This window comes from Aotus nancymaae, unplaced genomic scaffold (assembly GCF_030222135.1).
Source record: "Aotus nancymaae isolate 86718 unplaced genomic scaffold, 86718_ANA_hifiasm-v0.15.2.pri h1tg000039l, whole genome shotgun sequence".
NCBI classification, from domain to species: Eukaryota; Metazoa; Chordata; class Mammalia; order Primates; family Aotidae; genus Aotus; species Aotus nancymaae.
Window position 1 is genome coordinate 10,395,082 of NW_026988453.1, and position 72,089 is coordinate 10,467,170.

Below are 72,089 nucleotides of genomic sequence, written 5' to 3' on the forward strand. Positions count from 1 at the left end.
CTCGACTTGGCAGCACTTAGGCGCGCGGATGCTCCGCTTAGACGAACGCTGGTTGGGGCGGCTAGGCCAGCGATCTATACCCTGCGACACTCGGGCACCCCTCCCCCTCTCCCGTTTCCATCCCGTCTGTGTTTACTTAGCTAGAAGATATTTACGTTTCCAGAAAGCAGGTCATCGCAGGCCCCACCCAGCAATGGAGAGAGAGAGTCTCAGCGGGGGTTGCCGGAGAGCTCCTTCTCCCTCGCAGTGCTCTGGTCCCCTAGTCTAGGGCCCCCAGGGGCAGAGGACGCCGCGCACCTCTGACCGCAACAAACCCCTGCTCCACCCGTCTTTGTCCCACCCTTGGTGATAGGGAGCCCCGGCCCAGGCCCCGCCCATAACGCTCATTTAACTGGTATTGCGGAGCCGCGAGGCGCTGCTGCTGCTCACTGCAACCGGCTCGCGCCGCTGGGTGCTGCTGCGAAGTGGTGGAGCCTCCCGTCCTGACCCGGTGCGCCATGACTGTCGCGCAGCCGAGCGTGCCCGCGGCGCTGCGCCTCCTCGGGAGGCTGCCCTGGCTGCTGCTGCTGCTGTGCCTGCCGGCCGTGCGGGGTGAGTGGGGACCCGGGCCCGGCGGCCGGGGAAGCTCCTGGGCCGGGTGGGCGGTCCAGGTCGGTCTCCGAGACACGCACGGGGCCGGGGACCTGGCAGGTGGGGAGCGTGGCCCGCGGTCGTGGTTCCGCCGTCCTGTACCGTTAAGACTCTCACCGCTCACCAGCGTCTGGAGCGCCTGCTGTGTCGGCCCCCAGCTGTCTTGACTTTAGGGGTCGGCGTGGAGGGTTAAAGAGTCCCCGGCTGGGTTTGCCGAGCCGCGTAGCCTGGGAAAATCGAAAGGGAGGGCTCAACGACAGTGTATCCTTAACCCCCCGAAAAAGCTGGTCTAAAAGGGTGGGAGGCCAGACCGCTGACCGCTCCCCACTCTCGACACGGAGTCCAGCCGCGTGCAGCACACGGCGCTGTACACTTGCGGTCATCTTCAGGCGTGGCATTTCAAGGGGTCATGTGTCTTAAAAACAGCATCTGTGAGGACACCTGATAGTCATTTCCTTCGGTTCTGCCTTTGCCTCCCTAGGTGACTGTGGCCTTCCCCCAGATGTACCTAACGCCCAGCCAGCTTTGGGAGGCAATACAAGCTTTCCCGAGGGCAGCGTAGTGACTTACCAATGTAATGAAAGCTATGTAAAAATTCCTGGCTCGAAGGACTCAGTGATCTGCCGTCAGGACGGTCAATGGACAGATATTGAAGAGTTCTGCAATCGTAAGTTCTTCATCTTTTAGAAAAGTTATGAGAATGGAATGTATCTCAGATTTATTTTTATATATCTTCGGAGTGACCAGCAATTGATCGTTTTCTAGCGTTTTTAAACCCCAGGTTCACCTTGTTGGCACTTCACACTCCAGCTAATTGAAGGCGTTCACCTCCCTGAGTAGGTCCTGCTGCTTCATCAAGAGTTCCTCTTCCTAACACGGTACCTCTTGAACGAACTGGTAGAGAAAAGAAACGATAGTAAACAATAGCTATTGTTTAGGGAGCGAATATAGAAAATATATTTGGCAATTGCCTTGAGACACAGCATAAGTGATCTGTTTTCTTAAATATCATTTTGTAAAGTAGGACTTGCCAAATAGAACCCTGTGGTGGCATTTTTTTAAAGCTCTCAATATTTACTTCAAAATCTACTTGTACGTATTTATAGGGTACGTGTGATATTTTGACACATGCATACGATGTGTCATGATCAATCGCGGTAATTGGGATAGCCAGCACCTCAAACACTTAGCGTTTGTGTGGAGAATATTCCAAATCTTCTCTTCTTGCTACTTTGAAAACGTATGTGTATATACATAAATTGGGATATATATAGGGATATAAATATATATATATATAGGGATATATGTACATATAAATTGGGATATAGATAGGCAGACAGATTGATTGATTGATTGATTGTTAAAAATGAGTAAGAGGCCCAGTGGAGAGTTGTTTTGGGGCTAACACAGTAACTGTGTTTGATATTAAGATATCTAGTAGATCAAGATTTCTTGTTTTAGGTGAATATACAAACAATCGTCCACACCTCATATGCCCTTTGGTTTCATAAAATAAATATTGGCATTATTTTGGAGGAAAAAAATCTGTTATTTACCTAGCCATGTATTAGCTTTGAGATATATGAGTAAAGATAAGAGTCGATAACCTGACTTTGAACAACTTAGATCAATGGAAGCTACAGTAAATACCGAAATTGCCACAAATACTCAGAAGCGACGTGTGAAATAGACTTTAACTTTTTATTTTTATCCATGATAGAGGCAGTAGGATCAAGTACATAGTCTTTGCACACATATCATGGTTTAGAATTGATAACTCTTCCCCATGTTATTACTTTATCCAATTCTTAAACAACCTCATGAGGTAAGTTGGGGCTCTTATCCTCATTTTATAGTGGAGGAGACAGGTCCTAGTATTTAAATAACTTCCTCAAGAGCAGCAGCTTTTATACCAAAACCAAGGTGTAAACTCGGGCCTTCTGACTACAAATCCAATGACCCTTCCACTTGACCATGTCTCTCAGATTCACATTTGCCCAGCTGTTTACAGATGTACTCTACGTATGCGATTGACTCATCTGATCCTTGACCCCAGGGCTTATAGGAATTAAATGAGTTTAAGTGTAAAATATTTAGAAGTGTTCAATAAATATTAGCTGCTATTGTTGTTGTGCAGGACATTAGTCCGGGGTCTGGAAATACCCTATCCCTGTACTGTATGGTGCTGTGTAGTTCTTTAGGGCAGGATAAGGAAATCGACATTTATTGAATGCCAGAACTGTGCCAGAGAACTTAAATATTATTATTACTTTTTTTAAGTGGGGATAGTGATATCTGTGTGCCAACTCTACTTCCTAAACCTCTGGTAACTAGGAAATAAAGTATACATGTGAATACATCTGATAGATTGCAAGTGCCATGGTGATATTAATATAGTTAAATACCAAATATGTACAAAGCAGTAAAGAAGGGTGATTTAGGGTCCAATTAATTAAATATAGATTATAAAACAAAATACTACTTTTTTTGTTGTTGCTTTGTTAATACTTTCAGGTAGCTGCAATGCACCACCCAGACTAAGTTTTGCAGCCCTCACACCGTCTTACGTCAGTCAGAATTATTTTCCAGTCGGTACTGTTATAGAATATGACTGCCGTCCAGGTTACAGAAGAGACCCTTCTCTATCAAGAAAAGTAACTTGCCTTCAGAATTTAGAATGGTCCACGGCAGCTGAATTTTGTAAAAGTAAGTAAAATTTTTAAAAAGCATTTCCAACTATCTGGTGTTTGGAGGAAATAGTATTCCTTCCTTCGTTCATGCTAGAACTCTATATGTATATACTATTTATTAGTTAGGATATTTCTTGATAGGACCATGAGTGTTAATTTATTTTGAATTAGACGAACTATTTATGTGGTAGGAACACTTATTCACTCGAAAATTTCACATTTAACTAGTTTGAGGTTACCTAAAATAAAACACATATATATTCTAAATATGTTGCTTTTTCAAAACTTATTATAAAGTGAAATTCGAATTAAAGAAGACTAACAGTCAGGCGTGGTGGCTCATACCTGTAATCCCAGCACTTTGGGAGGGCAAGGCAGGTGGACCACTGGAGGTCCAGGGATTGAGACCAGCCTGGCCAACACGATGAAACCCTGACTACTAAAAATACAAAAATTATCTGGATATGGTGGCGCACAGCTGTCGTCCCAGCTTCTTGGGAGGCTGAGGCAGGAGAATCCCTTGAACCCAGGAGGCAGAGGTTGCAGTGAGCTAAAATTGTGTCACCACACTCCAGCCTGAGCAACAGAGTGAAACTCCATCTGAAAAATAATAATAATTTAAAAAAGAAGTCTAAGGGTGAGAAATATCAATGGTTCAAATGATGAATTTGCATATATGTGCTTGATAATTTTTTCAAATTTTTTCCCCAGCTTTATTGAAGTATAATTTACACATTTTAGTTGTACAACATGATGTTTTGATATATGTCCACATTGTGAAATGATTAACACAGTCAAGTGAATTAATATATCCACCACCTCACATAGTTACCTTCTTTGTTTGTATGCCTGATAATTTAATTTAAAAAAATCTATTTGTATTCTGTTCTAGAGCAATCGTGCCCTAATCCTGGAGAACTACTGAATGGTCACATTGATATACCAGATGGCATATTATTTGGTGCTTCCATCACCTTCTCATGTAACACAGGGTAAGTTTGGGCATACTAAAACCCTGTATTTAGGAACTGAAAAAACAAATTAGGATTTAAGATGAGATTATTAGTTTCATGACTGATATTCACAGCTAGTAGCAACTAAAACAATCCCTCTGCTCAAAGACCCTTCATCATGAGGTCCTCACAGTTGAATTTAGTAAAATGGGGCAAGAAAGGAAGATTTCTTATACCATCAAATTCTCTAAATTCTGATTTCAGTACATATGTGATTCAATAAAAAAATTTAAATGTGATTAATAAAAAATTTGAGATGACGTTAGTTGCAGAAATAATTCTTCAAATGTTAAATACTAAATCAGTCTTTAATTGACCTAAATAACGAATTTGCTTACGAGTTTATCTATATGCAAATAAGCTGTTACAAAACAGCATGAGTTAAAGACATTCCTAGTGTGAAAATATTCTAAACTAAGTTCTTTGTAAGTTCTCTATATAGGGAAAAGGAACTCACTCATTGAATACCATCAGCGTCTCAGACACTGTTGAAAACTTTACATTTATTTTTTCATGTCATATCTGTAAATTATTCTATTTTACTGTGTGTCCCTATGCTTTATAAAATAAAAAGATCAGTATCACTTGTCTCCTATATGAAACACAGGTGTTGGTTAGGTCACAAACATAAAATCTGGGAAATACTTTGAACTCTTTAAATATAAGTATATTCTATGAAGCCTATGTTTAGAACTCAGAAGTATAAAATGTGCAATCATCTATGTCATTTAAAAATGTTTTAAAACACTTTGTGTATTCTAACACAGTCTCCATGCACATTAAAAAATGTGCACGTCTTATCCGTTTTTACTCTTTGGATGTCACCTTTTAACTTAATTTTTTTTCCTTTAAACTACTGTGTGGACTTTTATCACCTACTATTTTATCTTCACCTACTGCTATAGTCAATATTTTAAGATAATAACCTGGAGAATTTGAGGAAAGTCAAATATGTGTGAATGTAACAAACATTTCTCTTCCCCTATTGCTTTAGGTACAAATTATACGGCGAGGCTACTATTCTTTGTCTTGTCTCAGGCAGCTCCGTTCAGTGGAGTGACCCATTGCCAGAGTGCAGAGGTAAGATTGAAAAAAATCTAAGCACTCAGGTGAGTGCTCAATGATAAATTAATTTCTGCCCATTAAGAATTAGCACAGTGTGTATTTGTAGCCAACCCACCTTTCAATATATGAGTGCTTTGCTAATTTTAAGACCTTTTCTAGTGATGCTTCTCAATTTATTAGCTGTGAAGTTAAACCATCAAGTTTTCTGGGTCCCAGTTCCTGAACTGTAGAATGAGGATTAAAAACAAACTTAGGGTTTGTATTGGACTTGGTCATTTATTGTCTAACCATTACTTCTAAAGTCAAGTATGATAGGTAAAAGATTTCCACCCTACAGTTTTCTGTAAGAAAGTACTGTCAATCAGAGGGTCTATAAGACTTGATCACATATCCTAAAACAAGTGGCAGTGGAAGGCCCTTGACTCAGGTCTCTTAATTCAAACCCATCATTTTTCTAAAACCCAGTGTTGCCTACATGCTGCTTCTTAAGATTAAAATGATTAACTAAGATAATTATTTAGAAGGGTTTTAAGGTGTGATTTTTCTTTATTATTAAAGACATAAGCTTATATCATAAGGAAGAAATACAGTTTCTGCATTTGAGAATCTTCTCAAAGATATGGTATGGAAATATTATAAATAGATATATATCCAGTTAAATTTATGTCAGTTAGAGACACGTGTCTCTTGGAAATTGAGAGAAATAAAATACATGCAACATTTTAAAATGTAGGCTTTCTTTCTTTCCATCCTTCTCTGTCTTACACACAGCTTGCCCTCCTGTAAATGACTTCTGAAGTCCCTATTGTCAAAATCATTAAGTTCAAGTTTTTGTGTGTTACTAGGGGAAGAAAACTAGAGTGGATTTAGCATAATTTATCAAGCATTCATCGATTGACACTCTGGTAGGCAATGTGTAGGGTCAACTGATACAAAGACAAATAAAATGAAGCTTTGCCATCAAGGAGCCTGCTTCTGTCACACCTACCATGTGCTCTTCTTTTTGAGATGTTCTACTACTATTTTTTTTCTCAGTGTAATTGTTTTTAAATTTTCATCAGTACTACCCGGTAGCACCTTTCCCATTTCCATTGTCCAGTAAGAGACATTGTAGACGATAGTAAATTAAAACAGAAAACAAGGAAACGCTGGGCCATATCTTTTGTTTGACCCAGGCAACATGTCACAGAGTTCAGACAAACAGTCTCCCATCTGAAGCCAGTATTTTCACAAGCACCTGCTATGTCATGAACTTGACAGAAATGCAAACCTACTTTTACCTGCTTACACCAACTAGGCCACAGTCTTGCTTTCCTGTTTGGTGGCTTGAACTCCATACTGAATAATCTAATGCTCATGTTTTCCTCCTTGACTATTCTATCCTCTCTCCCACTCAGCAACCACTGGCATCTGCATCCTGCAGGAAAGAGCCCCAGTTCTTAAGCAATCCCAATGCCTTCAGCTATCCCCATAAGGCCCTACTGCTTTTAGGATCATTTTGATTTTTTCGTGTAACTTGTTTTGTTTTGACCATACCAAAAAGATTGAATGGAAAGTAAATTCTTAAACAACGTATCACTTCACCTCAAGTATGCGGCCCTAGCCTATAAACACATGAGGTTATATTGATGTCCATGCATGAATATGGACATGAAGAAGGAAAGAACAGTAGACACATTCACTAATTGTCTATAGTTACACAGAAAACAGAGGTGATACTAGTTTGTCTCTAATGGAGCCTCACTGTCAGAGGACCTGTTTGCTTATCTCTCTGCACGTGCTTTCTTTTTCAAAATATTAGCTGACTGCTGGTACCTGCTAACCTAGAATCAATCCCTGGTGTATAATGACTATCATCCCAGACCCTTCTCTTTATCTTAACTCCTCACATCTAATCACTGTATCATTGTGTTTTACCTCCTCAGTCTGTTTTTCAAACTTGTGTTTTGCCCTCCATCTGTATACTTCTAACATAGTTTATTATTCCTCCTGTGGACTTACAATCAGGGCCACCTCTAACATTTCCAGGGCCCAGGCAAGAATGTAAATGGTGGTAGTTGGCCTGAGACCCACCTTCTTTCAAATAGCCCTTCCCCTGCTGTAAGCGTTCTCTGGTGCACATAAGTGGACAGTTTAGCCTACGTACCCAAGTCATGTCCACCACATCCAGCATAACTTGTATCAACCCTCCATTGTCCTTTGAGTTATAGGTGAGTATGTCAGCAGAATAGACCACCCCCAAGAATATGGATCAAGGGGAGGGACCTCTCAGGCCCTAGAAGGGGTGTTGGTGCGGGGAATTCTGGGTGCTAGTTCCTGCAGCATGTTCTAGAATGGAGGAGGGGTGGTAGGACGGGCTCTCATTTAGTATATTCTCTCAGCCTGCAGACATCCTCCCAATGGGGAAAGACACATCCAGAGGAAGGCCAGAGCACAGCCTTTTAAAGTGTGGGATCTGAGGCAGGAATCTTAAGGTAGCAGTATCACTCTTGAACTCAGGAAACTTAAGATTCCTGCCTCCATTCTTTTACTCTATTAATGTTTCATGCATATTTTATCCAGAGCAATCTGAAACACAGATATGACTTGTCTATTTCCTCCTTAGAGCTTATTCATATCTTCCATCACTTACAAAGCCCAAACTCCTTAGTATAGTGTACCAGGCAGCATGGTCTACCTACTGCTTGACACTCGTGTCTTGCCCTCATGTTTTATGCTTTATACATGCAAACTGCTTGTGGTTTCCATGTACCTCTTTTTTCCTTTTCTTTCTTTTTTTTTAAATTGAGACAGGGTCTCACTCTGTTGCCCAGGCTGAAGTGCAGTGGTTGTAGCCTCAACCTCCTCAGCCCAAGTGATCCTCCCACCTCAGCCTCCCTTGTAGCTGGGACTACAGGTGCACATCACCGTGCCCAGCTAATTTGTTGTGTGTGTGTGTTATTTATTTATTTTCCATAGACAGAGCTTCCTCATGTTGCTCAGGCTGGTCTTAAACTCCTGGGCTCAAGCAGTCCACCCACCTCGGCCTCCCAAAGTGCTGGGATTACAGGCGTGAACCACCATAGCTGGCTGCCCCGTCTCTACTTAGCTATCTTTTCCTTACTAATAATTAGTTCTCTAGTCCATCAGGAAGATTTCCAGGCTGGCTACTTCTATGCTAACCCTTGCATTTTGTATTGAAATTATCTCTGAATCTCTTTTCCCACTAGCTTTTAAGACACAGGAGCTATATATCTTGCTCAGCTTTGCACTTCCAATTACAGAAAAATGCCTTGCTTGTGTCAGGTGCTCAGAAAATGTTTGAACTGAACCAATGGTACCTGTGTCCCTGCACACCCTAAGTTAGTGTAAATCAGAACAGCTTGTTCTTGATGGTTGTTTTGATCCAAGACCTGAAGTGATTGATTTATAAATGTGCTGGCTCTTCTCTGTGTTCTTAAGTATGTTTGATGTAACATAATTAGACATATACACATATTTAATTGCCTTCATTCTTTAAAAAAAAAAAAACTTCATGCCTCTAGAGTATGTGGAACTATTGCATTTTTTCTCAGGGCAGCTGCCATGGAATGATCCCTTTTTACAGTATAACTAAAAAAAAACCTCTGCTTGTATTTATTTTATAAGTTCAGCTGCTCAGTAAGATTGTTCTGAATAAGTCTCTGTGAGTCAATATGTGCTAAAATTTTTTACTTTAGAAGTCAAAATGTAATCCTCACATTTAAGATATTTGCTCTATCCAAAATGATCTGTACTTAGTTCTTAAGCATGCTGCTTGAATTTTCAGCTCCTTGCATTTGCTATCATTTCCTTCTTAGAGTGAAAGGCAATGCTCTCTTCTCTGTTCTTTCTTAAAAGAATGGTACCTATTAGGTTTAAACTCAAGTTCTATTTCCCTGCCAAAGTCTTCTCTGACTACACTGCTTTTATCTCTAAACTCCTGAAGCATTTACTTTTCCTAGCATCATTTTGGTATGTTCAAATCTTATCATTTTTCTTTTACATACGTGTTCTGAATCTTAGTATTTCTGTGAATTGGTCTCAAGGTTAGCATTTGTCTTCTACACCATTTGCGTTCAAAGTTCCAGTATACTACCAGTTACTTAATAGGCATTTGTAAGCATCTCTTGTTGATAATGCTGAATTTAGAAAAATTGTATTTTGACTTTTTAAAAATACAATCTTTAACATGTTTTCACCTTATTTGTAAAAATACTAGTTTTATTTATTTAAAAGATGTTTGAATTGTTTTTTAAGAAATTTATTGTCCAGCACCACCAAGAATTGACAATGGAGTAATTGAAGGGGAACGTGACCATTATGGATACAGACAGTCTGTAACGTATTTATGTAATAGAGGATTCACCATGACTGGAGACGCCTCTATTTATTGTACTGTGAATGGTGAAGAAGGAGAATGGAGTGGCCCACCACCTGTATGCACAGGTAATCAGTTTGGATAATTGCTTTATTGTTACCCTTAGGTATATATGTGGGTTGCAGACGTTCTATGAACTCCCTAAGAAAAAACTGTAAAATGTTTACGTATGCATATTTGTGTTTTTCTGTGGGACACAATTTTTTTTTTTTAATTTTAGGTTCTGGGGTACATGTGCAGGTCATGCAGGGTTGTTGCATAGGTGCATACATAACCAGGTGGTTTGCTGCCTCTATGCCCCCTTCATCTATATCAGGCATTTCTCCCCATGTTATCCCTCCCCACCCCCTGCTGTTCTTCCCCTAGCCCCCTCCCAACTGCCCCCAGTATGTGATGCTCCTCTCCCTGAGTCCACGTGTTCTCGTTGTTCAACACCCGCCTATGAGTGAGAACATGCAGTTTTTGGTTTTCTGTTCTTGGGGACACAGTTTTTCTAAAGCTTCTCAGAAAGGTCTTTGGCTGGTATATACACACTTTCACACACACACACACACGTATATATGATGTGTACATATAAAATAGGCCTCATATTTTTGGTGAATTTGCTTAAATTTGCTGTTTTATACCATGTTGCTTTCAGTAAGTTAATATAGATGCTTTGTTTATACAAAGAGCATAAAAAGTGGTTTATTAAATTGAAGGGAGAATCTTAGATTGAACTGAGGGTTCTAGATAGTGATCATACATGTTGCAACAACTGAGAAACTCTTGCCATCTGTTAACTTCACTGAATTAACATTCAATTATATTCTGACTCCAAAATTTCTATTATTATCCATTCTCTTTCATCCTTCTAGTCTTTCAATGTCTTTTTATACCCAGATGGTACTCTCAGAATCCTTAGAACTGCTCTTTAAATATATTTTAAAAGAAATATTTAGAAGATCAGTGAAGCCGTATTAAATATTTATTGCCTAGTATCAGTCAGAGGCATTTGTTTAAGTAGTGGTGAATGCCAGCATGACTGAAGCGTTTGAATATTTACTTTTATAATTATAATTGAAATTTTATTAGTATGAATTTTAAAAATTCCCTATTAAAATAGTTTTTTATTATAAGTGTCATATATAGACATAATGACAATATTAAAGCCATGGAGATGAGTACGAAACGAGAAGTGAAAGTCTCTATCACTAGTCCTGCTCTGAGAGGTAACCATTTTTTATAAATTCTTGTGCTTTGTTTTAGAATATAAATAAACATACAAATATTTTTTACTTATCACGTAAATAGTGTGGGCATTCATTTATCTAACCACTCCTCTATCGATGGCAATTTAGGTTTTTTGTTCTAGTTTTCTTTTGTGAGCTATTATTGCGAGTGGTGCTATAATATTCTTGTACATCTCTGACTGCACATGTATGCAAGTACATTTGTACAATAAATTCCTTGCAGTATAATTGTAACAAAGATGTGAATTACATTTTTCATAGCTGTTAGTAACATTGCTTTTTAAAAGACTGTACCTATTTGGTCTCCCACTAATATTACATCATTGTGCTGTTTGCACCTTTAATAATAATAATTGTTATGGAGATTTGACAGTGTAGGTGGTAACATTATTTGAATTCATTTAATTATGATGAAGTTTTGGTGTGTATGCTTTTTAAATTTGGCCATTTGATCCAGTTCATATTGATTTTTCCAACTTTTATTAAATGATCATTATTTAGAGCTTAAAAACCATATGGAAGTACCCAAGTAGGCCATGGAAGGCTAATGCTTCCATTAAAACAACTATAATGTCTGAATAGATTACCAAAAAATTACATTTTTAAAGGCATAAGATACAGCTGTGGAAGCAACAAGTTCCGAATGAACTAAAATTCCTGGGGGCAGGTGGGTGAAGGCAACCCATTCTGAAGTAAGCCAGTTTTCCCTAGGGACATTTGCTGATTCTGAACTGGGACTAAGGATCCACCTTGACCCAGACAAAAGACTACTTCCAGGAAAGAGAAACCAGCAAAGCTTTAATGGTTGTGGAAGGATAGGGTAATACACTGCAAATTGAAGTCCTCAAATGCAAAACCAATTTTTCCTAAAGGCCATTTGCTAATTTGGGGGGCTGCATATGAGGCTGGGAAGCTTGACCCAAAGCTTCTAAAGTATCAAATGCATCAGACAAAAACCAAGAAAACTTTGCATTAGCAGACCAAACATGCACAGAATGAAAAACTAAAGGAAATTCTTCAAGTAGAATGAACGTAATTCCAGATAAAACGTGAAAACACAAGAGGAAATGAACACTGACAATGGTAAATGAATACTGAGTTTACAAACAGTGAATGTAATGTCCTGTGGGATCTGAATTATACATAGAATACAAATGCACAATAACAATAATGCAAAAGGCAGAAAGAGGGAAATTCATTTAAAGGTTACACAGTTCTAGCAGTACTGAAAAAGTGGTAAAAGTGATAGTTTGCATGATTGACTTATAGTCTAATAAATATTGTGATCTCTAGGATTGCTACAAATGAATGACAGAAAAATGCATAAATACATGACCTAATAAAATAATGATAATGGATATTCCAAAAGAGAACAAGAGATAGAGAACCAGAAAGGAACACAAAATAGATGGGTGAAATAGAAAACTAATAAGGTCTTTGATATAAATCCATGTATGTCAGTAATTACATTAAGGGTAATTTGACCAAGGTTGTCAGACTATTTTAAAAGGAACCTAGTTCTTTACTATTTACAAGAGATACAATTTAATTACAAGAACACAGAATAGTTGAAAGTAAAGGATGGAAAAATATACCATGCAAATATTAACCCTTCAAAATAAGCTGACACAGTTACATTAATATCAATGTATATTTTAAGATGAAACAGCTCATAATGATAAGGAGGCCAACTCAACAGTAATATATCACAATCCAGAATCTATATGTGTTAGATAAAATAGCTTCAATCTATATGTAGCAAAAATGGACAGAAGAACAGATAAACACACACTCACAGTTGGAGAATTCCACACCTATCTCAATAGCTAATAGGGCGAGCAGCCAGTGAGAGAGACTAAAGAAGATCTGAGCAACAATTAAACATAGATACATATAAGAGCATTGAACCTCGTTAGGACCAGTGGCCAGTATTTTTTTTCAAGTACACATGGATATTTACCAAAATTGACCATATGCGGGGCTCTAAGCTACAATACATTGCAAAAGATTGAAGTTACTCAGAGCATACCTCCTAGCCACAGTGCAATTAAACTAGATATCAGTAATGAAAAGATAACTAATAAATTAATTTCTAGGAAATTTAAACTCTAAGGTAGTATATAAATTCTCTGGATCAAAACTGAGAACTAACTTGATAGAACAAAGAATAATTTTTATATAGGAGGTCCTTAGAATGAAAGGTTCATACAAAAACTTATCCTGATAATAATTATCACTGTTTGAGTGCCTGCTGAATGCTGTGTTACCTACTAGACATTTCACCTGTGTTACCTGCTGTGTTGTTACCTGCTAGGCATTTTACCTACTAGGATTTAGTACCTACTGTACCTATCTACAGCAGCCTGTGAGACAGGTAGGGAGGCAGAAAAAAACGACCAATACCATCTGAGTTCCTAGGGCATCCTGTTTGTGATGGGGCTGTCAGCAGTCATCCTGGGTGATGTAATCTCTTGCTTTAGGGATAGACACTGTGAAATAGCTTACTTAGTTATTTCCCTTAATACTTACAATTATGTAGTGTGTTGGGCTTCTATCCTCATTTTACAGCTGAGGAAACCATAGCTTAGAGGGGTGAGTCACTAGTATGTGGTGAAATCAGGCATCGCACTACTCAATACTGCCTCAGCAGGGACTTTGTATAAGCAACCCAATGGCAGATGGGCTCTGAAGACCTAAAGAGTCGCTCTGCTGTTAGATCTGTGCTTTTCAGAATATGTTTTTATGAAAGTTTCATCGACTTGTTATCTAGTCTGAAATCTAAAGAGGAACTAATGTATGGAGAGTTACTAACCATCACAAGAGAAGTAAAAGAAGTTATTTTTATTCAGACTCGAGTATATTTTTAAAAAGAAGTCAAACAAAGCAAGTTATCACGCTCATTAAGGTTTCCTAAAAGCGACGGAAAAGGTAGCTACGCTGTGATTGTCTCTATTTGCCTAGTGACTACATCCTGTTATTCTTTAGTATTAGCCACAAAAGATAACTTGGGAGAGAAAGTAGAGACGTGCCACAGAATAAGATCACGAGTGACTCTAACTTTGATTTATTTCACAAGAAGCAGCTTAAGCACCTCAGTATAATTTGTTATTAAGTCTGCTTTAGTCACCCGTAGGTATAATTTGTATCAAAGCAAAAGCAATTTAGCATTTCAGCTCCTTGAGAAATATACAATAAGAGTTGGTTTCCTGAAAGTCATACCTAGGTGTTTGTGGGGAGAGAGAGAGGATAGCCACAGAGCAAGTAATGGCTAAGAATCTTAATGTGGCCAGCAGTATTCCTTATTTCTTAACCTTTTTCTTCACAGGAAAATCTGCAACTTCCATGGCCCCACCAACAGTTCAGAAATCTACCACAGCAAATGTTCCAACTACAGAAGCTTCATCAACTTCTCAGGAAACTTCCACTTCTCAGAAAACTACCACAGCAAATGCTCAAGGTACAGGAACTCCGTCAGTTCTTCAGAAACACACCACAGTACATGTTTCAGCTACAGGAGTCCCATCAACACCTCAAAAAAACACCAGTGTAAATGTTTCAGCTACAGAAGTCTCACCAATTCCTCAGAAACCTACCACTGTAAATGTTTCAGCTACAGGAACCCCACCAATTCCTCAGAAACCCACCAGAGCAAATGATTCAGCCACCAAAGCCCCAGCAACAGCTCAGACATCTCTCATATCAAAAACCTTATCTACAAGGACCCCTCCTGCAGCTCAGAATCCCATAATGACAAATGCTTCTGCTACACAGACCACACTAACAGCCCAAAGATTGACCACAGCAAAAGTTCCATTTACGCAGAGTCTTCCAACAACACAAAAGTCCACTAATGTACATTCCCCAGTGTCTAACGGTCTCAAGAGTACACAAAGATTCCCTTCTGCTCATATTACAGCAACACAGAGTACACCCGTTTCTAGGACAACCAAGCATCCTCTTGAAACAACCCCAAGTAAAGGAAGTGGAACCGGTTCAGGTCAGTTGACACTGTGCAGGTTTACTGAGTATGGATCTAACGTGCTATGGTGAAAATATAAACTTGACCAAGATTGCAGGGTTAAATGGTCTCTAATTTATTATAGCCAGAGTTTTTCATACTAATACTTTTTACTTTCTTTGGAGGTGGACTTGGATTGTACTAGGGCAAATCTTTAAAAAAAGAAACATTTACAATAATAGAGAAAAAGACTGTGACCCCATTAAAAAATGCTAGATTAAGATTGGCAAAGAAATTCTGTTTTCTCTAGTAGTTTTAGGGAGTCGTCGAATACCTCAAGACTTCTTCAAAGAACCAAATATGTGCTGTCTTTAAGGTTGAGTCCTGGGTCTAGTTCATTAATAGAGTCCCATCCCTCGAAGCATGCCAAGGAATCTTTCCAGATTCCCTAGAGTTGCAGATTTGGTAAAGCACCTCAATACTATCATCTAAGTAATTGAAAATACAGAGATTCTTTCAAATAGTTTGTATCATTACAAGGCTCTATAAATGATAGCTTCCCAGTGGAACCAATAATTGTGTTGTATCTATAGTTTTACCCATTATGACTATATTTTCAAAATGATTTTATACATTTCATAATTGTTACCTTGAAGCCTATTTTGCCAGCACCTGGATATTTTTAAGAATTACATCGTGGATGTTACTGTTAAGGTTCCCTAATACATTTCCCCAGCCCATTTTTCTCCCTCTAAGGCAATTACTGCCCTGAAGCTAATGTGCTTACTTCCTGTCTGTTTTCATGTTTATACTCCATGTATGTATCCATAAGTAGTACATAATATTGTTTCATATTTTTAAAATAATTTACAGACATTGTATATGTTTCATTATCTAACTTTCAGCACTCAGCATTGGTTTTGTGGCTTATATTGATTCATTTAGATTTAGTTCACTGATTTTAATTCTTTATGGGGATTTTTACTTTAAAATTTTAAGACATCTCTTGGTCTAAAATTTCTAGGTCGAATACATCCAGTTTTTAATAGGATAAGGCAAAGAGAAATCAGCGTTACTTATAAATTTGTTATAGAACTAACTTTATTGACATATTTCCTTCTGTAAAAAGTATGATAATTTAACAAATTTAAACTGAACCGAATGAGTCAATTATAATAATAAAAATATCAATGCCGAGGATCAAATTTTACTCTTAAATACAATTAATTTACTCTTTCAGGGCACAATATAATATGCCATATTTGACTCTTACTGAAAAAAAATTTTAGCGACCACTTACTGAATAGATAATGACATGTTCCTTTTACCTTCTATTTGATGCCACTCATCCATACTACAGCCTTGCAAAGTATCTTTAGTTTTATTTTTTAGATGAGGAATTAGAGGCTTAGAGATTAATTCATACAGTTTACATCCAGTGCACAGTTTCATCCTGCATTTTTTCGACTGAGTATATTGCCTGTTCTAAACGGTACTCTGAGTAAATAAATGTGTTCACCTTACTTAGGAGAGCAGCTTATTTATTGTTATAAATATGCTTGTATGAAAGTAAATTTATTTTTGCAATGCTTCACCCATAGTCACTCAAATATATAAATAATAAGGTGATATGGCAGTTTTGAGTTTTGATATAGTCTGTTGAAAGGGACTTAGGCTTCTTATAGTTTCTTGATAGTAGGATTGGGTCAGCAATTATTTACTGTCTAAGTTTTCAAACCTGTTTCTTGCCCCCAAGTCTTAAAACCAAATTTAAATGGCATTGGTTTTGGTATTCAGTAACTCTTTATCATAATTTATATTTACAGTGTTGATTCTGTTGAACAGATATAATAATGTTTACATTACACTTGATTAAGTTAATATGTAATTGTTTTCATAAATTTATAATTATTTCATTTATGGAAATTTGAGTTGCTTTTGAGTTTTCAAGTGTAGTTTATTGATAGTATATGAAATTGCTAGCAAATCAATGACTTTGACAAATTTTTATTTTTAATCTTTTTTTTTTTCCTTCTTCTGTAGGTACTACCATTCTTCTATCTGGTAAGTTTGGCTTTCAGGCAGTTAAAAGAAATTGTTTTCACTGTGAGATATACAATCCATATTCCTGGAATATAATATGATTTCTTGTTTTTTTTTTTTTTTTTTTTTTTTTTTTTTTTTTTTTTTTGAGACGGAGTTTTGTTCTTGTTACCCAGGCTGGAGTGCAATGACTTCTTGTTTTTTTTAAAAAATTTATCCTGCAATTTATTTTTAAACTTTTTAGTATGGAAAACTTTAAACATCACTCAAGTAGGGAAAATAGTACAGTGAATCCTCTTATACTCACTCGGTTTCAGTAATTTTCAACTCATGGCTACCCACTTCCCCCACACTCCCTGGATTATTTGCAAGACAATACCAGACATCATATCATTTTCTTCATAAACATTTCACCAAGTAACCTTTATAAAAACATAACCACATAGCATACCTAAAAAAATCCAGTAATTCCTTAATATCAGCAAATATTTACTCAGTATCCAAACTTCCCTGATTATCTTAAAATTTTTAAATTGATACATAATGTTTTATGTGTTTATGGGGTACGTGTGATATTTTGTTACATGCATGGACTGTGTGATTCTCAAGTCATTATTTGGGGTATTCATCATCATGAGTTTTATTTCTGTGTGTTGGTAACATTTTAGGTCCTTTCTTCTAGTGACTATGAAAAATAAATACTATTGCTAACTATACTCACCCTACTCTGCTGTTGAATATTGGAACGTAAACCTTCTATCTAACTGTATGCTTATACCCATCGGCCAAAGTCTCTTTATCCCCCCTCCTACTCACACCCTTTTTCCAGCCTCTGGTATCTAACATTCTACTCTCTACCTCCATGAGAACTTTTTTAGGTCTCACATGTGAGGAAGAGCATGCGATATTCATCTTTCTTGCTTGGCTTATTTCATTGAATATAATGGCCTCTAGTTCCATTCATGTTGCTGCAAATGACAAGATTTTATTCTTTCTATGGCTGTATGTATTGTAGTCTATATATATGCTAGATTTTTTTCTTTCTTTTTTTCTTTTTTTTTTTTTTTTTTTTTAGAGAGAGGGTCTTGGCCTGTCACCCAGGCTGGTGTGCAGTGGCATGATCGTAGCTCACTGCAGTCTCGAACTCCTGGGCGCAAGCGATTCCTCCACTTCAGCTACCTGAGTATCTGGTACTACAGGCATGTGCCACGACGCCCAGCTAAGTTTTTGAAATTTATTTTTTGTAGAAACAGGGTTTTGCTATGTTGCCCACGCTGGATTCGAACTCATGGCCGTATGTGATTCTTCTGGACTCTCAAAATATTGCGATTTTAAGTGTGAGCCACTGCACCTGGCCTCACGTTTTCTTTATCCATTTGTACATTGATGGACACTTAAGATGATTCCATATCTTTGCTATTGTGAATAGTGCTTCAATAAATATGTGAATGCACATATCTTTTTGATGTATTGATTTATTTTCCTTTCAATAAATACCCAATGGTGGGATTGCTGGATCATAAGATAATTCTATTTTTTGTTTTTTCAGGAATCTCCATATTGTTTTCCATAGTGGCTGTACAAATTTACATTCTCACCAACAGTATATAAGATTTCCCTTTTCTTTACATCCTTACCAGCATTTGTTATTTTTTGTCTAAAAATGGCCATTCTAACTGGGGGTAAGAACTGATATCTCATTGTGGTCTTTTTGTGTATTTCCATGATAATTAGTGAAGAGCAGTTTTTCATCTATCTGTTGGCCATTGATATGATGTCTTTTGAGAAATGTCTGTTCATGTCTTTTGCCCACTTTTCAGTGTGATTATTTGTTTTTTGCTGGTAAGTTGAGTTCCTTGTATATTCTGGATATAAGTACCTTTACAGATATATAGTTTGTAGATATTTTCTTCCATTCAACAGGTTGTCTCTTCACTCCGTTGTTTCCTTTGCTGTATACAAACTTTTTAGTTTAATATAGTCCTACTTATCTATTTTTGTTTTTATTGTCTGTGCTTTTGAGTTCTTAGCCATTAAACCTTTGCCTAGACTAATGTCCCAAAGAGTTTTCCTGATTTTTTTTTTCTAGTAATTTTATAGTTGTGGATCTTATGTTTAAGTTTTTAATTCATTTTGATTTGATTTTTGTATATGGTGAGAGGCAGAGGTCCAACTTCATTCTTCTGCATGTGGATATTCAATTTTCCCAGCACCATTTATTGAAGAAGATATTTTTTTTCCAATGTATGTTCTTGGCACCTTTGTAAAAGAAAATCAGTTAGCTATAAATGTGTGGATTTATTTCTGGGTTCTCTATTCTGTTCCATTATTCTGTGTGCCTGTTTTTATAACAATACTATGCTGTTTTGGTTACTATAACCTTATATTTTGAAGTCAGGTAGTATGATGCTGCCAGCTTTGTTGTTTTTGCTCAGGTTGTGTTAGCTATTTGGGCTCTTTTTTGGTTCCACAATAATTTTAGGATTTTTTTTCTATTTCTGTGAAAAATGATATATCTTGATAGGGGTCGTATTGAATTTTTAGATTGCTTTGGGCAGTATAGTCATTTTAACAATAATAATTCTTACAGTCTGTGAGCATGGGATGTCTTTCCCTTTGTATCCTCTTCAGTGCCTTTTATCTGTGTTTTGTAGTTTTCCTTGTAGCGGTCTTTAACCTCGTCAGTTAAATCTGTTGCTAGGTATTTTATTTATTTATTTTTTTGGTCATTGTAAATGGGATTGCCTTCTTGATTTCTTTCTCAGTTCTCTCATTACTGTATAGAAATGTTTACTGTTGCATGTTGATTTCGTGTCTTGCAACTGTACTGAAGTTATCAGATCTAAGAGTTTTTGGTGAAGTCTTTAGGGATTTTTTTTTAACATATAAAATCATATCTTTAGCAAAGAGGGACAATTTGACTTCCTCTTTTCCAGTTTCGATGCCTTTTTTTCTTTCTTTTGCCTGGTTGCAAGTTGATGAAATTGAAAACTTGATTCTCTCTGAGCCAGATGAAAACTTGGTTCTTCAATGAAATGAAAACTAGGACTTCCCGCACTGTGTTGAATATAAGTGGTGAAAATAGATCTAAGAGAAGGATTTCTCTTAGATCCAGTTCTTAGAAGAAAGGCTTTCAGCTTTTCCCCATTCAGTAGAATATTAGCTATGGGTTTGTCATGTGTGACCTTTATTGTGTTAACATGTTACTTCTTTGCCTAGTTTGTTGAGAGTTTTATTGATTTGCGTGTGTCGAATCATCCTTGCATCCCTGGTTGAAATCCCACTTGGTCATGGTGTACTAATTTTTTGACATGGTGTTGGATTTGGTTTGCTAATATTTTGTTAAGAATTTTTGCGTCTATATTTAACAAGGATATTGGCCGGTGGTTTTTTTGTTCTTGTTACGTTCTTGTCTGGTTTTGGTATTAGGGTAATGCTGGCCTTGTAGAATGAGTCAGGGAAAGTTTTCTCCTCTTCAAATTTTTTTGAATAGTTTCAGGAGGATTGGTATTAATTCTCCTTGATATGTTTGGTAGCGTTTAGTTTTGAATCCATCCAATCCTGGGCTTTTCTTTGTTGGAGACTTTTTATTATGATTCAGTCTTACTGCTTGTTACTGGTCTGTTCAGATTTTCTGTTTCTTCCTGGCTCAATCTTGATAGGGCCATGTCTCCAAGAATGCATTAATTTCCTCTAGCTTTTCCAGTTTGTCAATGTATAGTTGTTCATAATAGTATCTGATATTTTGTATTTTTGTGGTATCAGTTGTAATGTCTCTTTTTTCATTTCTGATTTTATTTGGGTCTTCTCTCTTTTTTTCTTGGTTAGTCAAGCAATTGGTTTATCAATTTTGTTTATCTTTTCAAAAAAAGCAAGTTTTCATTTTATTGTTTTTTAGTCTCTATTTTGTTTAGTTGTGCTCTGATTTTTCTTATTTCATTCCTTCTAATTTTGGAGTTGATTTGTTCTTCCTTCTCTGTTTCCTTAAGATACAAATGATTGTTTATTTGAAATCTTTCTGCTTTTTTGATGTAATCTTTATTGCTGTAAACTTCCCTGTTAGCACTGATTTTGCTGTGTCTAATAAGTTTTGCTACACTGTTTCCATTTCTATTTTTTCAAGAATTTTTTCATTTCATCCTTAATTTCTCCCTTGACCTAATGGTCATTCAGAAGCATGTTGTTTAATTTCCATTTATTTGTACAGTTTCCAAAGTTTCTGTTGTTGTTAATTTCTAGTTTAATTTCATTATGGTTTGAGAAGATACTTGATACTATTTTTGACTTTTTCACATTTATTGAGACTTGTTTGGTATCCTAACATATGTTCTATTCTGGAGATTGTTTCATATGCCATTGAGAAAATAGGTCCATTTGGTCTAATATGCAGTTTAAATCCAATGTTACTTTATTAACTTTTTGTTCAAATGAGCCAGTTTAAATCCGATGTTTCTTTATTAACTTTTTGTTCAGATGAGCTAACGCTGACAGTGGGAGGCTGAAGTTCTGAACAATTACTGTATTAGAGTCTATCCCTTTACATCTGACAATATTTGCTTTATATGGTTAGGTGCTCCAGGACTGGGTGCATGCATGTTTGGAATTGTTATATCCTGTTGCTGAACTGATCTCTGTCAATTATGTAATGACCTTGTCTGTCTCTTTTTACTGTTTTTGACCTAAACTCTGTTTTATCTGATAGAAATATAGCTAATCCTGTTTGCGTTTAGTTTGTGTTAGCATGCAGTATCTTTTGCCATCTCTTTACTTTCAGTCACAATGTGTTTTTACAGATGAGATGAGTTTCTTGAAAGAAACATATAGTTGGATTGTGTTTTTTTCATCCATTCAGCCAGTATACACCTTTTAAAAGGAAAGTTTAATCTGTTTACATTCAGGGTTGTTATTAGGTGAGGGATTATTCCTGTCATTAATTGATTTCTGTTTGTTTTGTTCCTTTTGTTCTCTCTTATTACTGTGATGTGGAGCTTTTCTGCCATAACATTTTAATTTTTTCTTCTTTGTGTGTTTGATCTACCAGTGGTTTTTTTAAAAATTTCTGCTTTGTTTTCACAATTGTAGGTATTATTCTTTCTCTTCTGGGTATAGCACTCCCTTAAGCATTTCTTGTAACCCATCTCATGGTGATGAATTCCATCAGCTTTCTTTTGTCTGGGAAAGATATTATTTCACCTTCATTTATGAAGGATAACTTCCTAAGTTTAGTGTCTTTGACTGGTAGTCTTTTTCTTTCAGCACTTTGAGTATATCATCCCATTCTCTCCTAATCTGTAAGGTTTCTGCTCAGAAATCCATTGTTAATCTGATGGGGGTTCCTTTATAAGTGACTAGATGCTTTTCCCTTGCTATTTTTAGAACTCTCTGTTTTTGACTTTTGAGACAGAGTTTCATTCTGTCACCCAGCCTGGAGTGCAGTGGCACAATCTTCGCTCACTGCATCATCTAGGTAACTCCAGTTGTTGTAGGTAGGTAGGTAGGTAGGTAGAATTCTAACTTGGGTTCTTTGGGAGTAGAGATGATACTCTCTATATTAATGTAGTATCTGCCTAATGTAAATTTTGCTTGAAGAGTATCAGGTATTTTTACTGAAAATATTACAAACGGTTAAAATTGTGGCCTAAATCTGGGGCTAGAAGTAAGTTTTTCTCTGGCAATAAAGTGTTTGACTTATCCTTTCCTGGTCTCAGTTTTCTTCTCTGGAAACAAGCTATCAAGTGATTTTGAAATTATAAACAGTTGCCTTTGAACCTGAAAGTTTTGTTTGTCTCTAATTTGGGAGATAATATGCTCTCATTAAGTTACTGAAAAGATACGTAGAATTTTATTTTTCATATTTCTGTGTTTTGCCCTGGTTTTCTTTTAAACCATCAGCCTCTACACTTTCTTCTAGAACTATGTATATGTGTTGATCATTGTTCTAGGAATAGCCTCTTACTTCTTTCATCCAGATGTTCTAGATCACTCTGAATTTCCTATCTTGATTTATCATTCAAATAAGAAATAAGATATTGAAAATGGTGGAATTAGTGGGAACTGGTGACGGGAAGAGAAACCCAAAATTTTTTAGGAGCTGTGGTTTATTTCATGGATAGGCTTTTTAAGTTAGTGATACAATGTTAAAGGACCAGTTAAATAAACTTATAAAGTAAAATACTGTAAAAACTTACCTGTGGTAGAATGAGCTGTTTTTTTTAAATGACATTTCCATATGGCAGTGCAATTGTACAGTGTCTCTATTTTGCTGATTTGAAGTCAAACACACTCATTAGTCACGTGAGCTTCAGTTGCTTTTCTAGCATCATCTATCATTTCCTTTGTAGTATAGACCTACAGAGTTGAGTCCAGGGACATTGGGCAGAGTTGGTGGTAGTGGGGGTGGGGGGCGGTGTTGGTGAGGAAAGGGAGAACGAGGATAGTTAGAGAAAGGGGCAAATGGATGCATTTGAGAAAAAAGATTGTGTAAGCTATAAAAGTGATTTGATGTTGACCAACTTATTTGACCAATTATTTGCTGTTCAGCTCAAAACAGCACATTGAACCTTAAAAGTGAATATAACTTTTTAAAATGAAATTTAATCTACAATAGACTGAACACTGAAAAGCATATTCTGTAGGCAAAGCAAAGATATTTTGCCCTTTAAGCTCAGATGATAATAGTACAGGCATATTTCCTGTGATGGAGAAATGCCTACATATCTGTTATCTCTACTATAAACTAAGTAAATGTCCTTCCCATTAACCACTGTGTTAATATGTAACTTCCTTCTTTCCAAGACTCAGTTTACTCATCTAAAAAATAAAAGTGAACTCTAAGATACTTTCTAGCTCTAAAATAACATAATTCTGTCACGATATTTGAATGCTCAATGATGAAAACATGTAAAATCAAGCACGGTTGGGTTGAAACACTTTAGAATCCCCTCAAACCTGTCCAGAAAATTTTATTTGAGCATTGTGATACTCTAAATATCTTTCTTCCTTTTTCTTTCAAAGAAAACAGGACAAATAAAACATGCATTTGTCAAAAACTTGTGACATAAGGAAGCCATATATAAAATGCAATTAATGTCTCCTATGTTTTAACTCACTTCATAACCAGTATGTATGTCATTGTGAAGCCATAATATAATCTTTAATTACTCATGTTTCTATTAACTGTGTTACCATATCTTTTCCCCTTCAAGGGTTTCTTGCTTGTACTGTATTAAGTGGTACCCTAATTCTAGTCATTGGACTATGGAAAATCAGGGTGAGCAGAAATTCTGATGATTTTTAAAATTTATTCCTAGTTTCTTTTCAGTAAAATTTGGTACTGTATCAGTAGATAACTCTCTTAGCTTTATTTAATTTTTGGCATCTTTTTATTCATTTTGTCTATAATTACTATCCTGGATGAGCAGACTTCATGTTTCTTTTTTCTCAATATGTTCAAAGGCACATTTCAAAGGAAAGTGAATTGAAGTCTCATTTTGTGATCTATTGATCCACTCACCCTTTTTTCCACTCAGTATAATTTACAGTAGTGTCTCTGTATTGTACAGAAGCAGAGAAATCTAGGAAAAGTCAACCTCAAACATACTGTGAAATTGCCTGTGATTAGGCCTTTTCCTCAGTTCTATTTGTGGATAGATGCCAGTCCAGCTTAAAACAGCCCAGTGGTTAAGACAGCAGGCTCTGGAGCCCGACGGCTCAGTTTGAATCCTGAGTCTACCATTTAGGAGTTATTTGACTGTGAGTAATTTAACCTCTCTATGCCTCAGTTTTCTTATTTGTAAAATGGGGGAAATACAGTACCTACCTCATGTGTTTATAGTAAGGATCAAATGAGTCACCTGTCAAGTGCTTAGAACATTGCTTGGCACATAGTGAGCACTCAGATATTAAAACAGCAACAGCACACACACACATCAGTATTATTTAAAATATCTAATCTCCATTGAATACACATAACATTAAGTATAAATGTCAGGATTGGCTCTGATGTGTCCTGTAGACAGAGAATGATTTAAATCTACCCTCTTCTGTTTTGTAGATTTAACTGTTCAGAAAACCAGTTGTGGAGTTTATGCAAACTTGAGTTATTTCTAAGCTGCCCTAATGCCTATTAACTAATAAGAAAACTATATTTTAATGCTGTTATTAAATTGTCTGATTTAATTATTTGCATGATTTGACCTATCTACTTTTTACCCTCCACAACTTTCCTTTCTTCTTAAATTAACAATATTACTTAAGCATATTATAAGTTAAAGTATGTAAATATTCTTTAACTCACTAAATGAGCCAGTCTTTTAGAAAAATATTTGACTATTAGGTCCGGGGAGTGATTAATAATTTTTACAGGCATTTGTTTAATAGCATCAAAATATTCTAGCTGTCACAATAGCAAATATAGTAAAACATAACTTTTTCTCCAGATATATTAAAAACTTTTTAGGAATGTGATTTAGAGCCTAGCAAAAACTCACAGAGTTAGTTCTAAGTCATTTAAAGTGAGCTGGTATGAAAGCTTCAGCAAAGCTGCTCTAAAAAAATTAAACCACCAATCTTATGTATTCTCTTGTATTTGTTCCAACTTTCCTTTTGAAATACTATTATCAATATATCAAGTTATAAATTATCAATGTATAGAGTATTATCAGTTTACCAAAGCTGCTTTGAGGCTCCCTGGATTGGTGGGAGTAGGGATTGGTTGGGGGGCGGGAGGTAGCAGGATGTGTAAGTTTACGAGATGCTGTCTCTTGGCTTTCATCAGTTTTTTTTACATACTTTGGTAAAGTGATTGGCTGTGATACTTGTATGTCCTATTAAGGACACAAAGTGCTGGAACATAGAAGGAGGGAATACAGTAACTTCTGCTTATCCTTGGGGGAATGTTTCAAGACCCCCCAGTGAATGCCTGAAACCACAGATAGTACCTAATCCTATATATGCTGTTTCTTTTCCTGTATGTACATACCTATGAGATACGGTTTAATTTATTAATGAGGCACGGTAAGAGATTAGCACCAACTGATAATAAAGTAGAACAATTAGAGCAATCTGTTGTAGCAAAAGTTATGTGAATGGGGTCTCTCTCTGTCTCTTTGTCAAAATGTCTTATTGTATTGTACTCACCTATTTTCAGATTGTGGTTGACTAAGGGTAACTGAAACCACAGATAAGGAGACTACGGTGTTTGTTTAGAATTGTATTTTGGGGTTTTGCAGTAAACTTAATTGCTTATTTTCTGAATTAGAGGGAAACTCATGCAAACTCCTAAGAAAGAATTTGCCTTTTTTGTGCGCACATAAAAACACTCCACTTGCCTTATTTTGGAAGTATAAGCTGTCGAGGGTAAGAGTTAGCTTTACATATGTTTGGCTAGCCTCCTGATTTCACATTGATTTAATTAAATATTTGATCTTCATTAAGACGGGGGATATAGTTAATGTGCAAGTGATAATGTGGTTTCATTTAATGATTCTTCATGTTTGCCTATCAAAGGATTTATTTCTTTCTTTTAGAAGAGTTAGTTCTGTATGATAAATTTTAGTTTAGGGATGGGAGTGTAAGCAAATGCCTGATTTTGTTTTTGGATTGAAATGACAATTATATAATTCAATTCAATCATTTTTTTCCTTCTCTACTATTCAGCTGTTGTAATGCACACAAACGCAACAAAGCACTCAGTGTGGTGTTTCACCATTTAATTGTGACTGGTGGTACCTCAGAAATAAGATTTTCTGGTAAATTATAAAAGGTATAAATGGTTTAATAAAATCACATTTCTGAATCTTGCAAAATATCCATTAACACCTTTGTCTAGGGGGTTCTCCATGACTTTTAAAGGATAATAGAGGGTTAAGTCTCTACTGTCACTAGAGTTGTTTTTTCTTTATTGAATAAATGACTAACACATTGACTCTCTCATTTCTATGACTCATCATCTCATCTTGTGTTTTGCACTCAGTTTATTGTAATGCTTAGATGCTATAATGCCACAAATATTTGGGAGGAAGGGATGACATAGTAGGACTTAAAGAGAATGCCTTCATTATGGTAATTTGCATCATGAGATAATTGACCTACCTTATATTGTATTTATTTCTCCTTTTGCTTGGTGGCTTTTTGAGTTTTCAATGTTTAAGAAAAATTATAATATGTACTAAGATATCCTTTTATAGGCCGTGTTTATAGATTTTTTTATATCACAAATACTTTATATATATATATATATTATTGCATTTTAGGTTTTGGGGTACATGTGAAAAACATGCAAGATTGTTGCATAGGTACATACATGGCAGTGTGGTTTGCTGCCTTCCTCCCCATCACCTATATCTGGCATTTCTCCCCATGTTATCCCTCCCCAACTCCCCATCCCCCACTGTCCCTCCCCTAGTTCCCCCCCACACACAGACCCCATTGTGTGATGCTCCCCTCCTTGTGTAAAAGACATCTCTTATATCTTCATATAAAATGATCACACAAAAATAACTTGATATAAATGTATCTGTAAAACTTTCTGAGTGTCTTCATCTCTTAATCTTCTCTTCCACATGTAGTATTCAGGCATTTTTATTGACTTTTACATTTTCATTTATTTTTATATATTTTTTAACATCTCCCAAACTTAGCAATCCATTCACTTTTGATCTGAGTGTACCTTTCATTCTATCTTAGCCACTATTCATCTCAAGAAACTAAAATCTCCGTGTCATATTTTAGTTGTCGCTGTAGCTTATAAACCCCACCTGTAGAATGTCATCCATACTCTATCACTTATTAATCTCTTTTTGCACCCCAAAGTAACAAGTTATTTTTGGTGACTTATCACATAGTAACTAAAAACTAATGTTTATCACTAGTAAATAAAATCATTTTGATTTTAACTTTTTGTTTTTTTTAAATTTTCAGGCCACAAGTGTTTCACATTGACAGTTTTGCTTGGGACGCTAGTAACCATGGGCTGGCTGACTTAGCCAAAGAAGAGTAAAGAAGAAAATGTACACAAGTACACAGACTGTTTCTAGTTGCTTAGACCTACTTGCAGATTGCACACAATAAATGCAGTCATGCTCTTCGTTTAGGATGCTTTCATTGTCTTTCAGATGTGTTAAGAATGTCAACAAAGCAAGAGAAAAGAAACAGTCTTGGATTCACATTCTTAGCACACCTAAGCCTCTTAAAAATAGAACAACTTGCAGAATTGAGAATGATTCCATTCCTAAAAGTGTAGGAAAGCATAGACATTTGTTCATATTTAGAATGGGAGCATGAGGAAAAGAAAAGTGATTTTTTTTTCCCCACAAGGTCTGTAATGTTATTTATACTTATAAAAGAAATAAAAAATGAAAAACATTTGGATATCAAAAGCAAATAAAAACCCAATTCAGTCTCTTCTAAGCAAAGCTGCTAAAGAGAGATGAACCACATTATAAAGTAATTCTTGGCTATAAGTCATTTTCATCTTTTCTTATGGGTTGGCAAAATATTTTAAAGGTAAAACATGCTGGTGAAACAGGAGTGTTGATAGTGACAAGGGAGGGATATAGAATGAAAGACCGAGTCTTCCTTTATTGCACAAATACAGTTTGGAAGAAGCCTGTGAAAGGTGTCTTCTTTGACTTAATATCTTTAAAAGTATCCAGAGATAATACAATATTAACATAAGAAAAGATTATTTCTTATTTCTGAAGTGAGATGTCAAATTTGTAAATCTTATTCTTTTGTAATATTTATTTATATTTATGACAGGGAACATACTGATTTTACATGTAAAATAAGAAAAGTTGAAAGATCTGTAAAGAAAAATTTATTTTCCCTTAATAGAAATAAATGTTCCCATTTTTTTTGTCTTATTTAGTATTTGAAATTTATTCTTAAACGCGACTACTTTATTTCTAAATAGGAGATTCCCTACCTGCCTCCTATAAGCAGTTCAGAATGCTGTCCCTTGGTTGTACTAGTGTGAATAATTTTCAGTCACTTTAAAATTATACTATATTGTACCTTCTCAAGCATGTCATATCCTTTCCTATTAGAGTGCCTATATTACTTGTGACTGATTCACCTGAAGGCAATCTGACTAACTTCTAGGTTCTTACCATATTCGCGTCATCTTGCCAATTACATTTTAAATGTTAAACTAGACTAAGTTGTACTAGTTGTACAGAATATAACCAGGTTTATTTTAGCAACGTTTATTTTGTCATTTTGCTTTATCTGTTTTGTTGTTGAAGTACTTTAAATTTCACATGTTTCATGGCATTTCACTGGAAAGACTTTAATTTGTATTTCTCAAAATAATTTTTTTTCTCCTTAACCACAGTCATCACAACTAGCAGTACTAACAATAATTTCCTAATAGTTTCTAATATTAGGAAATTCTTTGAACTTTCCTAAAAGTTCTAAGAGTAGGCACATATCCACCTATTCATTCATTCATTTGTTAAATGTGAGGGCCTACTCTGCTCTTCAGTAACCTGGTGCTTCCTGGGATAGCAATGGTAACACTGGCTCAGCTATTCAGAAAAAAAGCTGAGCACGTCCTTTGTGTAAGTTGCCATGTGCTAAATGTGAGCTTACCAAGAGAACTACAAGTGTCTGCCCTCAAGTTGCTTATACTTTACTACAGGAAGCCCAAACTATATATTTATTGAGAGAAAGAAGGTAAAGTTATAAGTGTTACAACCCTGAATATAATGAGTGCTTAAGCTGTGTTTGTTAAGCAGCTGAGTGGCAGGGAGGGAGACAAGACAGGAAGGGACTGAGAAAGCCCTAATAGGTGAGATTATAATGGCAGGATGGTCGTAGGAGGAAAGGCTTGGAGTACGGGCTAGACTATGTCATGTGTTCTGTGTAGAAGTGAAAGTTATAAGCTCTAGACTATTCTGCTTGATCACATTAGAATCAGTGAGCATAAAATAGGTTTATAATAGTGAGAACTTGGTATCTTATTTAGATAAGGGTAAAAGCAGAAATACTATTTAACAGTCATTTACCTTGAAGAAAATATACACAGTAGGCTTGCTGAGGGTAAAGACACTTTCTTATAGGACTTATATTTACTGTGTATCCTTTATGAGGTTGAGTGGTTTTATTTTTGCTCACGGTAAGCTATCCTATGAGATTGTACTTTGATTGCAAAGGTTGTATTGCATTTCCTCTTGAGACTGATGTGCGTTTGTCACAGCAAGTTATACCTGCTCACCGTAGAAATCTGAGTGTTATACTATTTAGCCCACTATCACTGTCACTATTCTAGGAACACTTGAACATGAATAGTTTTTGTCTCATCACAGCCTAGCCCTGTTTGCTTTGGTTAATGCCAATGTGCGAATGCCTCATTTTCCTCCCACCTGTCCTGAGTGTTTCTTCCTCCTTGTCGAAACTAAAAACAACCACTTTCCTGAAGGTACTGCTTCCTTTGCAGCCTATTTCAGCGGTGACTGGTTTACTTTTATAAATATGACTCATTGTTAAGAGGTGGTGAAGGTGTTTTTCTTGCTTCTTGTTGTCATGTCTTCCATCTCAGTCCTCCCACACAACCCTTTTTTTTAAAAAGAGTAACTGTCCACTCTGGTAGGGTAATTTACTAAAATGTCAAATGTTTTCCCTATAATTCTCCTTGGTGAAGAGCGTGGATTCTGGAGAAAAATCGGAGCCCTGGCATTTCTCAGCTTCAGGAGTCGAGGAATGTTTCTTGTCAATGTACCTTAGTTATCTATGTGTAAAGTGGGCCTAAAATCAGTACCAGCCTCGTAGGATTGCAACGAGAATTAAGTTAATACACATAGAGCTTAGAATAGTGCCAGCCACGGGGTAAGTGCCTAGTAAGTTTTAGCTCCTTTTAGTGCACAGGTGGAGAGATTGGCCTTAGATGGAAGCATGTAGGGCTTCTGTAGATAGAGGCAACTGTTGCAGGTGAGTTGAAGATGCCCATGGTGGTAGCTTTTGGAAATTTTCTTCACATTTCTTCTGTTTTCTCAGGGACATATACATCAAGGTCATTATGAAAATGATGGCACATGAAGAGGTGTTATGTTTGAAGAGAGGAAGAGAAGGAAGGACTAGGGACATTTAGTAAATTAGCAGGCGATGTTAAAGGCCCAGTGAGGTAAGTGCTCTTGAATTTAGAGTGTAATCAACAAGCTTGGTTCTGAGTTTTTCTGCAGTCATATTTAGCTTTCTAGATACAGTCTCAGAAAAAAGCAGTTGCTCAGATTTAATCATGAGTGGGTGTTCCCAGGTGAATTTGATGACGTGAGTTGAGCATGTGCACAAGGGAGTGATTAAAATGATGGACCATAGAATTTAAGCTATGTGAGAAGGGAAGTGAAGACATATGAGTGGTAAGAAACAATGAGTAACAGGATCAGTATTTTGTAGGCCTTAATGGAGTCATGTCATCGTTACACTTGGGGTGCTATTTAGAGTGAACTGGAATGGTAATATGCAGTAGTGAGAAATAAGAATGCCTCTATTGAGAGTAAAACAGAATTGGTGACCAGAGGACAAAGCTGTCTACAAATACAGTTCCCCTTCATTTTGGGCACAAAGTTAGACACATTTCCTGGCACCCTTGCAGTTAAGTGTGGACATAGGACTGGGTTCTGGCCAAAGGAACATGTCAGAGATGTTTGGCATTTCTAGGTCTGGCCCTAAAACATTCCCATATGCAATCCTCCTTACCTCTTTCCCTACACTGAGTTGATGAAGGCGAGTGCAGCAACCTAATAATTCACATGCTAAAGATAACAGAACCACAAAAAGGAAGGAGCTTGAGTCATAGCTTTGAGGAGAGCTGTCTGCTGATCAGGACCACCCACTTTAAACTTCATGTGAAGAAGAAATAAACTGTCATGTATGAGTTCTAACATTTTGGAGATCGATGTGTTATGTTATTGTAGTTGACACTAAACTAAAACAAGCCTTCTAGATTTTGATGATGCAAGGGTTTGGACAGAACTATGGTGTGAGAAGTTGAAGTAAAATGGTGGACGGAAGTATTGGGGTAGAGGAGGCCATGGAACATCTTAATTGATACTGAAATCAAGAAGCATGGGAATTAATGTTAGAGAGTGTTACTTTCCAGGGGCTAAAATCTTCAAGAAATGAGATAGAGTGGTTTGTACGTCTGAAGATGACTGCAAACAAGAAGATAGCAGGTGCTACCTTCTGATGACATGTGACTCGAAGGAAAGGTTTTGTGGAAAGGAAGGGGGATTGGCCTGCAAATAGCAATGATAAATCAAATAGGGCACCAGCTTTACCTCTATGCCTGGTAGTATGTGGAGTGAAAGAGCAATGAGAGAGATTTTTGCCTAACAGAGATTTGTTTGGACGTTCAAACCCACTGTATGATCTTCCACTCCTTGTTATTGCAATCCCCCTACTTTCTGGTCACCTCTGTCTGTTGAGGGCTTTGGAACCTGGCTCAGTGTCTCCCAACCATCCTACAATCTGGTAGTATTCATAATTACTTCACATTGACAAGGATGACTCCTTATAACACACCCATGCCTCTGGTTTTATTGATCTTTTGATTTCTAATAATCTCCTTCACTTTACCTGAGTCACTCATCTCCATGGAAGCTTCTTAAATCACTAATTCAGGCATATTTTTTGGCTCAATATAATCTTTTCAGCTTTCTAGTTTAGTTATCCCAGTATGTTCATCAACTCTCCACTTTCTTCCTATTTATAAGTCTCCTACTGTGATAGATATTTTGTTTTCTCATCCAGAACCACACTCTAGCGTACGCCAACTTGCTGTGTATGCTAGAGGCTGACCTATAATGGAAGCTGTGGAGGGGAGAGGAGTTGCATTCCTTCTAATTCTTGTTTTGTCTCAAAACATTCCACAACTTTTTTTATTCTACCATTCTATTATCAAAGGATGGCTCTCCTTCCTTTTTGCCCTCCTCTTTCAGAAGCTACACTTTCAAAGGCTGTCAACTCAGATCACATTATATTTATGCCCCTTTCCTAAAGGTAGTGCATGTAGTTAGTGCTCTGGTCTACAAGGACACCTTTTCAGCATTTTCGTATTTACAGCAGACTCTTACTTCTGGCAACGGTTCTGGAGCAATTTGAGGACTGTGTTAGGACAGCTTTTTTCTCTTTCATAAAGTCTTTCCACAGACTACCCTTGCTGACCACAGAGGCTTCTAGGAGCAGTGTGAAAGACTGCTGGGTTGTTTTTGTTTTGTTTGTTTTCTTATAGGCAATTTGAAGTGGGCGCTTTGTCTTCTACTTATGTTGAGAGTGTGGGTTTTGTATGATCACACTTTCTATTGGTGTGGCTATAGAAAATCAGATGTTTTTATATGTTATTGATGGGAATGCAAACTGGTACAGCCATATTATAAGGGAATTTTCTGATATCTAAAAAAAATACATATGCATTTACCCTTTAATCTACCAATCTCACATCTAGAAATGAACTCTGAAGCTATACCTCCAATAATATGAACATATGGGCTGGGCACGGCGGCTCACGCCTGTAATCCCAGCAGTTTGGGAGGCCGAGGTGGGTGGATCATGAGGTCAACAGATCGAGACCATCCTGGTCAACATGGTGAAACCCTGTCTCTACTAAAAATTTAAAAAATTAGCTAGGCATGGTGGAGCCTGCCTGTAATCCCAGCTACTCAGGAGGCTGAGGCAGGAGAATTGCCTGAACCCAGGAGGCGGAGGTTGCAGTGAGCCGAGATCGCGCCATTGCACTCCAGCCTGGGTCACAAGAGCGAAACTCCATCTCAAAAAAAAAAAAAGAAAATATACAGGTATAAGATTACACATCAGAACATTGTTTATCATAGCAAAAGATTGGAAACCATCTAAATGCTCATATGTAGAACTTGCTGAATAAGCTATGTTATATCCAAACAGTGGAATACTATGCAGCTATGAAAAAGAATGGGGAATACTATGAAGTATTATGAAATATTTCTAGTATATATTATTATTATTTATTTATTTATTTTAGTAGAGATGGGGTTTCTCCATGTTGGTCAGGCTGGTCTTGAACTCCCAGCCTCAGGTGATCTGCCAGCCTCAGCCTCCCAAAGTGCTGGGATTACAGGCGTGAGCCATCATGCCCAGTCTAAGGATTTAGAATATATTATTAAGCAAAAAAAGTAAAGTACAAAAGACTATGGTATGCTACTTCTCATGTAAAAAAGAAAGAAATACATGTCCTCGTTTGTACAAAAAGAAACATAGGAAGGATAAACTAGAAACAGTGAGATATTATATACAAGGTATGAGTGGAAACAATGGGGAAGATGGGAATTCTTTTTAATTTTTGTTTTGTCTCAAAACTTTTAGAAGCATTGTCTCACATATTACAAAGCCAAGTAAATATAAGGAATGAAAATTGGAAGGGAGGGGAGAGAAGAAATTACAACAGAATACAAACACAAATAAACCTTGTTATTACTATTATTATTATTATTTTTTGAGATGGAGTCTCACTCTGTCGTCCAGGCTGGAGTGCAGTGGTACAATCTCAACTCACCACAACCTCCACCTCCCAGGTTCAAGCAATTCTCCTGCCTCAGCCTCTCGAGTAGCTGGGATTACAGGCATGTGCCACCATATCCAGCTAATTTTTGTATTTTTAGTAGAGATGTGGTTTCACCATGTTGGTCAAGCTGGTCTCAAACTCCTGACCTCAAGTATTCTACCTGCCTCGGCTGCCAAACCGTTGGATTTTACAGGCGTGGGCCACCACACCTGGCCTCTTACTGTATTTCAAACGAATAACTTGACCACAGTTAAGAGGGAGCTGTGAGGCAGAATTGAATTAACCTTGGAACACAGTATTTTGATTATACAACCAAGGGCTAAAGATAAAAATAATATGAACAAATGTTGGATTCTGTCTAGTAGGTTCATTTTTCATAGTAATATAGGTTAGCAATTTCAACACTATGTGCATTCGAAGGTGGGGTAGATAAGCAAATATATTGCAAATAATGAGTCAGGTTTCTCACTGTTGAATGGAATTACAAATAAGGGAACACTAGCACAGAGCCTGTGATATCTGTAATTTGAGTTACCAGTATAAACTCATGATTTTGAAGATAAAAACATACACAGAGAAACATACACACACACACACACACACACACACATATGAGTGTGCATATCTGTATTAGGTTCTCCAAAGAAACAAACAATAAGATATATATGTATAGACATATGAAGAGATTTATTATGGAAATTGGCTCATGCAATTATGGAGACCTAGAAGTCCCATGATATGCCATCTTCAAGTTGGAATCCCAGGAAAGCTGGTGGTGCAATTCTGAGATTGAAGTCTTGAGAACCAGGGGAGTCGATGGTGTAACTCCCAATCTAGGGCTTAAGGCCCAAGAACCAGGGGCTGCTGGTGTGCAGATACAAGTCCTGGAGTTCAAAGGATTGAGAAGCAGGAGTTCTGATGTCTGAGGGCAGTGGAAGATGGACGTTCCAGCTCAAGAAGAGAAGATAAGAATTCGTCCTTCCTCCACTTTTTTGTTCTGTTCAGGTGAGCCCTCAATGTACTGAATGATGCTCACCCACACTGCAAGGGCTGGTCTTCTTTACTCAATCCACTGACTTAAGTGCTCATCTCTTCTGCAAACACCTTCACAGACATACCCAGAAAAAATGTTCTACCAGCCATGGGCCTGTCACTTAACCCAGTCAGGCTGACACATAAAATTAGCTATCACAACGTGTGTGTGTGTGTGTGTATATATATTTGCAGGTGTGCAAATATATATAATATGTGTGTATATATTCATGTGTGTGTATATGTATGTATGTTGTGGCTGTGTGGGTGTATACACATACATATACATTATAAACTATTTCAATATATTTTGCATGTTATATATTAATATAATGTAAAATATACATTATATACATATATGTAATATGTAAATTATACTTAATGTTTTGTGTTATGTATATTATATATGCTATATGTATTACATGTTATATACTTTTTGCATATATTTATATAAATATATATATAATATGTCTTCTTGGAAAAGCCTACAAACAGACCCCAGATTCGATTTTTTTTTTTTTTTTTGAGACAGTCTCACTTTATCACCCAGGTAGGAGTGTGGTGGCATGATCTTGGCCCACTGTAATCTCTGCCTCCTGGGTTCAAGCAATTCTCCAGCCTCAGCCGTCGGAGTAGCTGGGATTACAGGCACACACCACTACACCTGGATAATTTTTGTATTCGGATCCAGATTTCTAAACATCTTTCTCCAGTTAAAAAAAAAAAAATAGGAGGTCGGAGCGGCCAAGATGTCACAGCCCAAGAAAAGAAAGCTTGAGTCGGGGGAGGGGTGGCGGCGAAGGAGGGGAGGGAACTGAAGAGGAAGACGGCGCGGAGCGGGAGGCGGCCCTGGAGCGACCCGGGAGGACTAAGCGGAGCGGGACCAGCTGTACTACGAGTGCTACTCGGACGTTTGCGTCCACGAGGAGATGATCGCAGACCGCGTCCGTACCGATGCCTACCGCCTGGGCATCCTGCGGAGCTGCGCAGCACTGAGAGGCAAAACGGTACTGGACGTGGGCGCGAACACCGGCATTCTGAGCATCTTGTGTGCCCAGGCCGGCGCCCGCCGCGTAAAGGCCAGCGCCATCTGGCAACAGGCCGGGGAGGTGGTGCGCTTCAACGGGCTGGAGGACCGGGTGCACCTCCTGCCGGGACCGGTGGGGACTGTGGAGTTGCCGGAGCAGGTGGCTGGGCTACGGACTCCTGCACGAGGCCATGCTGAGCTCCGTCCTCCACGCGCGAACCAAGCGGCCGAAGGGACGGTCTTCTCCTGCGGCCTCCGCCGAGCTCGTCACAGCCCCTGTCAGCGACCAGATGCTGGAATGGCGCCTGGGCTTCTGGAGCCTGGAGAAGCAGCGCTGTGGGGTGGACACGAGCTGCCTGCAGGGCTTCGCCACGCGCCGCCTCCTGGGCCTCTCGGAGATCGTGGTGCAGGGACTGTCCGGCGAGGACGTGCCGGCCCCGCCGCAGCGCTTTGCCCAGCTAGAGCTCTCCCCGCGCGCGCCGGGCTCGGGAGCTGGAGAGCGGAGTGGGCAGGCGCCTCCGCTGCAGCTGCTATGGCTCGGCGCCCATGCACGGCTTTGCCATCTGGTTCCCGGTGACCTTCCCTGGAGGGGAGTCGGGAAATCCCTGCCGCTGTCCACCTCGCCTTTTCACCTGGCCACGCACTGGAAACAGGCGCTCCTCTACCTGAACGAGCCGGTCCAAGTGGAGCAAGACACGGACGTTTCAGAGAGATCACGCTGCTGCCTTCCCGGGACAACCCCCGTCGCCTGCGCGTGCTGCTGCGCTACAAAGTGGGAGACCAGGAGAAGACCAAAGACTTTGCCATGGAGGACTAAGCGTTGCCTTTTCTCCCAGCCACCTCCCAAGGCAGAGAAAGGGAGATCCCACGTGCAAATAGGGGAAATACGTGTCTCCCTTTTCCCTCATAGCCTCTGGGGAGGGAGAGTGACTTCATTCTCCTTTGAAGAGATTCTTCTGGTGATGTTTATTTAGAAAGTGATCCCCTTCGACAAGCGATACAGCGTGCTTACTATTGGACTTCCAAGCCTCAAAATCCTGTAGTACCAAGCACTTGTATTTCCGTATATTTTGTGTCGCAGGAGATGGAAAGGGGAAGAACACGGATGCAAATGTCAGTTTTTGAAGGTTCCATGCACATCCCTGACACTTCACACCTTATTTAAGTCTGAAGCTGGAGAGAAAGGGTTCATTTAGACTTCATAAATTTCCAGTACGACTTTAGCATCTCTCCAGAGCCTGGCCCAAGGGCTTATTCATCACTATGGGTAAATTATTTAAACTCACTTAATTAAGGAAAATATTCTCCCAGCTAGAAAAATGTACTCATTCTCATTTAAACGCTCTCATTTGGAGGGATTATGTGAGTTGGCCTACTTAAAACTAGTGAAAGTTCCGACTTTTTGTTTTTTTGTTGTTGTTGTTTTGTTTTTTTCTGTTTCACTCAGCCAAATGTGAAAGTTGTGAGTTTAGGAAAATCAGTTGTAATGAACTGTAAATCATATTATCAAATTTATTTCGCTGATATGTCCCTCCTTATCCTTGTAGCAAATAAAACACTGACATTCTCACATTTTGTAGATGAAGAAGTCTTGTGCGCTGAGTTAGAATGCTTTTGCCTTCTTAATATTGTCAGTTCTTAAGTGTTACAATCCCTTCAGAATGTAACTTCAGGACAATTCAAACTATGCTTAATGTATGGTTTTTGAGCTGCTGTATGCTAAGAAAATAGGTGTGAAAAGCTGGTGTTCTGAAATAGCCTAACGTTTATTGTAATTCTGAGTTTTCTGCCTTTTTATTCATTGCATATTAGAGTACTGAAAAAAAAAAAAAAATAGGGCTCCTGGAAGAAATGGCTGATCTCCAGGCTGGGTTAGGGAAAGTAAAAGATGAGCCTGGAACATCTTGTGATATCATGAATTAAGTGTTTTAAAAATAAGTACAGAAAAAATGATAGCGACATGTCAAATGGATTCAGAAGCCAACATGAACAAGCTCCCACTGACCAAATCTGAAACAATTACAGCAAATAAACAAATAATGATGGCAGTGGATCATAGTACATAGAATAAAATAAGAATTTGAGTCCATACTGGTATAAATGAATAAATAAAGAAAAGAAAGTCACCTTCTTTATAGGAAGGTTTCAATGACCTACATGTAGAACAAATGATGCAATTAGAAAGTCAGCATTTGGCAGCCATCACAGTATAATTATTTCAGGCAAGAATCAATGGATGCTAAATTAGTAAAAGTCTGATGGGAAGTAGATAATTATATAGTCTTCAATTTTTCCCCCACAAAATACTTTTAAATTGCAAATAGTAACTTTGCAGAGCAAAAACCTGACGGACACTATTTTAACCAAGTGATCAAAATAAATATCACTGATAATGGGGTAAATAATACCTAATTACTCCTGATAGGATACATTGAGAAGAGCTCTGTCATTTCTGTGATATTGCTGCCAAAAATCATAATCTGAATCAAAATATGAGGAAGTATCAGAAAAAAAGACAACTTGAGCAACACTCTACAAAATACCTCTTCCAGAGTGAAAAGGTAAAGAAAATCAAGTAGAAGAAGGGAAATAAAAATTAATTTTAAAATTAAGAAAGGAAATAAAAGTGTAAAAATTAAAATAGAAAACAAAAATAATAGTGAAAATCAATGAAATAAAAAGCTGAGTCTTTAAGAAAATAAAATTGATAAACAAGACAAAGATTCCCACTTTTACCACTTCTATTCAACATTGTACTGGAAGTCCTAGTCAGAGCAATTAGGCAAGAGAAAGAAAGAAATGGCATTTAAATAGAAAGAAAGAAATTTATTCTTGCTTGCAGATGTTATCTTATAGTTAGAAAACCTCAAAGCTTCACTAAAAATCTATTTGAACTAATAAACAAACTCAGTAAATTTGCAGGATACAAAATCAATACACAAAAATCAGTAGCATTTCTATATGCCAACAGCAAACAATCAAAAAAAAAAAAAAAAAAAAACAGAAAGGAATTCTATTTACCATAGCTACAAAAAACCCTAGAAATCTACTTAATCAAAGAAGTGAAAGATCTGTACAATGAAAACTATAAAACACTGATTCAAGAAATTGAAGAAGACATAACATGGAAGGTATCCATGTTCATGCATTAGAAGAATCAATATTGTTAAAATATCCATACTACCCAAAGCAATCTACAGATTCAATGCAATTCCTATAAAATATCAAAAATATTCTTCACAGAGATAGGAATTACAATCCTACAGAATACAATCCACAGAAATAGGAAATCACAAAAGGCCCAGAATAGACAAAGCTATCCTGGGCAAAAAGAACAAAGCTGGAGGCATCCCATTAGTTGGCTTCAAATTATAATTCAAAGCTATAGTAACCAAAACAGCATGGTACTGGCATAAAATCAGACATGTCGACCAATGGAACAGAATAGAGAATCCAGAAATAAATCCTGCATTTACAGTTAATTCATTTTCAAAAAAAGGTACCAAAAATATACATCATGGAAAAGACAGTCTCTTCAGCAAACGATGCTAGGAAAACTCAATATCCATATGCAAAAGAATCAAATGAGACCCCTGTCTCTCCTCATATACAAAAATCAAATTAAAATAGATTAAATACTTAAATCTAAGACCTGAAATTGTAAAACTACTAAAAGAAACCATTGAGGGAATGCTTTAGGACGTTAAGTGAAGTGAAGATTTCTTGAGTAAGAGCTCAAAAGCACAGGCAATGAAAGCTGAAATGGACAAGTAGGATCACATAAAGCTAAAAGGCTTCTGCACAGCAAAGGAAACAATCAACAAAATGAAAAGACAACCCACAGAATGGGAGAAAATATTTGCAAACTATTCCACTGACAAGATTAATAACCAGACTACGTAAGGAACTCTAACAACTCAATAGCAAAAATCAAATAACTGGATTTAAAAATGGGCAAGAGATCTGAATAGATAATTCTCAAGGGAAGACATACAAATGGTCAACAGATGTCTGAAAAGTGCTCAACATCACTAATTATCATGGAAATGCAAATCAAAATCACAATGAGATATCATCTTACCCCAGTTTAAATGGCTTTCATCAAAAAGACAAAAAATAAAGGATACTGGCAAGGATGCAGAGAAAGGAATGCTGATACGTTGTTGGTGAGAATGTAAATTAGTACAACCATTTATGGATATCAGTATAGAGGTTCAGCATGGAAAAAAAAATAAAAAATAGAACTACCATATGATCCAGCAATACCGCTACTGGGAATATATTCAAAAGAAAGAAAATCAGCATATCAAAGAGATAGCTGCACTCCCATGTTTATTGCAGCACTATTCACAATAGCCAAGATAATCAACCTAAGTGCCCATCAACAGATAAATGGATAAAGAAAATGTAGCACACATACACAATAGAATATTATTCATCCATAAAAATGAATGACATCCTGTCATTTGCAACAACATGGATAGTACTGAAGGTCATTGTGTTAAATGAAATAAACCATGGACAGAAAAAAATATTGCATGTTCTCGCTCATATGTCAAAGCTAAAAAAAAATGATCTAGTGGAGGTAGAGAGTAGAATGATAGTCACCAGAGGCTGGGAAGGGTATTGGGGAGGGATGATAAAGAGAGGTTGTTCAATGAATATAAAAATACGGTTAGATAGAAGGAATAAGATGTAGAGTTCAGTAGCACAATGGGGAAAATAATTTATTGTATATTTAAAAATAACTAGAGGAGTGGATTTGGAATATTCCCAACACAAAGAAATGATAAATGTTTGAGGTGGTGGATATGCCAATGACCCTGCTTTGGTAATTATACATTGTGTGCTTGTATCAAAATATGACATGTACACCATAAATATGTACAACTATTATGTATCCATAAAAATTAAAACATTTTTAAAAGAAATAGTTCTTATTAAAAATATCCCTGAGATTATTTTTCTACTATAAATTATGTTTCAAAGAACTCAACACAATAAGAACATTCAAAACCCATTTGCAACTTCTGTGGAGGTTTTATTCTAACCCTCTCTCATTTATTTTATCATAGGTTTCCAGCTTTAAAACATATTTCCTTTAGATGTCCTGGGATAAAAAAGGCGGAGGTCATATACCCATTATGCTTTATACTTAATAAATCCAAATAGAATCAACTGCTGGTCATTTCCTTTTATACCTAATGCTTTTGTATTTATAAAATTATTGGATGAAGGCAAAGGGTTCTATAAGGTGGGGAGTGATTCCCTAAGTTGGGCTGTGTATCATTGTCACTTCTTCAGACATAGAGATGCCTGGCATACAAGTTGATTGTATGAATTGGGTCATTTTTATCATAATGCAGCTAAAACAGAGTCTATTGGCCAGAGGGAGAAGGCACTCAGGACACATAACATTGATCAAAGAATGCAATTCTATACAAGCCTGGTTGCTGAAACTGCCTTGTAAACTGAAAGTAGCTTTATCTAATTACTGAAACAACCTACTGTGACTCTAACACTAGTTTTACCCAAGTCTGTCACTCACCAGTCAGAAGTTGCCAGCTCCCCCAAACCTTACTAGTGCCAATAAACTTTCTTACAAAATAATATGCAACGTTTATCTTTTTTTTATGAAACCTCTAACCTCTTTGTTTTACAGACATACCATGGACCACCGAGTCTGTGTGTATGCCCCAAATTATAAGTCTTGCTTCCCAAATAAAACATTTTAAATTTAGAGATTCATCTCTAGTTTTATTTGACTTTGACATTAGTCATAGTTCCAAATCACCTGAGTTAGATTTTCCAGCAGGAAAAATAAAACCCATAATTTGTAAAAGATCACAGATGACTCACATATAGCCAAGTGTAAGAACCACTGTTTCAGATACGAGTATATGGACAGATTAGTAGCTGTTTACATGTAATGAGTATAGAATGAATAGCTGTTTAAATGAGTAGAATGTTTTAACATCTTCTGTTAAAGTCTGAAATGTTCTGGTAGATATAGCAGAGATCCACCTACTCTAATTTCTGGATACAAGATGCTGAATTACAATGAATCAGTATTTATGATGTCACTGTAATTGAGTTTGAAATCTAATTAACTTTACATTTTTATGTTTTACCAAACATTTGCAAGTCTATTTTTAGCATTAAATGCTCCTGGCTCAGTGATACGGAGAAAAATAACATCTTAAATAATTCAAGTAAAGCCCAATTATAATTTGAATAAATATATTATCACTTTTATTGAAGTAGGTTATTCACTAAAATTTTAATCTTATGAGTTTGCTTAGAATCTTAATGAAATAATACATCAAATGTAATTTACATAAAAGTTTTAGTATTTAAAAAATCTTGGAAACAATTAATATAAGAAATTTGTATATGTTGTTGACACCAATGCTTTATAATTATTGGATTTTATTTTTCTTTACTTATTATTATAATAAAAGAAGCTTAGTAGTAGTGATCTTCGTTGTTGTAGTTGTGGATTGGTTAAAACTCACTCCTGGTAGGTAAAATAAATCAGCTCATCGTAGCTTTAGGACAATTCAATGTGTATGTATGTGAAGGGTGTTTTATAAGGATATAGGAGTGTCACAGACCCCACTCACAGTACTACTGCTGTCTTCAGACGGGCAGTGGAGCCAGGCCCTGGAAGGCAGGCAGGGTCTTCCCTCCATCTTTCTTCTGTTTTCTCTCTGGGTACCTGCTTACATTTTTGTTGTAGTTGTTGTTTTTGGTTTTGGTGGGTTTTTTTGTTGTTGTTGTCTTTCTTTGCACAGACTGTTCTGTTACATTGTCTGTATACAGCAGTAGACATGACAACCAACTGTTTCCAGGTTTTGCATTTCTATTCAGGAGATACATCCAGACAGAAGCTAGAATCTCTTAGACACAGACAAATTCCAGGAAATGAACTCTGGTACTGGTCAGTGAAAGACCAAGCAACCCTGAAGTCAGTTTCTATGGCTAGAAACAAAAGGTCATCATGAAAAAATATTTCACCCAAAATCCAATCTGGTAACCTTGTAGATTACGTAAGTGAGTTCCCAAGGAAGGAGATTACTAGCCAGAAAGTTTACATCATTACCCATGGTGTTGTACCACCCAGGGACAATGGCTTCCTTCCAATGATCCTCGAAAATTGCTTCTGTGCTGCATTGATGATAACTACAATGACAAATATTATCCAAGTGAGAACAATCTAAATAATATTTCCTCTTCTAGTCTTGTTAAATTTACCATTTGGAATTTATAGTATGCCTTCATCTGAACTCTTTAGGCCATAATCACCACATGGCTAAAATGGGATTTCTTTCCATGGGGCCTGCATCCCTGCCTTCCACCCTTTGTACCCAGTGGGAGGTCAAATCTTGTGAGGAGTGATAGAGCAGCTCCATCCCCACAGGAAATGTCCACCCCTCTGCTGGAATGGCTTAAGATGAACCCAGGAAAGTGCCCCATTTCTACATGCATTGGAGGCAGGGCATTGAAAGGAAGGGTCCATTGGTGTTTTAGAAAGCTTTACGGAGAGAACAGCCTGATACATGTGGTGGAGGCAGTGGTGGGGGTGACAGTGGGAGGCTGGAAAGGGCAGTGACTGCCCTGGGTGCCATAGTAGGGGCACACAGTAAAAAGGACATCTGTTACCACCCTCCCCATCCTCACAGGCCATAGTCCAGAGGTGCCAGATGTGGCACCACAGTTGGAACACCAGGCAAGAGCTGTCACAAAGGCCCACACATATTTGCAAACCCTAGAGTTGGGAATGGACAGTTGGTAGCCCAGAGCACTGAACAGGAAAGATGTAATAATCTCTAGTAAATCTAACAAAAAAAAAAGAGAGAGAGAGAGAGAGAATCTCAGTTGCTTTAATAATACAGTATAAAAAAAGAAATACCATTTCATAAAAACTATACCCCAAATAATTGGACCTTGGTGGATTCAGGAGGAGCTGCCAAATGGAGTAGGGTCATTTCTTCATGTGTCAAAGTATCACTTGTAAGTTGGCCATGACAGACTGAATCCTGCCCCTGCAAAATTCTTATGTTGAATCCTGAATACTCAGTGTGATAGTATTTGGAGGTGGGGACTGTGGGAGGTGATGAGGCTTAGCTGAGTTCATGAGGGTGCAGTCCTCCTGATGGGATTAATGCCCTTATAAGAAGAGATCTAAGAACTTTCTCTCTCTCTCTCCCTCTCTCTCTCTCTCTCTCTCACCCCCCTCCATGTGAACACACAACCAGAAGGTGGCCGTCTGCAAGCCAGACTCTCTGCCAATAGCTCTAGGGTACCTAGAATAGCGCCTGGTATGTAGTAAGCTATGTGTTTATTACATTAAATATACACAAATAAAAGTAAAGCACCTTTTAACTATCTTTTATGTGTATATTATCAGTTTAAATATTATTTTTTGACAACAGAAAACAGTTTGGATCCAATGTCTCTGGTGTTAGCTTTTCTCCTTTTCCTTTTCCATACTATTAATTACTGGGTTGTTAATTTATATATTTTTCCCTGCCTTGTAATTCATCAGTGATACTGAGGACTTTATGTCAAAGTTAGTTTCCCTTTTCCTCATCCAAAAACTTCCTAAAGAATAGAAAGCATTTATACTAAGAAAGAAAAACATTCATTAATAATTCAGATTTTCCTACACACCTATGTGTATGTATTTTATTTTTCCTTTTGTCATCGGTTATCTTTAACCAATGATGCTATAACACAATTTAATACATCGGCATTTTTATTTAGAAGACAACATTTTTCAAGTAGAGAAAATGTGGTCCTCTGAATATTTCTTTGTCTTATATAAATAATGGTTATCTTTGCAAACACAGTAATTGCAAGACATGTACTTCTACTTTCCCTTAACCTACACAAGTTCTGTTGTTATTTCACTGGTTTGGTTTTGTTTCAGAGATAGCGCATTTCGAACATTAGGAATGTTATCTTGATTTTGTCCAAATCTTTGAAAGTCCTCCCAGATTGATATAAGCAGTTAGTGGTCTTTTTATACTATACTAATACTACGGAAATTGCATTGCATTTGAGAGGCATTATTGCCTCTGTATTTAAGAATTAAATATACAAACTGATCTTCATCAACTTTTTCTCTACAGAAACTGGGTTCTGCTCAGAATATATCAGGGTTATTATCCATATACTTATTTCCTGTCTCAGGAAATATGGAGATGCCAAACTGCCTCTGTGCCTAAAAAGCTACAGTCCCTGTTTAGGATGCCTGGATTTCACTTGGGCTCCCCCTTCCCCATGTTTTAACTCATGGGCTTTTATTTAGCAGAGAAGAACTGACTGCCTTCAGTGAGAGAATTTCACTAAAAGTGAAGCATCAAATGCTTGAGCAAAGTGGAGGTTATAGCTATGTTTTTTTGTACAAGGAATATAAAGGAAAGAGATAGTGTATTATTAGTCTGTTCTCACACCGCTATAAAGAAATACTCAAGACTGAGTAATTTATAAAGGAAAAAGGTTTAATTGGCTCAGTTCCACATGGCTGGGGAGGCCTCAGAAAACTTACAATCTCAGTGACAGAGGAAGCAAGCACATCCTACATGGCAGCAGGAGAGAGAAGGAAAAATCCAGGTGAAACTGCCATTTATAAAACCATCAGAACTCATGATAACTCCCTCACTATTACAAAAACTGCATGGGAGAAGCTGCCCCCACGATCCAATCACCTCCCAACAGGTCTCTCCCTTAACACCTGGGATTACAATTCAAGATGAAATGTAGGCAGGATATCAGATAGGAAGCTGAACCGGAGCAGGCAGGGGCTGGCCTTGGGGACTGTCCCACCCAGAGCTCCCTCACTTCCCTGAGTGAGCTTTGAGGAACTAGAACATGGCTTTGTATTTATCCACCAGGGGGTGGCCATGCCCTGCTACTGATGGAAGAATCTGGGGAGGTCAGAGGTTTGCCTACAGAGCTGCAGAGCCGTGCTGCTGGCCACCCATACTGCAGAACCCAAACTGCCCTCTACTGCACCCTCAGTTTGCACCCAGAAGGAAACCATTGCCTGCCTTTAATCAGACTAGGGCTCTAACCTAGTGAACTATCAAACCAGAAACGCAGACCACTCTTCCTTAAGTTTGAAGGTGTGCAGACTTCCTCCTGTCATTAAAAAAGAAAACCTGGGTCCTAAAGATCCGACTGGTTGGTAACAACCAGCAACAGCCACACCTACATGAAGTTCTCTTTATCCTGATGGCTCTGCAGATTGTCTCAAGCATGGACAGCTCCTGTCAATGTTCTTCTGAGCAGGTTAGGGACAGACGGCAGGGGGCGCTCCTCCCCCTGAGCCACACATGGAGGTTAACCTTACCTTCGTTTGTCATTGTATATATCCCCATCAGAGCTGAATGGTGTAGTCTCCAGACAACTGTTAATTTAAAAGAGACAAGGAATCTTTAATTCTCGGAATAAGAATCCAACAAAGCTATAAGTTTTATTTTATCCTTTTGGTTTGTTTTTGTTTTGAGACAGAGTCTCACTCTGTCACCTAGGCGGGAGTGCCATGGCACAATCTTGGCTCACTGCAACCTCAGTCTTCTAGATTCAAGTGATTCTGCTGCCTCAGCCTTCTGAGTAGCTGGGACTAGAGACGCCTGCCACCACGTCCAGCTAATTTTTGTATTTTTAGTAGAGACAGGGTTTCACCATGTTGGCCAGGCTGGTCTCAAACTCCTGACCTCAAGTGATCCTCCCGCCTCAGCCTCCCAAAGTGCTGAGATTACAGGTGTGAGCCACCACACAGGGTCTTATTTTATCCTTTGAAAATGAGAAAGAAAAATCTAAAAGCTCTTCCTTAAATGTAAGACTTACAAGAATTTATATCTTTGATGAAACAGATATGTGAATTTAAATATTTTATCCAGGGCTAAAAGTACTAAAACTCCCAATCAGAAACCAGTATTTTCAGTGGACATGTTACCAACTACCGGATGACTTTTACACAATAGTGGTTCTGAGTGTTTGTAGGCGGAATGGGGAGAAACACATTTTAACCAGGCTAGCATACAGTTGAGCAGCCACTGCAGGCTTTCCCTTACTGGAAGTTCCACTCAGAGAAAAAGGCCTTTAAGCTAAATTTAGGTAATTTGCAATGAGACAATATGCTCATTTCTGCTACCAAGAAAACAATGATTTATTGTAGAGAAAAAAATTCAAATCAAAACAATAGAACTATTCATTGTGGAAAAATTATTAAAACAAAAAGCTCTGTGTTGTATTTAGGTTCCAGGAAAAATAGTAATTGTCTTGATTTATAACTTGTGATGCCTCAGAAAGGGGAACCAGTAATAATTGTTCATCTTTACTAACTGAAGTGCAGGAGTCTTACTAAATTTGGGAGTGCTGTCATTAATTTTTAAGACTAGTTATTGTTTAATATCTGTAATTCCTTAAAACAAGATGTCTCAAACTGTAAAATTAAATTAAGCGTAAAGGGTACTAATCTGTATTTTATAATAAGCCAATAAAGTGAAATAATATAATACAAAACAGATACAATGCGATATAAAAATTTAGGATGAACTTGACATCTCAGTCTGTTAGAAATTGATGTTGTATTTTAAAAATGAGGCCAGCATAAATGTATACCGTTCTGGAAGAAAGATGGTTGCACACATCAGTTGTATAAGGAAAATCCAGGTGGAGTATATACTAAAACTTAAATACACACATATGATTTTATTCTCTATTGTGTGTGTGTGATACACACACTGTAAAAATTGAGAATAACAACCGGATAAACTTCAACATAACAAAACTCAGAAAACATGAAGAAATAGATTTAATTACATTAAAAATTATGTGGCAAAAGTAAATGTAAGCCAGAGAGAAAATATTTGCAACTGATTAATAGTCAATATATTATGAATTCTACAAACTGAAAAGACAAAAAATTGGACAAAAATGAAGCAATAGATAATTACAGAGGGAAACTGCCTATAGCTAACAAATATATGGAAAGAATTCAACCTCACAGGCATTTAGAGATGTGCAAATAGAAAATTATAAATTAGTCTTTATCGGATTGGCAAAACTTTTAAGCATTCAATGTTGAAAAGATTTTGGTAAAACAAAGGCATACATCAGTGATAGAAGTATGAATTTCTACACTGAAAAAGTAATTGGAAAGCAATCTGGCAGTTTCTGATAACATTTAATTATATATAATGCTTAACCTATAAATCTCACTTTTATAATATACATTATATAAAAATATAGATACATATAAATTTACATTTACATATATGCTTGATATAGTTTCGATATTTGTCCCCACCCAAATCACATGTTGAATTATAATCTCTGATGTTGGAGGTGGGACCTGGAGGGAGGTGACTGAATCACAGGGCCAGATTTCTAATGCGTGGTTTAGCACCATCCACTTCGTAGTGTTCTCATGATAGTGAGGGAGTTTTCATTACATCTGTCTGTTTAAAAGAGCCTGGCACCCCCCACCACCACTCTCCCTCTTGCTCCTTCTTTCACCATGTGACATACCTTTTCCCCCATTTGCCTTCTGCCATGATTGGAAGCTTCCTGAGGCCTCTCCAGAAGCGGATACCACTATGCTTCTTGTACAGCCTGCAGAACCATGAGCCAATTCAACCTCTTTTCTTATAAATTACCCAGTATCAGGTATTTCTTTACAGCAATGCAAGAATGACCTAGACCTAACATAGTACATATATAAGTATACAATCATGTATATAAAACATTTTCATTGTAGGCAATAAATATATAAATAATAAAGGAAATTGTCCCTAGTTTTAAGATAATCTTGAATCTATAGAGTGAATAGGGTCACAGACTTTCAGGCAGAGTCCATAAAGCAACTACATCTACCTAGGATTATTCTGGAAAAAAAAATCTCTGAATTCAGAGGGAGAATGTTGTGCTTTAGAGAAGTTTTCTGTTATTATGTTTATTAGATCTTTTAATGTTCCTTAATAGAAAATATATTCTTCACAGTATTCTAAAAACCATATATATGGTGTTTTACATTATTTTGCTTTTATAACTGTCTTCTGCTACCCAATTCCAGAGATTTGAGGTAAAAAAACGCCATCTAGAAAGTACTTGGAAACTTCACAGGTGACAATATTTCACATTTCTGAAATATTAAAAATTCAAGCAAGTATATCAAAATATCAAACAAAGTTATCACATTGTATTGCTAATGAATGTGTCCTTTTTCATGTGCGGTTATTGGAGGGTAAGGTTTTTTTTTTTTTCTTTTAAACAGCTAAGTGGACTTTGATCAGTTATGGTTATGTCTCCATCTAGTGGTAGAAAAGTACTCTAAGCATTTGCAGAAGAAGTGAGGCCATTGTCACACTGAAATATCTGAAGTGTTGAATACATAGGAATTCTGTAGTTGTTTTTGGGTGAACATCATCAGGGTCACCATAATTTATCTTGTTTTTATACAGGAAGGAAATAATATTTTCTGCTGATAACTTTCATTTAAATTCCTACCTGCAAATTAGTAACATCAAGTTTTTGAGGTATTCACAAAGTCTTTTCCCATTAACTAAAATTCAAAATTTTAAATGTATGTTAAAGACCCTAGTGGCCCTTATTTATGGATTAGTTAGCTACATGGGCCTCTTATAAGTTCTTCCTGAACTGCAGAGCCAAGACCTCTTATCCACACTTATTAACAGCCTTCAGACCTTTTTAAATATGAAGTCCCAGGATAGCATTTATATGCCTTTGTGATGACTCTCCGTTTACGAACTGAACATTTTGAGCCTTCATTCTGTCATCTGCAACAACGTCAATCAACACTTCACACACCTATAATACTTTCTGCATTTATACACATTGTCTCGTGTAATCCTTCCCACCACCCCCTGAGGGGGATAGAAAAAGTGTTTACTGTCTCTGTCTTATGATGAGGAAAATGTGGTTCAAAGAGATCTTGTAACTCACCCAAACTTGATAAATAGGCAAATGGCAGAGCTAGAAATATATATTAGATTTTTTGATTCCGAGTTCAATATTTTTTGTAAGATTTGCCCCATTTACAACTATGATGATTAAGGGAGCTAATGTCTGCATAACTGCTTAAGTCCAATAGAATCATAAATTATTGTAAAATTACATGATAAAGATAATAATGATGTCCCTGAATGTGAGACACTTATGGGGCAATCAGACAGAATCCTTCATAAAAAGCATATACATCAGGCTAAATTTAGCTGACCCTCAAAATGAAAATTCCCCAGAAATTTGAAGCCTACCCAATGTATTCAAATATGTGTTTTTCTATCTTCCCACTCTCTGTGGTCATCTTCTTAAAACATTACTAGGTGAATTATTGCTAAGTTTTCTTCTATAAACTAGATGAACAACAAGAAAAAAAGCTACATAATTCAACGTTGGGGCTGGAGTCTGCTGTAAAGAACAGTAATATCAGATTCTTTCCCTTGAAGTTTTTATTTCCCCTCCTCCACCACTTCCTTTTCCCATTTCACTCTATTCCTATCAAAGGGATTCTGATTTTCATAAAACGACAGAACCACAGGAATGGAAAAGGGAGATAAAAATTAAGTCACCTTTTTTTGCTCCTGTTTCATGACATCTGCATATAACATCTGAATACGTAGCCTTCTAGTCTACCGGATTCAGTGATACTTTTAAGCACCTGTTGTGTATCTCTGTAGAAAAGCAGATTCTGGGCATATGTTCTATGTAAAAGAGAAGCTGAATTGCAACCTCAATTTCTCCTGACTTCTGCCTCCTGACCACTCCCTCCCCACCCAATCCATGAACATCTTTACAAATGACAGAGTCAGGCCAGGCATAGTGGCTCATGCCTGTAATCCCAGTACTTTGGGAGACCAAGGTGGGAGAATCTCTTGAGGCTAGGAGTTCAAGACCAGCCTGGGCAACACAGCAAGACCCCCACCCCCACCCCGACCACCACCAATACAATAAGTTTTTTTTTTTTTTTTAACTAGCCAGGCATGGTAGCGCACATATGTAGTCCCAGCTACTGGGGAGGCTTAGGTTGAAGGATTGCTTGAGCCTAGGAGTTCGAGGTTAAAATGAGTTGTGCCACTGCGCTCCAGTCTGGGCAACAGAGTGAGACCCTGTCTCTAGAAGAATAATAATAATAACAACAACAACAAGAAGAAAAAAAAAAGAAAAGAAGCAGCAGCAAAACCCAAAGAAGTAATCTCATACTTGCTCTCTTCCTTCTCTGCTACTACAGAAAACAGAAGAGGACTACAATTACTTGTGTTCCTAATAAGTAATTATAGTAATTTGTGAATTCCTATAATGTGTCTTTTAGGATGTGTCTTTTAGGATGAATACAAGGCCTAAAATTGACTTTGGAAACATCGTCTGTCTTCCCTTCCCATGACAGTCAATACACAAATGTGGGCTGGTGTACATGTTTTCCTGCCCCTGAAAAGGTTTTATTACATCTGAACAAGTGATTTCCCAACCTGAGGTCAGTATTATCTTAATCATATTTCACAGATAGGCTAATGCTTAACATGTTCTCCAAACCACAAGAAATTTTGAGTTGTACTTAGAAAAGACATTAGGTGGAGTGTCAGGAAATCTGATTCCAGCCCCAGCTGTCATTGGCAGCTATGCTCCTAGGTGAGGCATTTGCCTCTCAGGATCTTAATTCCCTCTCTTGAGAATTTAAGGGGTTAAAGTAGAGAATCTCAAGCTGTCTCCTAACATGAGCAGTCTGATTCTATACTTTAAGCAAGAACTGGAAATGAATTGCTGATGTTTCCTTCACAGTCCCTGGTAGTGAAATGAATTGATTCTATGAGCAATCCTTGCAGAAGAACCTGCTGTGAAGATAACTGAAGCAAGCTTGTTAAAAGCTCTTCCAAGAGTGGATCCCACCTTTCTCTTACATTTAACATGTCACTTAACATAGTTAATCTTTGGTTAGAGGCAAAAGGATAAACATCCAACTTCAAAGGTGGTTTTTCTGCCCTGGAGAATCACAATTATCATTGCTGGTTTTCCCTTTCCTTTTTCTTGGTAAATAATCTAGATTTTTAAATTTCACAGAAATAGATATTTGGGTTCTTTCAGGTTTTTCTCAATATACAATTTGAGTTTTTTTCTTTAAGGTACTCTTCTGGGCTCTCTCTCTGAAAGAGGAGTTGCCTGTGGATAGAATGTTGTCCTCTGCCCTCAGTTAGCCAACAAGGCCCATCAAGGCTGCCCTATTCAGTGCTAAGGTCATCTTGCTCCCAAAACCTGCCCTCACGCCTTGCTACCTGCCCCTCCGGTAATCCTGGATCTTTCTGGAGAGAGGCTCTCCTAAGAGCCCAATAGAGGAATCAGGCACCTGGGTCAGTCATTTCCCTGCTGTGTCCCAAGTTAATGTCGTGCTCTCCTATACCCACATTTTTGTCCCCCCAACTTTTACAAAAATTCTCAGAAACAATATCCAGAGTGCCATGGTTTCCAAATGATTTATTCCTTTGCAGAAGACCCCAAGAAGTCCCGTCTTCTTCAGGGAAATCTGGGGCAATCCAATTGCATAAATTTCCAGCTAGGAATATCTAGGGATTTTCTTAAAGCAAGGAGTTATGAAGTGCTTCCAACTACTCCTGAAGTTTCCAGCTATGAGGCCAACCAGAGACCCTTTCAGTACCATACTACACGAGCCCTCTGGGAGGCACCCACACCTTCTGGAGCCATAAGCAAGTGTGAAAAGGTTTTAGGGCACTCACCAGCTCCCACCTCCTTCTCACAGAAGGGTCTTCCTGCCCCTGCATCCCACTCTGCTGTGATTCCAAATTCTGATACTGTCCCTGCGTGGTCCCATAACAGCCTCCTGAGAGTACCACCATTCATTTCTCCTCCATTGCCATTCCCAAGGTTTTATTTTGCTAGTTGTTAGATGTTTATTATATCAGTCTCTATACATCTTTGTCTATCTGAATTACTTAACAAGTAAAACGGAAAAGGATTGGAACCATTTTATCATTTTCCACACTACCTAGTGAAAGCATTGCTTCTTTGAGGTGGTATTACTTCTTATTGGGTTTTTCTAATGCTGTGTTTCTAACTGGATTAGCAGAGAAAATAAAAAATAGCTGCTAGTTGAAAGATCATTTACACGTTTTAATATTTAACAATTATCTTGAGCCAAAAACATAAATTTTTTTCTTAAATCTCATTTTTAAAAAATGAAACTTAATACCATTTCTTAATAAAATTTTACAAAAGCTTCTTGTGTTCTTTTCAACACATATTTATTCATCACTGTATTAAGCTGGCATTCCATTAGGAGCCCCGGAAGCACACAAATTAAAATAGCATGCTTCATGCCAGTACTTCACAATCAAATAAGGAGATAATACATTTCCTATTCTAGCACTGGAAATTTATTTGGGAAACAAAGCATAAAATAAATAATATATTCATGAAGAGTTAAAGATGAATGGGAGAAAGTACTTGCAAACTATGCATCCAACAAAGTTCTAATATCCAGAATCTATAAGGAACTTAAACAGCGAAACAAGCAGAAAAACAAATAACACCATTAAAAAGTGGGCAAAGGACAAGAACAGATTCTTCTCAAAAGAAGACATACAAGTGGTCAACAAACATGAAACAATGCTCAACATCACTAATCACCAAAGAAATGAACATCAAAACCACAGTGAGATACCTCCCATACCTGTCAGAATGACTATTATGAAAAAGTCAGGAAACAACGGATGCTGGCAAGGATGTGGAGAAAAGGGAAATCTTATACCCTGTTGGCGGGAATGTAAATTACTTCACCACTGTGGAAAGCAGTTTGAAGATTTCTCAAAAAACTTAGAACAGAACTACCATCTGACCCAGAAACCCCATTACTAGGTGTATATCCAAAAGAAAATAAATCATCTGACCCAGAAACCCCATTACTAGGTGTATATCCAAAGGAAAATAAATCATTCTACCAAAAGACACATGAACTTATATATTTACCACCATGTTATTCACAATAGCAAAGATATGGAATCAACCTAAGTGCCTATCAATGGTGGATTCGATAAAGGAAATGTGGTGCATATACACCATGGAATACCACACAGCCATTAAAGAGAATGAAATCATGTTCTTTGCAACAACACAGATGCAGCTGGAAGCCATTATACTAAGCAAATTAATGCAGGAACAGAAAACCAAATACTGCATGTTCTCACATATAAGCGGGAGCTAAACATTGAATATTCATGGACATAAAGATGGCATTAACAGACACAGGGGACTAACAGAAGGGGGAAGGAGGTAAGGGTTGAAAAACTAACTGTTGAGTATTATGCTTTCTGAGTGATGGGATCATTCAAATCTAAGCTTTCCACAATATACCCATGCAACAAAACTTCACATCTCTTGAATCTAAAATAAAAGTTAAAATTATTTGTAAAAAAGAAAAAAGAGTGTAACCATTAAGAATTAAAAAATAAATTAAAGACTATCTACGATTCAGGAAAATGTATGACTTGAGAGGGTAGTATGTTTTACTTAACACCACATATCCATACACGTCAAGGCAACATGATGACAAGGCTTACTTTTGAAGCCATCTCATCCCACACAAAATAACTAGAAAAATGGATACAATGAACCCAAATTAATTTTTACATGTATCACTGAAATATGTAGAATTCTATGTCAATTATAAATTTAAAAATTAATTTAAAAATATATAACTGAGATTGAAATTAAGAAAGAGAAATTCTGAGCCAGGTGTGGTGGCTCACGCCTGTAATCCCAGCACTTTGGGAAGCCAAGGCAGGCAGAGTTCAAGACCAACCTGAGCAACATGGTGAAACCCCATCTTTACAAAAAAACACAAAAAATTAGAAGGGCATGGTGGCATATGCCTGTGGTCTCAGCTACTTGGGAGGCTGAGGTAGAAGAATTGCTTGAGCCTGAGTGATCAAGGCTACAGTGAGCCAAGATCAGGCCACTGCACTTCAGCCTGTGAGACAGAGTGAGACCCTGTCTCAAACACACACACACACACACACACACACACGCACACACACAGAGAGAGAGAGAGAGAGAGAGAGAGAGAGAGAGAGAGAGAAATCCTTAGGTAAAGGAAATAAATACAATATTCAAAATCAATGCAGTGATTAAGAACTAAACCCAGTGACCTATGGAGGAAACAGAATGAGGTAAATCCCTAGGGGGTGGTCCCACGATTTTAGCACATACCAGGGTTCTGGATTTGAGTCTAAAGTCCCATGCAACACTGGCACCTAGAAATGGGCTCTTTAATAGATCTGACAACCAGTCCATAAAAAGAAAATTAGAACACCCTGACCACTAAGCCAATGAAGCAGCAAAGAAGCAAGCCAGCTACTCTGTGCTATGGGAGGAAAAAAGAGACAGGAAGCACATTTCTGAACCTTGCTAAGACTACTGTATGAATTTGCATTATCCTGTCTATGTGGAAAACCCCAACTGAGAAATTTTTATATAAATTGAAACTCCTGGGGCTTTGGTAGAATCAAATGTGCCCTTGCCACAGGAAACCTCCACAAGCCAGTACACTTGATGCATGTGGAAAAAACTCCCACTGAAGATGAGTTCCTAGAAAAAAAATGTACAATTCTCAAGAGGAGAAAAAGAACTAGGGAAGAGAGATATATAGGATGCAGTGAATTAGAGAAACCACATCTAAAGAAATACAGAGAATAGAAAAATACCAGAATGCTTTAAATTAAGGATATCTATAATCTCCAAAGAGAAGAAAGGAGGAGAAATCATAATAGACAGACATAATAAAAAGGACCAGGCTTATTGAAGAAAGAACACAACAGAAATTCTAAAAGTGAAAAATAAAGTAATTCACACTTCCACATCCAGACAGCATAATTAGTATCAGACTTTCCTTGCTGTCATAAACAAGTAAACTGCATAAAATATAAAGCGATTGTTTTTCATACATTAAATAACAGCTAGAAAAAACTACAATTCCTGAGAAAGGAAACAAATTTGCTGACCCCAACAATTGCCCTGCTGTCTGCACAGAGATGCGTTTTGGACCACAAAAGAGACAGGCGAGGCCCAAGAAGAGCATAGTGGGCTCCTAGACTTTAAGAGATAGAGATCAAGGTTCAGCCAGTGTGAGGTGGCAGGACTTTTCTGGGGAAAGTACATAATAGAGCCAAAGACAGAAAGAGCTCCAGAAATCTGTCTAAGGGCCACCTCAAGTCATTATGTAAGAGGCAGCACAGGACTGTGATAGAAGGAAAATAAACAAGGTGAGCTGCATGCATCACAGGAACAACTCGTTACCTGGAGACAGTTACCAGGTTACAGCCCAGAGAGCCAGCAGTCTTGTGGAGTTGAGGGGACAGAGGCTGGGGTTTGGTGGACAAGGTGGCTAGAATTTGCAGGGCAGATCAGAGAGGGAGGTGCTGTACAGAGACCTACAGAGGGGTACTCTCAAGTCTTTGGCTGAGTATATCTACATATATACAGGAAGTTACCTGAGGCCAGAGACACTGTTACCAGGAAGACATAGGCAGAAATCTCGAAGCTCAACTAGACTGGGAATAATTGGTGTTCTCACTAGCTAGAGTGGAAAGGCCTTATAGCACATGAGGTATCAGGTAGAAAACTCAAGGGGTATTGTCTTAGAACTGAGGCTATGTTCACTCTAGACCAGGGATGTCCAATCTTTTGGCTTCCCTGGACCACATTGGAAGAATTGTCTTGAGCCACACATAAAATACACTTTTTGGCTATTGTGAATAACGTTGCTATGAGCATTGGTGTCCAAGCATCTGTTAGAGTTCCTCTTTCAACCCTTTTGAGTATATACCTAGAAGTGGAATTGCTGAATTATATGTTAGTTCTGTGTCTAACTTTTTAAGGAACTGCCCAACTGTTTTCCACAGCACGTGCACCATTTTTAATTCCTATCAGCAAAGCATAAGTGTTCCAATTTCTCCACATCCTTTTAAAAAATGCAAGTTAAGTGTTTAAATTTTTCCTGTTCAGATGGTGAAAAATTCCATTTCTTCTTGTGCCCTCCACTACCAACCAAAGGGTGTGTCAAATTCCAAGGGACTTACACTGAGTGTTGGGGCTTGAGCCCTTGGGTCCACCGAAGTTACCATTGAAATGTTCTTTGCTGCTATCTGACACTTTCAGGGTTGGCAGGTTTCTGTGGCTTTGACACCACATGTGAGACTTGGGACATTGTCATAAGGTAGAGGCACCCAGGACCTGTCAATTCTACTCTCCAGCTGTGGCATGCTGCCATTTCCCTCTGAGGTCATGCAAGACCCATCGCCACCAGAAAGTCAATCCCAGGTCCCCTCTACTCTGAAATTCACAAGCCTGTCTCTCAACCCTAGGAATCGTTTCATTCTTGGAGGGAGTTTCACTGACCCCTTCTGTGTCTTTCAAACTCCCAATTTCTCTTAAAAATTTTGCAAACATTTATACTCACAAATAAAAGACCGGAAATCTTGCAGAGAACTTCTGCTTTCTTACCAAACTTACACCTTCCCGGAAGCTAATGAAATGCAGTCACAGTGATCAATTGAATGAGGAAAGAAATGGGGGAAAGGGTGGGGGAGGAGTAAGGAGGTCATTATACTCAAAATATCTAGACAAATAATCAGATTTTAAGCAAATACACTTAGATATGCTCTGGGAGAAAATTTGAGAAATGTAGCAAGTATAAAGAAAAATAGAAATTATACACAATCACACTACCTGAAATTAACATTTTGACACATAGTCTTCCAATATTTTCTCTAAGAACAGAGATGTGCCTTAAAACTTTAAGTTCAGGCCAGGCGTGATGACGCACATCTGTAATCCTAGCACTTTGAGCAACCAAGGTGGGAGAATGGCTTAAGGCCAGGAGTTTGAGACCAGCCAGGCAATACAGCAAGACTCTATCTCCAAAGAAAATTTAAAAATTAGCCAGGTGTACTTGGCACATGCCTGTAGTCTCAGCTACTCAGGAGGATGAGGCAGGAGGATGAGGCAGGAGGATTGCTTGAGCACAGAAGTTTGAATTTGCAGTGAGCTATGATCATGCCACCACACTCCAGCCTGGGCAACTGAACAAGAGCCTATCTCAAAATAACAATTAATTAATTTAAAAGGTTCATACAATATATGTTGCTGGTCTTTCAACATTTTAGAGTTACCCTTTCTTAAGTGATTCAATATTTTAAACTTCTATCTTATGTGATTTCCAGAAGCCCAGTACCCTTTCTACTAGTTCTGAGTTTTCTGAATGAAAGAGAACATGTTTACCTTCTTCTGATTCCTTATTTTTTACACACTGCTTTTGATTTTCTATAGATGTTCTATGCCCTCTAATACCAAGCCGTAAGCTACATGTGGCTGTTTATATTTGAGCTAGTCAAGTCTAAATAAAATGGAAACTTCAGCTCCCAGTCACATGAGTCACATTTTAAATATTCAGTAGTGGCTATTGTCTTAGACGGTGCAAATCTAGAACACTTCATCGTTGCAGAAAGGTCTATTACACAGTGCGTTCTAGCTGACATTGACGCACTCTAACTCCTCCTCTCTACCTGCTTTCATTTCCTCTTATCATCTAGCTCCCACTCCTGTATTTCCCCAAACACTAAAAATATATTGCCGCTGGATATGTTCTTTAAAAGGCATTTTACAAAGGTTTAGCAATAGCAGAAGCATATTATTGCAAAAAAAAAAAAAAAAAAAAAAAAAACAGAAAAACAAAAACAAATAGCGGGTGTCAACATTGCACAAATTTGCTAACCTGCACTGACCCAGTTTATAAATTCAATCGACTAACCAACTGGGCCTCAGTTCAGCAACTGATAGGTAAGATAAGTTATTTTTTGTCCATGCATTACCTGACTTGGAATATCTATCATGCTCATTTCTTCTAATTAAAAATATTATATAATACAAGTATGTAGAGTATAAAGTTAAAAAATCCACAGCAGGTATTCTCATGCAATTAGGAGATGTTTACTGTCATTACGGAAACCTTTCCCTGATCCCTGGCCTGCTACAATCTTATTGACCTTTGCACTGCCTCTCTTTCCTGACCAAGTGTTCCAGTATTCTATCTTTTAGGCCATCAACATAAAAACTAAAAACTCTTGTTACTCTGACATGCTGAACAATTTGGCTCCTGATTTTTTGAAACCTCTCCCTATCTAGACTGCCTTGTGGCCTTGCCTCCCAGAGCAAAAGAAGTTCCTTCATCAAGCTTTCCTAAACAAAAGAGCAGTTTTTCCCCAAAAAGAATTTTGCTATTCTGTCATTCTTCTAAAATGCTGAAGCAGCCACTGGAAAATTTGGTTTCATAAATGACTTTTTCTTCTTGTTTCATGCTGGTTTTTTTTTGACTTCTCAGTGTTTCATATTTTATTATTTTTTGTAATAATATTCCATAGATATACCCTACTTTACTTAACTATCTCTTACGGTTAGGTATGGTTTGCAGTGAGCTGTGATCACACCATCACACTCCAGCCTGGGCAACAGTGCAAGACTCCACTGAATGGCTTTACTGTTGAAACATGATAGTAACGATCCACAGGAAGATACCTAAATAACTTTGCTACAAACCCTACCTACTTAGCATACAGCGGGCAAAGCTGAATAATCCCGTGTTTAGGAGTTCTGTGAACAAGCACAACATTGCAACCCATACAACTGTGAGGAAAATAAATACGGTTCTCATCTTCACATCAGCCTATGGAGCTAATTTTAATGGAAATGAAGAGAATATAAGGACTATATGACCAATTCTGAACCAGAGAAATTGGAGAAAGAAAATTATATGCTCAAGACTTTAAATTCTCAATTCAAGTTTGAATAAAGAATAAGAAATTTTTTGAAGCGCCCCCCCCCCAAGAATTATTTCATGTAGCCAATGGGTAAACATTTCTGAAAAGAAAAACAAAACAAAAAAAGAACTTAAGTTATATCCTGTGGGTAACAGACTTACAATGAGAAATGTTTATTTTGAAGAGGCTTTAATGAACTTCCCAAAGAAGTTGTCTTGGAGAGGAATGCTGATCCTCATCAAGACCCACCTCCAGCAACTCTCAATGCTTCTAGATCTATAATTAAGTTCTCTCAGTTCCCCAGGCTTGATTGTATGTGTGACCTTGGAGGAAGTATTATATGCATGGAAAGAATTTCCAGATTTTTCTTATTTATGTCCATAGAAATCTAAGAGATATAAATGCAAGTGGATATTAAACATGTCAGATCAGAGTGAAAGAAATATGCTTTTTTTTTTTTGAGATGGAGTCTCTCTCCGTCACCCAGGCTGGAGTGCAGTGGCACAATCTTGGCTCACTGGAACCTCACCTCCTGAGTTTAAGCAATTCTCCGCCTCAACCCCCCGAGTAGCTGGGATTACAGGTATGTGCCACAATGCCTGGCTAACTTTTTGTATTTTCTTAGTAGAGACATGGGTTCACCATCTTGGCCAGGCTGGTCTTGAACTCCTGACCTCATGATCCACCTGCCTCGGCCTCCCAAAGTGCTGGGATTACAGACATAAGCCACCGTACCTGGCCAAAATATGTCATAGTTTTACCAGGTGAGTGCTAGCATGAGTGCCATGAGAGCACTAACAAAAGATTCTGGGTTTGATGCATTAGGTTAGACAACTAGGAGTGGCTCTAAAAGTCTGCTCCACTGGTTGATTAAAACCTAAACTCTAAGGTTACCTATGCTGAATAGAATGAAGATATCAGAGCTTTCTAGGTATATTTTAGAGGAAGGTATCTAACCATAAAGGAAATTTCTGCTTCCAGCAAAGGCGGAAAAGAGGAACTGGGTTTACCCTTCTACCTACATAACAAAAAATTGGATAAAGTATAGGAAACAATGATTTGAAAGACACTGGACATCAGAGAATGAAGAACAGCAATCCCTGTGAGATGGGAAACAAATGATGTAAACTTGCGATTGCCCTACTTTACTGTCTTGAAAGAATCTCCAGGCTGCTGCACTGGGAAGGGGAATCAAAGTGGAGGGCAGTGAACTACCTAAGTTGAGACAATACTGAGAGATCAAGGAACGTAGGAAGGTAGAGTTCACATGACAGAGACATAGAAGAGAGACAACTGCAGAAAAAGAGAACTCTGGAGACCTGCACAAGGTGCACGTACGTATTTAGCTGATACCAATCAATGCATTCATGTGAAAAAAATATTCATGGTTAGGGAAAAGGATTAGCTATGACAGTGCTTGCCACTCACAAAAGGGCAGCGAAATGATTTGAATATGTGTCCCTTCCAAATCTCATGTTGAAATATAGTCTCTAGTGTTGGAGATGGGGCCTGGTAGGAGGTATATGGATCATGGGGCTGTATCCCTTATGAATGGTTTAGCCCATTCCCTTGGTGAAGAGTGAGTTCTTGTGAGAACCTGATTTTGTAAGAGTTTGTGACAATCCCCTGCCCCCCTAGTCTCTCTCTTGCTCCTACTCTGGCCATGTGAGACATCAGCTTCTCCCTTTGCCTTTAACCATAATTGAAATCTCCCTGAGGCTTCACCAGAAGCCAAGCAGATGCCAACCCTATGCTTCTGTAAATCCTGCATGAGCCACTTAAACCTCTTTTTCCTTTCTTTTCTGACAGGGTCTCACTCCCATCACTCAGGCTGGAGTGCAATGGTATGATCACGGCTCACTGCAGCCTCAACTTCCTAGGCTCAGATGATTATCCTATCTATCTCAGCCTCCTGAGTAGCTGGGACTACAGGTGCTCGCCACCATGCCCAGCTAATTTCTTTTGTATTTTTTGTAGATACAAGGTTTCACCATGTTGCCAAGGCTAGTTTTGAAGTGTGCTCAAACAGTCTACCTACCACACCCTTTAGAGTCTGAGCCACTGTGCCCAGCCTAAACCTGCCTTCTTTATAAGTTATCCACTCTCAAATATTTCTTTATGACAATGCAAGAACAGCCCCTAACACAGGCAGAAACAATGACCATTCTCACCAACTTGACTGAAAATCATGTAGCATGGAAGATTTTGGCTCTGGAATTGAAATAATTATCTCCAGATTGAGCACTGCTCTGGCCTCACCTAAAATTCTTAAAATCAAGACCCAAAAAGATCACATTTTTTAAGTAAACTGTACAAAAGCATAAAGTGCAAGAATGTTTACAGAAATACAAAAATATTCAGCACCCAATAAGGTAAAACTCACAAAGTCTACTATCCAATAAAAAAAAAAAATAGCAGCCATATGCAGAAGCAAGAAAAAATACAGTCCACAGTTGGAGATAAATCCATAACTTGAAACCTACTCAGACTGGCACGGATGTTAGAATGAGTAGATAAGGGCACTACACAGTTATGACCATATGTTATATATTCTCAAAGATAAGTAAAGGCATAGAAAGTACAAAAAAAAAAAAAGACCTAAGTTGAACTTTTGGAACTGAAAACTACAACATCCAAAATGAAAAATACACTAAATAGTAGATTAGACATTGTAGGGAAAAAAAATGAACATGAAGAGATAGTAATAGAAACTATCCAAAGTGAAACATAGAACAGAAAAGAAGGACCAAGCATCAGTGAGCTGCGAGATAATTTCGAGTGGTCTAATATATATAGAATTGGAGTCCTCAAAGATAAGGAATGAGAAGGGAGGACAGAAAAAAAACTATTTAAAGAAATAATGGCCAAATACTTTACTAATTTGTTGGAAACTGTAACACAGAGACCAAACAAGCTGAACAAATCACAGGCATAAAAAATATGAAAAGAAATTTGCCAAGTCACATTTTAATTAAATTACTCAAAACCAATTTTAAAAATTGTAAACATAATCAGAAATAAATACATACAGAGGAAGAATTGTATGAGTGAGAGCACATTTATTGTCAGAGACAACATGTATTAGTCTGTTCTCACACTTCTATGAAGAAATATCTGAGACAGAGTAATTTATAATAAAAAAAAAAAAGAGAGAGGCTTAATTGACTCAGTTCCACATACCTGGGGAGACCTCAGGAAACTTACAATCATGGCAAAAGGCAAAGGAGAACCTTTGTCAAAGCCCAGGGTCTGGGTCTAGCCCATGCTGAAGTCTGAGGGAAGTGGATAGATGGACAGAAAGAACACTCAGGGGGCCTTAGGCAGGTGAATATGGTTTTATTCAGCAGCAACTTTCATTAGCAACTTTCTCACACTAGCTCTTTACACTGTCTTCCCTGTCTCACCTGCTTGAGCTGGTGGCTCCCACACACATCCTGCAGCCGACTCTTCCCTGCCTTCATGGTCAGCAGCTTAACTCTTTTTCTCTCTGGGCACAAGCCAGCTGTGCAGTGTCCTGGTTCCCTCCTGTTCATCAGCAAAATGGATAGCTCTAACTCTCTCTTTCTCCGGGCACAAGTGTGCCTGCCATGTTGAGCCAAGCTGAGCCCCAAGAGCCCCTGTACAGTATTAGCAGGGCAATTATACCTTTTACAGGCAATAGTGGCTCAGAGCCAAGAATGAACTTACATAAACAGGTCATATAACAAGTGGAGGTTTGTGCCTGCACGACATAGGCTTTGGACACAAGGTTTGATACACGGGTTTGGCACACAGACCTGATATATAAAGTTTGGGCATGCGGACCCAATACATACACATAGGCTTGACACATAAGCCTGACCCATAAGCATTGGGCACGCAGGCCCTATGTATGTACACAGGCTTGACAAATACATAAGCTTCTATAAACTGCCCAGCTATTGGCACAGACTACCATAGGTGTTACCTTCTTGGTGATTACCTTTTACATTGCCCTGAGTTTAGCTCATTAGCTACTTGGCCTCCACCTGGTTTTAAATCATCTGGTATCAGTACTAGGATGGACTGCAACAACAGTCCAGGCAGCAGCAGCACCTTGGCTAGACCCATCTGTATTCTACGCCCTATTAGGAATGGGGGGATGCTCTTCCTAACAGTGAAGGCCTAGGGTCTAGGGGTTCCTTAAGTCCAGTGGCCTTATGTTGCATTAGGACTACAGGTCCCAAGACTTTTTGCAACTTTGCTTCTAAGGGACTTGTACTTAGCATACTTTGCTGCTCCAAGTAGGCACCCCACTTCGCTAAAGTAGATGTCTGTACCATCCCTGTCTGAGGGGTTGCTTCCCACACATACACCCATCCTGCTATAGATAAATCCTCCATACGATGACTGTAACCTGTTCTGCCATGCTTTTATGAGCTTGAAGGGCAGCATATGCAGTTACTAAGTGTTTTCCTAGTTCAGGGGTGGTTACCCATCAACACACCCATCCTGCTATTCCTAACTGCTTCTCTGTCAAGAAATACTAGAGCTCAGTTCCCTTCCATAGTTGGGACCAAAAGCCTATTGGCATACTCAGGCACTCCATGTGCTGCTATAGGCCCTAACTGAAACGACCTGTGGTCACATGCACATCTAGCTTAAATGGGCACCTCTTGTCAGCTACCCATAGGGCTTGTGCCTGTTGAATAACCTACATGCCAGAAAGACTGTCTCAGCCACACAATCCAATCCCAAGAGGGCTGTTGCCACTTCTAAATCTGCAAGAGAATCAGAGGTTAGCATAACATCATTAATAAGGCCATGATACATGGTGGGGCTATGCGTATAGCCCTGCAGCCACACTGCGGAAGTCCACTGTCACCCTCCTATGAAGACAAACTGTTCCTGCCTCTCGGGGGACTACTTTGATACACTTCAGAGGCCTTCCCTACTCCAAGCACATTGAACTGAGCATTTTCCACTGGCCAAGAAAGTGTCCAATGTTGGAAAGAAATAATAGAAACATCTGCTCCAGCATCTACCAATCCTGTAAATTTCTTTCCTTGAATCATAATCTCACATGTAAGACATTTACCAGTAATTTGATTTATGCAATATGCTGCTCTGACTTGTTTGTTTGTACCTCCAAGTCCTCTCATTCTCCCGTTTTTTCATATGGTATAACTAAAAGCTGTGCTGTGTTCCCCAGGCTCAGCATTCCAAGGAACGGAAGAAGACACTACAATTTGAATTTCCCCTATAAAGTCCACATCAATAACTTCTGTATGAAATTTGTCTCCTTGAGCAGTAAGACTATATTTTCCTAGAAGTAAGCCCACGGTTCCGGGGGGTAAAGGACCACAGACTCCTGTAGATATTTTCTGTGGTTGCTTTCCCGGTAAAATGCTTACCCTTTGAGAGCTGCACAAATCTGCTGTGCTCCTAGCTGTGACGGCGAACAAGCACTGTATAGGGATGACAGAAGAGCTCACACTGGATAGGCCCCGGTTTGGAATGGGGCCCGAGGTGGGCCCATCAACCCATTTCATGAAATCAGATCTATTGGAATTAGCCAGTAAGAAATAGCTGCATTCTTTAATAATCCTAACACAAACGGAGACTCGGAGACACAGGCCTATACTGACTGACGGCCTGTTTAAATTCCTTCAACAGTTTGAAGGGAAAGCGTTCAAAAGCAACCCATACTTGCCCTTGCTGATCTTGCGGGTGTATAACAACTGGAAATTGCCATGCCTCTAAATCTCCCTCTTTTCTCACTTGTTGAATTCTGGCTTGGGTAAAACCAGTTACTGTAATTCTAGGAATACAAACGCCTGACTGCTTACCATAGATCCAGGAATACAAACACCGACAGAAGCAGAGATAGAAATATTGGGAGAACCTGGACATCCCTTAACAAGATACTGAGGTGTGGCGGTGGGGTGGGGGGGGGGGGGGTGCAGCTGACGGGCACACCTTTTCCTCATTTGACTTTTCATCTTTTTGCTCTATAATTTCTTTACATACTTCATTACTCTCCTTCTCCTCACCTGAATCTTCTGACTCGTCTGAAACAGCTCCAGGGCAAAACACACCAAAGCCCAAATAGCCCACGCCAAATAAGCCACGTGTTTACTTGATTTTTGTCCCGTGTTACCCCAATATGACCGAGCTCCCCCAGCTGCCACCCTGAGAAATTTTTTCAAACATTCTCGGGCTAACTCCGAGCTTCCCCAGCTCATCCTGGGAGATTTTTTCTCTAAAGTTTTCGGGCTGACTATAAATTCTCCCAACCAACCCTGGGAGAGTTCTTCTTTTTTTCCTCCTAAACTTTCTCAGTCTAACTCTGGATTCTCCCTAACTCACCTGGGAGTCTCCCCTTGGTCCTCCAGGCTCCCTCTATCTCACCTGGGGGGTTCTTTTCAAACGTTCCCGGATACTTTCCAAGCTCTCCAACTTGCCCCAGGGATTCTTTCCAAATGTACTCGGGATACCTTCAGCTTAGCTTCTCCTTTCTTCGTGCTCAGGCAACTCTTTGTCCTGGGTTCGAGGCCTGACATTGGGCACCACTTGGTCGGGTATTTGAGAGGCAGACACCCAGATAGCACAACAGAGTGGATCGATCCTGGGGACCAACAACCTGCGAGCCCGTGGGGCTGACAGCTCTCCAGACTGAAGGCCCCAAGCAGATTTTCATTCATGTGTTTATTTACGCTTTGACAGGTGATTCTCATTAACACACAGGTGTTCTACATATACACATAACTCAAGAATATACCAAGTAGGCAGGTGTTACCCACCTACCACTAATTTACTTTTTACGAACTGTAAGTATCTTCCACAAGGGAACCATGGGGGCAGGGTAAACTTAATGTTCCTCAACACCAGACCATGCAAAATGTCCACCCCCAGAATATATTCAGGTATGGGAGAGACATACACAGCATACAGGCAAGGAGCCAAGCGGCCAATGCCAAGGTGCAGAAACGCAGATTTCACCTTCAGGGACTGGCCCCCATAACCATCAGTGAAAGCAGCTTTGCCCGGAAACTCATCTGAGTTCCCATAAACAAGACTGTGGTCTGCACCAGTAACTACCAGTGATAGGACCCACTACACATTAGTGGGGGACCAGTGGATTACCAGCTCCACATATGGACTCTGGTCGTCAGGACCCCGCTTTGGCTGGGCACCTCGGCCAGTTCCCTAATCAAACAGGAAAGGCCCTGTATCTCTGCCTCTCTGCAAACAGTCCTTGAGTTGCAGTGTTCGAGCAGGAGTGTGTTGAACAAAATTGTTTTGCCCCCTCTTGGGCATTCTCTGGAATTGTTTCTTTGGGGACAGTTGCTTCCACAGAGCCAACAGCATTCCATTGGGTTACCTCTCAGTTTTCTCCCAAGCAACCCCAGCTGCGATTAAATCAATCCACACCTGCATGCAGACCATCCACTGGGGCCCCCTTTTATCTTGTGGGATCACTACCTGCAGAGGGGGCACCTCCCCCTTCTTTATGGCATGGATTTTCCGGTTCCACCAACAGCCTTCTGCCTTCCCAAGGGCTTCCATAGCAGAAGTCACTTCATGTATGCAGCACCCCACACACGGGGTGAGAATAGCAGGTAAAGATCCAAAAGCACTGGGGCGCACTGAGCCCAGCACAAGAACCCTCAGGTGGAAGGTATTTGAAGCCCCTGTGTATTCAGATCAAACGTAGCCTGCTGCATTTCCCAGAGTATCTGCACTAAATCAGTAAGTGATTACCATTTATTCACAGTTTTTGGTATCTCTCCAGCATTGTTCTAAACAGTCCATATGGCTGCCATTAGTCACTTGATTAAGGTGTGGTCATCTTGCCCCTGTGTCAACTGCTGGCACAGCTGTAGCCACTGATGAAGGGAGGGTGAGTTGTGATAGAAACCAGCTTCTCCTTCCTGGAGGTAGTACAAGAAATGCTATTAGTTCCTTCTGACACTGCCAGCACCGTTTACCTAACTCCCACAACTCAGTGGGAGTTTAAGCACAGTAAGAGGTGTGTTCAGAGGTGGCTTATGCCTGTAATCCCAGCACTTTGGGAGACCGAGGTGGGCAGATCACCTGAAGTCAGGAGTTCGAGACCAGCCTAGAAAACGTGGTGAAACCCCATCTCGAGTAAAAATACAAAAATGAGCTAGGCATGATAGGAGGCACCTGTAATCTCAGCTACTTGGGAGGCTGAGGCAGGAGAATCACTTGAACCTGGGAGGCAGAGGTTGCAGTGAGCCGAGATTGCACCACTGCACCCCAGCCTGGGTGACAAGAGCAAAACTCTGTCTCAAAAAAAAGTGTGTCCCACCACCTTGGTGGGGGAGGGGGGTCCCTGGGTTCTCCACTGGGGTCCCATCAGCTGCTTATGTTCTTCCTTCTGATTACAGGGTGAGCCCATAGTGATGTAGGGGCCTTCTCCCTCTCAGCATCAGACCGAACGGGAGTCTCCAGCCAAGAGGACAGGCTCAAGGTCGAGTTGACAGCTGTTTCCAAGTCCTGCTTCAAGCTGTTTATCTGAGCCTCCAAGTGCCCCGTTTGCACCTGAAGGTCCCCCACCCCCAGGTCTTGCTTCAAACTGTGCACTTGGGCCCCCAGGCATTGGGCTTGTACCGGGAGGTCCCTCATCTGTGGGACTGAGCATGTACTTCCCTCAGTGCAGTCAGAAACGCCCATCTGCTTCTGCCAACGAAGGTGCATTCCTTCTTGGTGCAACATGTTTCCAGCTGCTTACTGCTTCCTCCACACTCGAGGGAGACCTGTCCACTGCCTCCCTCATTTCTACCGGGGCTTCTCCAAGCAGCACCTCCGCGACCGGGTGCCACAGCCCATGCTGTGGCCACACAGCTGACCTGGGAGCCCTCAGGGGCTGAACACCCACTCACCTCATCCTGCTGCAGTCGCCAAATGTCAGGTCCACGACTATGCCAAATGTCGCACGCAGGGGGCTGTAGGCAGGTGAAAATAATTTTATTCAGTAGCAACGTCCATTAACAGCTTTCTCACACTGTCTCTTTATGCTGCCTAACCTGTCTCAGCTGCTTGAGCCAGTAGCTCCCACATACGGCTGCGTGGCTGGCTCTCCCCTGATTTACGGTCAGCAGCTTAACTCTTTCTGTCTCTGGGCACTAGTGGGCCAAGCTGTATCCTGGCTCCCTCCTATCCATCTCAAGACAGACAGCTCTGATTCTCTCTGTCTCTCTGTCTCTCTCTCTCTCTCTCTCTCTCTCTCTCTCTCTGTTTGGATGCAAGTGCGCCTATCATGTGAAGCCATGTTGAGCCAAGCTAAGCCCCAAGAGCCCCTCTACAGTGTTAGCAGGGCAATTATACCTTTTAAAGGCAATAGTGGCTCAGAGCCAAGTATTAACTTACACAAACAGGTTATATAACAAGTGGAGGTGTGCACTGGAGCACCAAACTCACTGAGTCATGCAGGCCTGGACATCCATCTTGGCCTATTTGTTGACCGAAGCACATCCACGGAGCTATACCCTTCTTCATGGGGCAGCAGAACAGAGTGAGTGCAAGCAGAGGAAATGTCAAATGCTTATAAAATTGTCAGATCTCGTGAGACTCACTCACTATCATGAGAATGGCATGGGAGAAACCGCCCCATGATCCTATTACCTCCACCTGGTCCCACCCTTAACACATGGGGATTATGGGATTACAATTCAAGATGAGATTTTAGGAGGGCATACAACGAAACCATATCACAATGCAAGCAAGAAGACAGTGTGGCAAATATCTTTAAAATACTAAAAGGGGGGAAAAAAGCTATTTATCTAGAATTCAAGAGAAATTATCTTTGAAAGATGAGAACAAAATAAAGAATTTTTCCAGATAGTCAAAAACTGAATTAATCACCAGTAGATTTACCTTACAAGATAATATTAATAGTAAAGAATTTTTTTTAGGAAGAAGGAAAATACCAAATGGAAATATTGACCTATCCAAAGAAATGAAGAGCACCAGAAATGGTAACTACATAGATAAACATATCAGACTTTTAAAAAATTATTATTCAAACACTAAGGGATATTTAAATTCTGAAATGAAATATGTTCAAGCTATACGCCTGCTACCTAATTTTGCCCCATGGATTCCAGAGGCTACAATCTTCCCAAGCATTTGAGAAATACCTTAGTGAGAGGAATTTCCAGCATTAACTCTTCTATACTAGATCTCCTTTGCAGCCCATAAATTACAGTGGGAAATTCTGTCATTGGAAGGCATCTTTGGCTGGGTGAGGTGGCTCATGCCTGTAATCTCAGCACTTTGGGAGGCCGAGGCAGGCTGATTGCTTGAGCTCAGGAATTCCAGACTGGCCTGGGCAACATGCCAAAACTCTGTCTCTACATAAAAATAAAAACAAAAATAAAAAATAGCCAGATGCATAGTTGGAATACATATGCTCAATAACTTGCAGACTACAAGTATTGTTTTCCTAATCAGTTTATTTTCCTGGTAGGGAAGAACAATGGAAACCCTTAGAACTTCCTCTACTTACCAAAAGAGTAAACCAAAAGCAATATTACTTTCTTGGAGAAATTGTACAGATTAAAGTAACCATCACTTATGATTTCTACAGCATATTCATTCAACTCACCTGCTTGGCCAATGCAGAAAAGAAACAGTCATGAAAATGATATTGGTTTACCTCAAAGAAAGCCTGACTCCAACTGATAGGGCCAATCAGCACATCCCCTTCTACCTGCAATGCAGCTATTGATTCAGAAAATATTTTTCTCTTAACCTGTTAATAAGACACAACAGAAAGAGTTTCTTTTCACCTGGCCTGGTTATTAGCACATCTTTTCTGTTCTACTTAGGTTTATATCAATTCTTTAACCATCTGTCTTAAATTACCTGTAGGGACCTTGCTCACCTCTTCATTCCAAAGAATATTATAGCCCCATAGTATGACTAGGGCAGAGAGAAGCCCAGGAGGATAGTGGTGTAAGGAGAGCTATGATGATCATCAAGGGCCACACAATGCAACTTCTTGGAACCAAGAACTTCGAGGATGTTAAGGACGTTGATCCATAGCTTAAAAACAATGGGAAGTCTTTAATGAATTTGAAAGCTTCAGGGATAGGTAAAACTGTGTGTGCATGGAGAGGGGTGGTGACTTTTTTTGTTATTTCAATAACAGGGAGGAATTTATTCTCTCAAGCAGAACAAAATGAAATTTCCATTTTGAAGATATCACTCTGTGTGATGTCAAAAATGAATTCAAATGGGAGGCACAAAAACTGAAGGGAAATCAATTAAAAAACTAGTGTATTAATTTAAGTTAGAGATGGTGGTAGCTTGGAATATGCTGGCAGAAGATGTGGAAAGTATGAATGGATAAAGAAGTATTTAGAACAAAAAATAGATGGATCTCAAAGATGGACTAGATATTGGAGAATGAAAAGCATGAGATACCATGGATGAACCTGAGATTTGTAAATTAGGTATGGACGCATGATGGTGCTATTCAATGATATTAGTAACATTGGCAGGAACCAATAAGTTTGGAGGGAGTGTAAAAATTAAAGAAAGAGGAAAGAAACATGAGAGGTGGCTTGATAGTTAAGGACAGGTTTATTTTAGAGAAAACAAACATGAGAGGGGCTTCTGGCTGAGTTAGGTTAGAGTCCACTTTC

The 72,089-nt window shown here is 38.6% G+C and overlaps 1 protein-coding gene and 1 pseudogene across 6 annotated transcripts; both read left to right on the forward strand.

Moving 5' to 3' along the window:
• The first annotated feature begins 420 nt into the window (after window positions 1-420).
• On the forward strand, window positions 421-28,873 carry CD55 (CD55 molecule (Cromer blood group)). Of its 6 annotated transcripts, none has more exons than XM_064360312.1 (10): window positions 421-591; window positions 1,112-1,297; window positions 3,145-3,336; window positions 4,213-4,312; window positions 5,328-5,413; window positions 9,656-9,844; window positions 14,334-14,465; window positions 14,925-15,005; window positions 17,010-17,030; window positions 27,930-28,873. In XM_064360312.1, the coding sequence occupies exons 1-10, from the start codon at window positions 498-500 to the stop codon at window positions 27,992-27,994; spliced, it is 1,146 nt and encodes a 381-aa protein (XP_064216382.1). In that variant the 5' UTR covers window positions 421-497; the 3' UTR covers window positions 27,995-28,873. The 6 variants fall into 6 exon arrangements, with proteins under 6 accessions (XP_064216382.1, XP_064216385.1, XP_064216381.1 ...); XM_064360315.1 differs by lacking the exon at window positions 27,930-28,873 and adding an exon at window positions 18,091-18,393 and having other exon boundaries at window positions 481-591; XM_064360311.1 differs by having other exon boundaries at window positions 481-591; window positions 14,334-15,005.
• A 95-nt stretch (window positions 28,874-28,968) lies between these two features.
• Window positions 28,969-39,499, forward strand: LOC135268221 (protein arginine N-methyltransferase 6-like; annotated as a pseudogene).
• Window positions 39,500-72,089: the final 32,590 nt, after the last annotated feature.

Bases quoted from the DNA above. Each gene is read 5' to 3' on its own strand.
- CD55 (XM_064360310.1), top strand. From the start codon at position 498: ATGACTGTCGCGCAGCCGAGCGTGCCCGCGGCGCTGCGCCTCCTCGGG. The intron at 3,337-4,212 runs GTAAGTAAAATT...ATTCTGTTCTAG, and splicing joins GGCAGCTGAATTTTGTAAAA to AGCAATCGTGCCCTAATCCT. The intron at 15,006-17,009 runs GTCAGTTGACAC...CTTCTTCTGTAG, and splicing joins AGGAAGTGGAACCGGTTCAG to GTACTACCATTCTTCTATCT.